At 41.1% G+C, this 69,310-nt stretch overlaps 9 protein-coding genes across 10 annotated transcripts in view; 5 read left to right on the top strand and 4 right to left on the bottom strand.

The window, feature by feature from the left end:
* The first annotated feature begins 9,213 nt into the window (after positions 1-9,213).
* LOC102716569 (protein CROWDED NUCLEI 1) lies at positions 9,214-15,643 on the top strand. The gene is made up of 9 exons (XM_040521353.1): positions 9,214-9,355; positions 9,687-9,894; positions 10,610-10,819; positions 11,398-11,651; positions 11,743-12,013; positions 12,105-12,188; positions 12,550-14,642; positions 14,754-14,934; positions 15,097-15,643. Exons 2-9 carry the CDS (start codon positions 9,748-9,750, stop codon positions 15,304-15,306), a joined length of 3,450 nt encoding a protein of 1,149 aa, XP_040377287.1. The 5' UTR covers positions 9,214-9,355; positions 9,687-9,747; the 3' UTR covers positions 15,307-15,643.
* Positions 15,644-16,693: 1,050 nt separating this feature from the next.
* LOC102716291 (TBC1 domain family member 15) lies at positions 16,694-24,645 on the top strand. The gene is made up of 15 exons (XM_040520743.1): positions 16,694-16,907; positions 17,276-17,434; positions 17,857-17,923; positions 18,010-18,117; positions 18,324-18,408; positions 18,719-18,773; positions 19,050-19,451; positions 20,119-20,175; positions 20,992-21,090; positions 21,168-21,278; positions 21,399-21,470; positions 21,587-21,703; positions 22,045-22,194; positions 22,735-22,835; positions 24,179-24,645. The coding sequence occupies exons 1-15, from the start codon at positions 16,767-16,769 to the stop codon at positions 24,504-24,506; spliced, it is 2,052 nt and encodes a 683-aa protein (XP_040376677.1). The 5' UTR covers positions 16,694-16,766; the 3' UTR covers positions 24,507-24,645.
* Positions 24,646-29,463: 4,818 nt separating this feature from the next.
* On the bottom strand, positions 29,464-30,831 carry LOC102705792 (protein MIZU-KUSSEI 1-like). Its single transcript, XM_040521112.1, has 2 exons — positions 30,088-30,831; positions 29,464-29,989 (listed from the first exon to the last, which is right to left on the bottom strand). Exons 1-2 carry the CDS (start codon positions 30,641-30,643, stop codon positions 29,673-29,675), a joined length of 873 nt encoding a protein of 290 aa, XP_040377046.1. The 5' UTR covers positions 30,644-30,831; the 3' UTR covers positions 29,464-29,672.
* Positions 30,832-33,067: 2,236 nt separating this feature from the next.
* On the bottom strand, positions 33,068-49,553 carry LOC102716011 (calpain-type cysteine protease ADL1). 2 transcript variants are annotated; one of them, XM_040521074.1, is made up of 32 exons: positions 49,296-49,553; positions 47,566-47,755; positions 46,830-47,080; positions 46,175-46,357; positions 45,945-46,080; positions 45,669-45,799; positions 45,479-45,593; positions 44,356-45,394; positions 44,162-44,272; positions 43,818-43,876; positions 42,028-42,190; positions 41,374-41,647; positions 41,129-41,279; positions 40,934-41,045; positions 40,664-40,829; positions 40,476-40,546; positions 40,256-40,347; positions 39,956-40,118; positions 39,629-39,700; positions 38,921-39,292; positions 38,734-38,849; positions 38,351-38,648; positions 37,715-38,034; positions 37,179-37,530; positions 36,713-37,030; positions 36,485-36,589; positions 36,255-36,383; positions 35,048-35,428; positions 34,826-34,963; positions 34,277-34,513; positions 33,768-34,195; positions 33,068-33,569 (listed from the first exon to the last, which is right to left on the bottom strand). In XM_040521074.1, exons 2-31 carry the CDS (start codon positions 47,691-47,693, stop codon positions 33,890-33,892), a joined length of 6,489 nt encoding a protein of 2,162 aa, XP_040377008.1. In that variant the 5' UTR covers positions 47,694-47,755; positions 49,296-49,553; the 3' UTR covers positions 33,068-33,569; positions 33,768-33,889. The 2 variants fall into 2 exon arrangements, with proteins under 2 accessions (XP_040377008.1, XP_040377007.1); XM_040521073.1 differs by having other exon boundaries at positions 47,566-47,752.
* Positions 49,554-53,124: 3,571 nt separating this feature from the next.
* On the bottom strand, positions 53,125-54,071 carry LOC107303649. The gene has a single exon (XM_040521412.1). The coding sequence runs from the start codon at positions 53,787-53,789 to the stop codon at positions 53,406-53,408; it is 384 nt and encodes a 127-aa protein (XP_040377346.1). The 5' UTR covers positions 53,790-54,071; the 3' UTR covers positions 53,125-53,405.
* Positions 54,072-56,073: 2,002 nt separating this feature from the next.
* LOC102705508 lies at positions 56,074-57,332 on the top strand. Its single transcript, XM_006648910.3, has one exon. It carries the CDS (start codon positions 56,390-56,392, stop codon positions 56,909-56,911), a length of 522 nt encoding a protein of 173 aa, XP_006648973.1. The 5' UTR covers positions 56,074-56,389; the 3' UTR covers positions 56,912-57,332.
* A 1,667-nt stretch (positions 57,333-58,999) lies between these two features.
* LOC102715732 (histidinol-phosphate aminotransferase, chloroplastic-like) lies at positions 59,000-62,272 on the top strand. Its single transcript, XM_006647716.3, has 9 exons — positions 59,000-59,301; positions 59,525-59,608; positions 59,889-60,043; positions 60,135-60,232; positions 60,339-60,447; positions 60,545-60,702; positions 61,061-61,203; positions 61,299-61,439; positions 61,865-62,272. The coding sequence occupies exons 1-9, from the start codon at positions 59,077-59,079 to the stop codon at positions 61,997-61,999; spliced, it is 1,248 nt and encodes a 415-aa protein (XP_006647779.1). The 5' UTR covers positions 59,000-59,076; the 3' UTR covers positions 62,000-62,272.
* A 3,767-nt stretch (positions 62,273-66,039) lies between these two features.
* On the top strand, positions 66,040-68,548 carry LOC102715452. Its single transcript, XM_040520300.1, has 3 exons — positions 66,040-66,673; positions 67,302-67,779; positions 68,191-68,548. The coding sequence occupies exons 1-2, from the start codon at positions 66,064-66,066 to the stop codon at positions 67,721-67,723; spliced, it is 1,032 nt and encodes a 343-aa protein (XP_040376234.1). The 5' UTR covers positions 66,040-66,063; the 3' UTR covers positions 67,724-67,779; positions 68,191-68,548.
* LOC102705228 (RNA exonuclease 4-like) overlaps positions 67,841-69,310 on the bottom strand; it is a 2,566-nt gene continuing 1,096 nt past the window's right edge. The window contains exons 4-7 of the mRNA XM_015833461.2: positions 69,246-69,310; positions 68,953-69,162; positions 68,777-68,857; positions 67,841-68,435 (exon numbers count right to left, since the gene is read on the bottom strand). The exon at positions 69,246-69,310 is cut by the window's right edge and continues 105 nt beyond it. Coding sequence (XP_015688947.2) covers positions 68,207-68,435; positions 68,777-68,857; positions 68,953-69,162; positions 69,246-69,310 — 585 coding nt within the window. The 3' untranslated portion in view covers positions 67,841-68,206. The remainder of the gene's footprint in view (positions 68,436-68,776; positions 68,858-68,952; positions 69,163-69,245) is intronic.

Genomic DNA, 69,310 nt, shown 5'->3' with positions numbered 1-69,310 from the left:
ACCGGGGGAGGAGGCACGAGGCGACGGCCGGGTGGAGGAGGAGCCGTAGGCGGCGGCCGGGGGAGGAGGCGCGAGGCGCTGGTCGGCGGGGGCAGGCGGCGGCGGCGGCCGGGGGAAGGAGGCGGCGGCGCCCAGATCCAGCCGCTTTCTTCATTTTTTTCTTTTTTTTCTTTTTTATATGTGTATTTATAATGGAGATTGTAGTGTAAATTGTTGGAAATTTTATGATTTGTATTGTGTATTAATAATTTGATGGGGGTTATACTCACCATCTCAAGTGAGAGGTGACCACACCTACAAATTCATCCTAATCCCTCCAACCAAACAAAAAACTTGATCGCCAGATCCATCTTTATTCCTACGATCAAACAAAAGACTGGATCGCCATATCCAACAAAATAAGGACCGCCATATCCCATCCAGCCTTGACCGTGAACCAAACACACCCTAAGGTAGTTATCGTCTAGTCTGTTTTTTTTCCTTCGACCATAAAACCAGATACAACTGATACCTAAACTATCAAAACCGACGCAAAAGAGATCCCTCGGCGGTTTTGGCTGACTTGGTGCATAAATGGCTAGTTTGACTATGTCTCCATCCCACGTGGCATTGATATAACGCTTACGTGGCAATTATATATCAGGAAAAATGGGCCTACCATTTTTAAATCATTTTTTGTGTCCAGCCGATATGTGGGCCCACTGTTTTTCTGATATATAATTGGCACGTAAACGTCATGTCAATGTCACGTGGGACGAAGACCTAATCAAACTAGCCATGTAGACGGCAAGGGTCAGCCAAAACCACCTTCAAAAGCACCGGGTGGCACGTAAGCGCCGGTTTTAATAGTTCAAAGACCGATTGTATCCAGTTTTGCAGTCCAAGGACGAAAAACAGACTGGACGATAAGTTGAGGGACCTCAAGTGGACTTATTCCATCCTGGGCCACCGTCTCCTCCTGTTGGGCTGTTTGGCGGTCGAGGTCTCTAACGCGTAGAGGGCCTCCACGAGTCCTTCGTCCTCTCTCCATGGAGGATGGTGAGATAGATGGGCTTCTTCCTAATTCATCTCCTCCTCCTCCGCTGCACTACACATGTACCCAACCCAAGTACCCAACTTAACTGATCTGTTTCAGAGGTACACTTGGCACTTTCAGTACAGCAGATCAGGCTAAAGAGTTGCTGAGAATGCTCCCGATCGCCTTGGGCAGCACTGTAGTAAACCGTGCTTGGATTTTGTCCTACACTCCTTCTACCTATAAAACCGGAAAGAGAATTACGGTGCTGCTTACTCCATCCCTAAATATAAAATATTTTTAGATTAAAATGTATTTAATAATGGACGTTATTCTACCATACTTCACTCTCTGTATCTATTTTAAATTTATATCATCACTAATTTAAATTTATTCTACCATACTTCATACCATACTACTTATCTTATCATATTAATCATCACTAATTTAAATTTATATCTATTTTACCCTCAACCATCCTTCACTCTCTGTATCTCCACTCACTGTATTAACGAGGGTCATAGTCTTCTTCTTTTTTTAAAATTTCATTTAAAAAAACTGGAGTCCCTGATATTTGAGGAGGATAATACTCAAGTAAAGTAGGTAGCAGATGGCATAAACTTGAAGTCCCGTCGTTCGCGGTTGTAACTGTTTATAAGCCAAAATTTAAATATACAATGTTAATTTTGGATCTTATTGGTGTTTTTTAACATAATTTACTTTTTTTTTCTTTTAAGTCGCTATGAACACATATATAAAACTTTTATCTGTAAATTATTTTTGTTTAGAAAATGTTGCTTCTTTTTTTTTCTAGTAGTACTTACAGAATTGCAGTGATTTGAGTGTGATGATCTAGGTCTATCTACCCCCTACATTAACCATGAACAACAGTACTCCGTACTAGCGACAAGGACCGAAACTCTCTCATCGTCAAGCTGATTAGCTGAAGTAATCCAAAAAGAACAGGGACCAACTCTCCTACCATGGCATGAGATGACGAGGGAGTGGCAGGCAGGTACTATCAGATCTTTCCCAATCTCTCAGCCTCCCTCTCATCGTCGCTGACAACCTTTTGTAGTATTAGATACCACTATTATTCTGATTCCACGTCGTAAAGCATTTTCTCTGCTTTTCTAGACAGCCTGTGGAACATGATGTTCGTGCTGTCGTACAGTTCGGAAAGGTTCGCCATCTTCCCTCTTTTTCTTTTTTTTCTTCTTCTTTTTCCTTCGTCTGAATTTATAAATGGTGTCACGGGGATCGCCGGGGGCAAACATGGAGCAGGGAGATCCTTTCCTTTCTCGTTTTACAACGTACAAACAGCTGTAGACACTGGGCAGCCGAATCATCTGTAGGAAAAAGATGGATAGAGAGATAGCCAAATAAAGAGAGGCAAGTTTGTAAAGCTATGGTCATTTGGCTGCTCAGAGCAGCTTGCGTATCTCGAACTCTGACGTTTGGCAATGAATTTGTTAGAGCACCTATTGGCTTTAATTCATCAACAGTTAATCTAATAGCTAAATCATATAACAGTTATCTATAAAACATATACTATCATGTCTCACATGTCATACGCACATTGTGTCTTGTATTCCGTGCTGTAACTGACTATAAATCTATAGCGCAATGCTATTTTATCTTCTCTCTTATCTCCTTGAAATATATTTATAGCTGGTTTATAGCCTACCATTGTACCTGCCTTTAACGGCGTTGTTCGATGGCGCATCCTAGAAAAAAAAAGAAAAAAGTTTCTTGTACTAAAAAAGGACAGGTTTCTTTTGTTTGTGAATTTTATTCACACGATAAACAAACGAAAACATAGTATACTGTTTTTTTTCTTTTGAGAACAAAACATGTCACTTCCATAAGCATGTTTCGCTAAACAAACGAAAACATAGTCTCCGGGTTCTTTCTTGTGTGGTGCGAGAAAATCGAGCATTTTTCGCTTAAAAAAAAGGTGTGGTTTCGAGCCGGCTCGACTTGACAAACCACTGCATAAACATTTCACTTCCATAAGCATTCAAAAGGCTTGACAAAAATTGTTTGAATTTCATCGTTTGAGCAAAATTTGCACATATATATTGAGTTTACGGGGTTATAAATTTTGGAATGTGCAGTAGGACCGCCCAATAAAAATTTTATGGGGTCGCCACTAGTTTCCGCAGATAGTACTGAACAAATTTTGTCAGAGTTTTGCATTTCAGTTTGATTTTCAACTTTGGACAGTTTTCCTAGTGTATTTTTTTTATGCTGGCCAGACCGAACTTGTCCTTTGGTTCGAGTTCGACATCATGTTTAATCAGTTTACATCTTACCATCCCACAATCATCGATTCAAATATCCAAAACTAACTTCTGTTTAGCTTGAGTGATGAGTTCTATTTGTCCGTCATCAAACCCTCTCACACGCTAACACCCTCGTATTTTCGCTTATGATTATGCTTATAAGTTAAAATATAAATTTTTATCCTCAAAATGATTTTAGGTTTTCCATCGTAGTTTATTTTTTAATATTTATTTTTAGATCACAAAAAACAAATGTATAAAATTTTTATTACGATTATTTTTTGTTTGCAAATATGTTTGGCTTTCCGCAAACAACGACCTCTAAGGGCACTCCTAGTGTTAGAAACTACCACAGTTTCTATACTCTAGGACATCATATCAAGAAACTATCTTCCACAATGTAATTTTTGTATCTTATTATCATATGGCACACTTATCTCTCTGACAATCAGTCCTAGTTTTACGTGAAGCCACTGGTTTTTAATCTAGAACTAGTTTCTTCATTTTTGTCCCTCTCTCTGCCACATTACCAAATTACATACATGACATAGCATAAATATAGACAGAAACTACCTATTGGGTCTGCATTATGAGTGCCCTAACAAACCCTGCAAATACTCTTGAGAACCCACAAATCCGAGCAAAATCGACGGATAATATTGTCAGCCTCGTCCTTTTGCTTTTTATAAACATAAGTGAAACCATTTATTAAGGATAAAAAAATAATTTGTAGGCAATTTTGTATAATTTTTTTAGCGAACTAAGAATAAAAATAAAAAATAAACTATAACAAAACCCCTAAAACCAACTTTATATTTGAACGCTAACTTATAAACATGTAAGGGAAAAAAAAAAGACCCAGTTGTTCCCACCGACGGAGCTGGCACGGCTAAAGGCTACTGCCCTCACACCGGCAACAGACGTGAGAGTTTGCCGATCACTAGCCAACATTCTTCATGGGCTCATGGCACACGCTTGACGTAGCTGCTGGCTCCACTACTGGTTGGTCCCGAGCAGCCTGATCCAGAAACCAACACTTGCTCCAAATTTAATCTCTCAAACAAACAAAAGACAGTGCACGAAATTGGATCGAGGGAACATGCGTCACGGAGAATGATTGAACAACATGAAGCAAGATTAACAAACTCTAGTTGTCTTCTTTTTTTTTTCCTTTTCCCACGAGAGGTATATAAAAAAAAAAGAGAGGAGAGATATCGAGGAGGCATGATGCGCGTACGGTACGCCGTGTATAGGGTACAGTGGTACACCTCCAACACAAGCATCCTAAGAGAGGCCGAGACACATTCCATCGTTAAACTAGTAATTTTTTACATTTTAGTTTTTTTAAAACTTTTATTATAAATAAATCTTAAAAAATTTATTTCAAGAATGTGCTTTTTTTCTCCACAGCCAATATATTATTGGCACCGACATCCTTATCCATAACCGCTAATATGAAGGATCAACGCTAAGGGTATGATTATAAATAATTTTTTTAATAAATAGATCTTGTCACCAATGTCTGTGGCATAAAGATATATTTATAAATTAAGTTATTTAGTTTTTGATCTTTTTAGTGTCTATTTATAAATAAGTGATGCTAACCCTTTACGTCAGTTCTCGACCGCTACAGGGGATGACCGTGTTGGCACCAATAACACGGTGGACCTTGTGTCAATTACCCTGGCATCAAAAAAATTATCCATTCCTGACTAAGTTTTTTTATGAATTATTTATAGAATAAGTTTCAAACAAGTGTCAAAAATACTAGTATAAAAATCCAGGTCCCTACAATAAACACCCACACGGCCACACCCTGGCGCCTCGCCGTACCACGCTGTAAAGCGAAAGAGAGAAATATGTGGCCATTAAATTGGACGCCGCCGCGACGTGTAGCCAACCCCACGATGGCCCCACACGTCAGTGACGTAAGGGCGGTGCGTGGCGGGTGCATCTAGAGTTTTCCTTTCCTACCGTAGCGCTACGCGTAGAGGAATATTCGAAACCCCCCAATCCCAATAGGCAACAGCTCGTCCCAACTCCATGACGAAATTTTTTTGGCACGCGATTTTACGTAATCGCCCTCGCCTGGCTCAGCTACTCACCTGGGTACCCTTGGGGGATTATATCCGGCTTGCGTCACCACTGGATTGGATTAAATCTTGAGTACGTTAGCACTGCTTCATGTTTTTTTTTCTCATCACCACGCTTACAACCAGATATCGTACCCATTGATTAGATGACATATCAACATAAACGGGGATATTTGTAGAGACTATGAGAAAAGAGAGGGAATTCGTTTTATGGCCATGAAACGTTTGAGCACTATTATAAGTCCTCGTTAACGCGGTGAAATTCGCATTGAGGGGCTTGAGACATTTCATACAATCAAATACGATCAGCATGCAATCAAATTTTTGGTAGTAATCAAATGTTTTATTTAGCTTTGGAAATGACACAATGAAATGTTGCAGTGTGAGTAGTTGTTTCATCCATCATTTTATCGAGCTAGCCGGTTTAGAGACTATGCTGTGAAACTGAGCATTGAGACTAACCTAACAGACATAAATTACAGACACATCTCTAATTTCAGTCCAAAACTCAAGTCCTCATCTTTTATCTTCTGATTATACTCATAAGTGTAAAATTTAAATTTTCAACTTTAAATTTGAAAATTGTTTTGCAGACTTTTATCATAAATTATTTTTGGTCATGGCTTTTAGATAACTAAAAATATATATAAAAGTTATATTCATAAATTATTTTCATTGCAAGTATGTCATTCATTTTTTTTCTCTAAATAAGTCAAACGGTCAGTCGTGTATTATTATTTGTGTGCACCGGGATTTGAATCCAGACAATTGGAGTTGTAACTCGAGCCAATCTACATAAAACTCGTGTGATCTATGTCATAGGGGATTTGAAATCCCAATAATGTTAGTTTATGTTAGCACATAAATAGAGTGTTATATATCTTTGATGGGTAAAAGATACTCGGTTATTTTTGTTGTATAGTTTCACCTCTGTTCGTACAGCCATCATTTCCCTTCATATTTTCTTGCGCAGCATAAAGTGATAAGTTAAGCCAGTCGTCCAGCTAAGGTCATGACAAACAAGACGTGTTTGCAGTAGTACTCCTATATTGTTGTGTTTGCTAATAGTACATGTTTAGTACTCTCATCCTACGTACTATCTTAATTGAATCGAACTTTTTTGTTAGCTTGCTTTAGTCAACATATATTCTATAAATTGAAGTGGGGTATTGGACTTGCTTACTTAAGATTGTGACATGGCAAAACTTTGTTTGACTTCACCTGGGGCTTAAACAAAGACATTAGGGCGTACAAACCAAGCAACCTAAGTCAGCCATCGCGCTTGTTTTGTAAGTACTCGGTATATATTTTGGTTGCGAGGGGTAGGAGGGTAATGTTGTTTTATGCGTAAACCTGGGGATTGAAAATGACATGACTTGTCATAGTGTCATTGTACGTATTTGTTAGTACTCATCGGGTAAAAATACTTAGCTTTTAGGACATGATTTTGGTAAAACTCTTAAAATCTCGATTGTGTTAATAATATATTCATAAATTTTAATAAGTTTATGATTCAATGACAATATTTTGTAAAAAGAATCTGCGTATATCTTTTGTCATGTATTTAAAATCTAACAAATACCATTAACAAATGTCTAAGTCTAAGAAATACCATTGACGAATGCGAGTTTTAAAAAATGCATCGTATAAACGAATTTGTCTAAGAAATGCTATTGTCGTTAGGTTTTCATCTATTTTTTACCGTTAAATATATTGTTCATGCTATAACACTTAACGAAAAAAATTAACGGAACCCTAACGGCGATGACATTTCTTAGACAAATTTATTTGTATGATGGCATTTTGTAGAACTTACATTCACCGATGACATTTCTTAGAATTAAGTCTTTATCGATGTCATTTGTTAGATTTTCTCTATTTAAAAGCTACAATTGTCCTAAACGACACAAACCTGATAAAACACTCTCTTTAAATTTTTAAAGAAACAAGTGTTGTCAAGCACGTTATATTTATGAGTATAGTTTTTTGGGACATAAAAATCAAGTACAATGCATTTTCACTCAAATTTACTAGCAGCAGTGTTTACCGGCCGTATCGATACCTTTCAAAAAAAGGGTGCAAAATGTCTATTACAGTCATGTCGATATATAGGAGTAAATTTGTTCTTATTGTTCCGCATATGTTCTGTGCACACATAATCTTAATTATGTCTATAGACGTAAAAAACTAAAAAAACTGTAATATATCCATATATTGCATCAATCTTAATTATGCAGTCTGGAAGTGTGTATGGAGCACAAAACATTGTATCTGATTAACTTTTTGACTAACACTGGTTCCCAGGAGGAAGTGGCTATTGCTCACTTCTTTCGCTGCGTTGGTTATAAATTATCATATTAATCAAAGAAAATGTAAGGAATAGCATCATTAGACTATGAGGGTTCAAATTATTTATAATGGTATAGATCAATTAATATAGTATATGAAATATAAGAGTTATATATAAATCTAACGGAAAGACTACCGCAGGCATCCCGTTCTGACGGAATCACTAAAAATCCATGCATGCTTCGTAACCTCCTTTCTCTCTAGCACAGGAGTATGATTGGGTGCAGCGGATTAAAATCATAAACTATCCCGTAATAGCAGGATACCGTTCCCTAGTAGTTCTCTAAATCTAAATGTAAATAGATAGAAATTAATAGTTATATATAAAATTTAAATATACTTTTATACTAGAAATATAGTTACATCCATAGGAAATGAACTTAAATAGAAGTGGAGAGTTATATACGATACCAAAACTTAAATAAATAAAAACTATTCCAAGTTATATATGAAATCTAAATTTATCTTTTACAAAATACAATTCTATGATAAAAAAAGGGTTGTACACATTGACAATATATTAATTATCTAGTTACACGTAAAACTGTGCGGGGAATCCTCTGGTTGATATTGAAAAGGACACCTAAATGAGCTGTATACTGATATTCATAACCCGACCATCGCAAATAAAGGTGTTCTGCTAACCATTTTGGTTAATGAACTAAAATAAAGCGCTTTTCTGCCCGCATCAGCTGAACACGCCTAAGCAACTAAAGGCATTTCACCTTACTAACACGTTCTAAAGCCTCTTGTTTTCCTAAAGCACGATGCTAAGCAACACCAATAATCAACCAATAATAAAGTCCCTTTATCGTGGATTACTTGGCATTCCTAATACTCCTAATTGCTAAAAAAGTTCAGGCCCTCCAGCGTCGATTACCACTCAGGCTATCCGTCGAAATCTTTTGTCGTTAAACCTATGATTTATTCGGTTCAAATGATCCAAACCATAGAAATATAAACCGTAAAAGATTATGATGCTATATTCGGTCATATGCTTATGGCATTTTCGTTTATAACAGATCTAAAGTTTCAAATTTTAACATAATTATTCACTCCGTTTTATATTATAATACTTTTAATGTTTGTCTAAATTTATCTATGTATTAATGTACATATTTTACATATATATATAGATTTATTATTATATAAAGAAATTCAAATACAATAAAAAATCATATAATACGGAAGGAATGAAATATTTGGAAATCCTTTTGGCCGAACCGGGCCCAAAGCTAACGATCTCTGTCAAAATAATGGTCCCAATGAGAGGAGAGGCCAGTCACGACACTCAAATGATCACGTCATCGAAAGCGTCAGGGGCATCGTGGTCATTTGCCGCACCGCACGCTCCCCCTCGCGAATCGCCACCGCTTTTTCTCCGACCCACCTGAAATTACACATCTACCCCTCTCCACCTCTTCCTTCCTCCCTCCCTCTCTCTCTCTACCTCTTTCTCTCTCCCCCCGCCGCCTTTCCCAAATCTAGCCGCACGACGCACCAACCCCCCCGAGCCCGAGCCAGAGCCAGGCCGCGAGCGAGCGGCTGCGGCACCGCGCACCGGCACCGCCTCGGCACCGCGCACCGGCCGGCGGCGTGCGGGGAGCGTCCCGGTTAGTGCCCTCCGAGCAGATCCGGGCGGTTCTTTTTTTTTTTCTTGCGGGGCGGCTATTTCTTTGAGGCTTGGTTTGGATTTTTTTTTCAGGGGGGGTCTCTGTGTTCTGGGGGGAGGATTTCAAATTTGGGAGCTTTTCGGTGGGAGGTTTGTTGGTTCTTGGTAATGCGAGAGGTTTCTTGCGGCTCCAGGGGGTGGGTTTGGTGGCGGCTCTTGGGAATTAGGGTTTCGTTGGCGGGTTCTTTTTTGTTCTTGTTGGGCTAGGGTTTTGCAAGGTGGAGCTTTGGTCGGTGATTTGGGTGCTTTCTTTTTGGTCTGTGGAATTGCAGGGAGGGAGAGGCGCTTCGTTTCTTGGATGAGCCGTGAGGAAATTGGGCGCAAGAAGGCGTGATGTTTACTCCGCAGGGGAAGGGGTGGACTGGGTGGTCGACGCCGGCTCCGGCGAACCAGCGGAGCGGTGGTGGCGCTCCCGCCGCGTCGGCGCCCCTTGGCAAGGGGAAAGGAACTTCTCTGAGGGTTGCTGAACTAGAGCAAGAGGTTTTGCCCTAATCCTGGCATTTTCTTTCTGTTCTTGATGTAGCTTTTGAATTCCAATCTAGGGGCATGTTTCTCTGCTCAACAGCTGCAATGTGCGTTTTTGTCATGGCGTGTTATCAGTCAATGAGAAGTCTAAGCAGTGAAATTGAGCGAGAAAGTAACATTTAGATCAGTATGCCTCAAGATTTTCATTTTGAACATAAAGCATTTCAAAATATGGCGGTCTGCCAAACATTCTGTAACAAAACGAAGTGATTTCAGTGCATGCTAATGATTTAAACAACATGGTTGCTTATTAGAAAAAAAACTGTATTTTCTGACCTTGTAGCCTAGTCAATCTGAAACAGAACGCTGCCTAGGGTGCTACATTATGTTGGTATCATTCTTATATTCTTTCAATAACTTTTCAGTCATGTTGATATATTATTTGAAAAAGTTAGGTTATAGGTTCTCAGCTATAGAAACTACTGTAATGGGTTGTTTCATCTTAGGAGGTTAGGCATATAAATTCCTATAGAAGATGAATGCTATATGTCCTTGACTTATATTTCCCATTCTAGGCACTTGATCTAATTTATATTTTTCTTTAGATCTTCACTCTCTCACTCGTGCATGCTTGCAAAATCATATTTACTACAGTTGCACATCCATTTTATTGTTTGATCATGCCATTTGTAGTTACTCCATTTCATGTTTTTTGTCTGCATGTCTGCAGTTGCATGAATACCAGTACAATATGGGGCTGCTCTTGATTGAGAAAAAGGAATGGACGGCCAAACTTGATGAAATCAGCCAAGCGCTGACACAGAAAGAAGAGATTTTAAAGCGGGAACAAGCTGCCCATTTGAATGCTATATCAGAATATGAAAGGCGGGAGGAAAGCATGCGAAAAGCATTGGGTGTTGAGAAGCAGTGTGTAACTGATGTATGTTCTTGTTTATCTCATAATTTCTTATTCTTGCTGTTTGTCAGTATTTCCCGATACTAGTAACATGTCAGTGTGTTGAATGGCCAGACCCATAAGATTGGTGGTAGATTGAGGATAAAACATCGGATCCTGCACTGGTTGTGTGCTGCACACAGTGGGAGTAGAGGAGGGAGAGGACGACTCTGCTTTTTTTTAGTAGTATATATAGATTTTTAATGCTGTTAACAGTTAATGACTAAGCAGATTTTTTATAATATACTTACTGTATATAGTCATATACTGGTGGTTTGTAAACTTGATCACACATGAATCATGATGCAATAATATTTAATGGTCAAATGAACTAGTTGAATAATTTTTAAGGCTATATTTCCCAGCCAATAGTTTTTATTGACTGCATCCATGAAGCAGAGCATTATGCTTATGTTCATCAGAAGTTTTATTAACTTGACAGCACAATGCACTTGCCTTTCTATTTCTATTATTCTTTATGTCGTCTGCAGTTCTAGCCTGTAGACATGTACTTGAAGGATTCATTCTTGTTTCTTATTATTTTATTTCTCTGAACTCTGCAGCTTGAAAAGGCACTGCGTGAAATTCGTGGAGAGATAGCGGAGGTTAAGTTTATGTCTGAGAAAAAGATTACTGATGCTCAATCCCTTGAGGCTAGTCTGGAGGAAAAAACCTTGGAGGTTGAGGGTAAGCTTCATGCTGCAGATGCGAAGCTTGCAGAGGCAAACCGTAAGAAATCTCAAGCTGACAGGGATTTAGAAGAGGTAGAGGCTCGTCAGCGTAGGTTGGAGAAGGAGAAGCTATACTTTGAAAATGAGTATGACATTCTTGCCCATTTTCCTTTGTCTGTCTGCTCTGTTCTGTTCTAAGCAATTGATTATCTTATGTGATTGTTTTGGTATGCTTAGGCGGAAGGCAAGGGAGGAGCAGATCAAGAAGCAGGAGGAGTCATTACGTGACTGGGAGAAAAAGGCTAAGGAAAGTCAGAATAGACTTATTGATTTGCAGAGGTCCCTAAACGATCAAGTGGAGAGAGCAAACGAGAATGACAAACTTTTCAAGGTAAAACAGGCGGAGCTGGAGGAAGCAAAAAAGACTCTGGAGCATACTAAAGCTACACTGAAAATCAAAGAGGACGATATTAACAAAAGACTAGATGAATTGCATTTACAAGAAAAGGTATTGAATTCCTTCTCCTTCACCCCTATTTCAGATTATTATAAGCTGATGGTGGACTTAAAATATGTGTCCTGTTTCTATCCAATTATAGGAAGCTGGATCAAAGCAAAATAAATTAGAAGAAAGAGAGAAACATTTAGCTGAAAGAGAAGAAAAAGTCAGTGCAAGGGAAAAAGTAAGTATGATATACTAATATCGTGTTTCTTCAGTAAAATAGTACACTTGTTAGTATTGTCTAGACTGGTTGTTGGAATGTTGTTTGTGTTTTATTCTAGGTACCATTTTAGTAAATTTGATTGTGCTAAATGTGTGGTTTTGATGTTTTAAGTCCTCTGGAAATTTCTGTTATCTTACATGGTGTAGTTTGTTCTCCATTTTATGCTTTTATTATTGCAGAAAGTTGCTTGGCAGTTGATGCTTTTGTTTTTCGTGATCTCTTCTTTCAATGTAGCTAGAACCATGTCTATGTATTGCAATGACTCCTAAATAAATATTATATACTCGTACTATAATCTTACCAACCAATTCTGTTGCAGGTTGGGCTTCAGAAGCTTCTTGAAGATCATAATGCAAAGCTTGAATCAAAAGGACGGGATTTTGAATTACAATTGGAGAATGAGAGGAAATCATTTGATGAAATTTTGATACAGAAGGAAGCTGATTTGGTGCAGAGGGAAAAGGATATCAGATCTTGGGATGACAAACTTTCTAAAAATGAGCAAGCACTAAATGAAAGTAAGAAAAAATTGGAAGAATGGCAAAATGATCTTGATACCAAATCGAAAGCTCTGAAGAAGTGGGAGGAATCACTACAAAATGATGAGAGACAGCTGTCGGAACAGAAGCTGCAAATGGAAAATGAAAGAAAGCAGGCTGAGATGTACAAATTGGAACTTGAGAGTTTGAAAGCCACAGTGGTTGCCGAAAAGGAGAAAATATTGCAAGAGCAGAACAATCTGAAAATTACAGAGGAAGAGAGGCAAGAGCACATCATTCTTACGGCACAACTGAAGAAGGAGATTGACGAATACAGAATGCGAAGCAACTCTCTTTCTGAGGAAACTGATGATTTGAGGAAGCAACGTCAGAAATTTGAAGAAGAGTGGGAGCAGCTTGATGAAAAAAGAACTCGATTGGGAGAGGAAACGAAGAAACTGAACAATGAAAAGAAGAATCTAGAAAGGTGGCATGAAAATGAAGAAAAAAGGTTGAAAGATAAAGAGGACGAATTGGACAGAAAATACAAGGAGCAGGAGGAAAATCTTGCACTTAAGGAAAAATCTTTGATGGACACTATACACCATCAGAGCGTGGAAAATGAGGAATTTCTAAAGAGAGAACGTGCTGATCTTCAGCGTAATTTGCAGCTGCATCGGCATGAATTGGAGATGGAGATGGAGAAAAAACAAGCGAGTAAAGAGAGAGAACTTGAAGAGAAGGAGAATGAGTTAAATGGGAAGATAGACTTTGTAGAAAATGAGCTCAAACGTGCAGTCGAATTGAATGAATCAAAGATTCAGAAGATACTATTGGAGAAAAAAGAGCTGCAGAGGGAAAAGGAAGTTCTTGTGGAGGACAGGCAAAAACTGGAAACTGACAAGGTAGACATTAGAAGGGACATTGATAGCCTTAATACGCTCAGCAAGAGTCTGAAAGAGCGTAGAGAAGCATATAACAGGGACAGGAGTCACCTCATTGATATGTTTGAAAAGTACAAGGTGTGCAAAAACTGTGGGGTTACTATTTTTGAGGGCCTAGATGCCCTAGCTCTTAAAGACAGCCCTGATATAGAATATCCTAGTTTGGCTGTGGAGGCAGATGATCGATCCCCCAACCCTGACAGTGTAGCTCAAGACACTGGAACACTTGTTAATTCAGGTGGCCGTTTATCATTGTTGCAGAAGTGTTCAAGGATTTTCAAGTTTTCTCCTAGGAAGAAGGCTGATCAATCATTAGAGAAGAACACGGACTTTGGTACAAGACTAGAGGAAGCATCACAGGACGATGATGATTATGAGCCAACTCCTGTCTATCAGGTAGCAAATGATTCATTTAATGCTGAGGATGTCCCATCTGAAAGTGGGGCATTGGAGAACGAAGAATCTGAAAGGCAAGATATAGCAGATGATGTCCAGATGGAATCTTCTCTTGGAGTTGCAGATAATGGTGTAGATATTCATGGAAACCAGTCATTTGATGGCAACACGGACATGGCAGTGGACACAACTATTGCCACTGTTGACGAAAATGGGAATGGCTCATCAGTTCTCCCTGAAGTTGATTTGGAGCCCGAAACATCAAAACAAGGACGCAGGCAACAAAACAGGAGGGGTAGATCAAAAGGTGGAGTAAAACGGACACGATCAGTTCTTGCAGTAGTTGAAGATGCTAAAGGTATACTTGGTGATAATTTGGAGGTAAAGAATGATGGTCAGGAAGATTCAGTGGCTGAGGGTGGTACACGGAAGCGGCGCTTTGCTGCAGCCACAATCAGTGAACAAGATGAGGATAGTGAAGCTCATTCTGAAAGTGTTTCACTTGGAGGGCAGCGCCGAAAGAGGCGCCAAACTGCTACAGCAGTGACACAAGCCCCAGGAGAAAAACGCTACAACCTCAGACGCACTACAGTGTATGTTTCTTTATTTATCCCTTGTTTCATTTCTTGTTTGGGTTATTGCCCATTTCTCTTTACTGAATTGTGGAGTAAATTGATTTCCTTTTGCTTTGTTTTGTTCAAAAGTGCAAATGCGGCAACGGCAGCCCAAACCAACAAAAGGAAAGCTGCGAAGACAGGAAATAAACAGACAGTAGAGGCTACTATAGATGACACAGAAGGTACATCGAAGGCTGAGGAACCTGCCGTTGAGAGCAAGGGGACCTCCCAATCAGTGGATGATGCATCTCAATTACCCGACTCTCTGGTAAGATCCTTATTCCGCATTTTATGCTGTTCTCTATCTGTTGAAATGTTTTCGGTATCCTTGGTAAATGTAGTTTTGGGTTATAAGGCTATGCGTTCTTTTTTTGTTGTGTCTGGCATATACATTCAGGATCAGAGCTGACTTGAAACTTGCTCTTGTTAGGCTGAAGCTGGTGACACCCATGGCCCTGCAGAGGTCACTGGTGCTGAGGGGGGAGATATTATGGACGGTATTGACACATTACCAGATGCGGTGCCTATGACACCATCAGGAAGTGAGCTTGGAGCTGAGCAGGATGATGATGATGACGAGGATTCTGAAAGGCGGAACCAATCAATTGGGAAAAAGCTATGGTCTTTCTTCACTACATGACAACCGCAGAGGCTACTGAAATAGGTTATTTCTAGCGTTTCTGTTTTCGATTCATGACATGCCATTCTTGGAACTCTAGGTTGTGTGTTTGGTTGGATGATGTACTAGTAGATTTTCCACTTCAATTATTATGTGCTCCCCTGTAATTGAAATATATTTGTAGTAGACATAGATTTGATGGGGCGCTCACAGAAGTTAGCTTTTGAGAATGTACAATGGCGCGATGCCTGTAACAGTCAAGGGTTGAGGCTTGTAATTGTTGTTCCTTTTGTTCCAGGATCAGTTTACGTGCAAAGTTTGTGGCATTTGTCAACGCGGGAAACATTTTTCACCTCCAGATGACTACCAACCAGATTGTCTTTCATGCCCTTTGTGCATCTTCAAATAGAGGCCTTTGTTGACTGGCAGTTGTGCTTCATGAAATATGGCTCATCCGTTGATGTCCTTTGTGCATCTTTAACTAGAGGGGCCTTTGTTGACTGGCAGTTGTGTTGGGTGAAATATTGCTCATCAGTCGGTGAAATATGCACCCAATTGTTTGGCTTTTTTTTTTGTTTTGAAAAAAACTACATATTTACATATGAAAATAATTTAGAATTAAGACTTATATTTACAAACAAAAAATAGTTTAGCAACGTAAATTTTATACACGTGTTGTTAGTAATATAAAAACAAAGGTTGAAAAATAAACTATGATAAAAAATCTTAAAATTAATTTTAAATTTAAAGTTATTAATTTAAATTCTAAATTTAAAGTTATTAATTTAAAATTTAACTTATAAATACAAGGTGGAAATATCAGTACCATGGCTTGTGTATCCGAGTATGTTGGCCATCTGCCCTCTCCAACGGAATATCTATTCTGGACTCTTTGCCTTTGTCCCTAAGGCATGGATACATGACTAGAGGAAGCAACCTCTTGCCGTTACAACTTGTTTGCAGCATGTGCTCACTTTCTATTGGCACCTGCACGGAGTACGGTAGACTTAGCCATACAACGCTGGACTTTCTGAAGGCACCTTTTTGCAGAGTAACTATTTGTCTGATTTCCAGTCCTGAACTGTACATAATAAAAAGAATCACACTATCCATAAACAAATGTCCATTAGGAAAACACATACTTCTCTAATTGAAAACAGCTCTGCCATAAGAGAAACAAGTACTCCAACAATTGATTTATGACGTGGAGGAGGAGGAAAAATGAGAGAAAATTGTCATCTACTGAGTAACAATAACCTAAGTAATTTTACTCATTATTCCTACGACACTTCATTATAGTACTCCTTAAGTGTATTTCGCAAGAGTTAGAGTTACATCAGGAGAAGCCGAGATAATTCTACTCCTCCATAGTTTTAGAAAATTAAATTAAAAAAATAATAAGGAGAAGCCTATATTATACGCAATTCGACGGATTTGCTGTTAAACTAACGGAGCCGATCAGAGAGACCCAACCCACACCGATGCGTGGAGAAGAAGAAGCCGCCGCCGCCGCCGCAGCCACCGCCGCCGAGGCTGGGGCCCCGCGCTCGCCGGACCTCCACGACCTCTCCGACGACTCGGACTACGCGGCCGCCGCCGCCGCCGCGTCCTCCGACCACACGGTGCGCCTTCCAGCTCCCCGCCCTCCGCCGCCGCTCGCCTGCTTCCCGCCGGTTCCGTTCGCGTCGGTTGCTACCGAGTACCGGCCGAGAGAGCGCGATTCGGTCGCAGCGCGAGCGAATTTCGCTCGATTAGGTCGATGATTTTGTTGAGGTTTTGGGGATTTTGGATCCTTCAGATGCCGATGACGTTGGGGGTAGTGTGCTCTAGTTCCGCAGCAACTAATTCGGCAGCTACTCCCTCCCCTGTATTCTGTAAATTGATTAGTTTATTTTTTCCGTTGGGTGTGCGTGATATAGAGACGAAAAGGCTATATCATATTGTTGTGTTCTCAATTTGGACTGAATTGGTGATTGTTTTGTGATCAAAGGTGATGAGGAGTGATCTGGCGGACCAGGAGTCAGCCGAGACGGCGAGAGTGGATTTGGTCTACGAGAAGGAGCGTGTGACGATCCATCCGACGCAGTATGGCTCTGGCCGGATTAGTGGGAAGCTGCGCCTCTACTTGCAGCAGGGCTCCCTGTTCCTGGTGAGTTGACCCTAGCCAGTCTGAACGCTTGGTTGCTCATAAATTTGTGGTATGTTTTTGATATTATTGTCAGGACAGTTGCTGTGATGGCTCTACTAGGATGGCCAAGGCATTCGGGTTGCTACTTGAATTATATGCTGTTTGGCTTATATATTTGCTTATCATTACATTCCGGATATGCTAATGATCCATAACGCACTACTATCCCTACATGCATTTACCTTCCTATATTTTCTCTTCAACTTGTGATCTTAGAATAAGATAATTGAGATATTGAAAATCCAAATGATTGTTGCTGGTTGGCAGCTGAATATAGTTTTGTTGATTATACCTGCTTGATGCTATATTGTCATATTGGTATTCTGAAGTCGCTTAAATTGTTTTCTTCATTTGCTTATATCTTGTTCAAATCTGTGTGACAGAGTTGGGAACCAAATGTGGGAGCCGATTCTTTCTCAAGCAGTTCAGCTTCCATGGAAATAGAAAAATGTAGGAACAACATCTTCAGTTATACTTGGTAATTAAATGCAGCAGTTATTACACTTGACTCTCTTTTCTTGCCTGATTATGCACAGATAGAAACCTGTACACTATAAAAGCCTTGCCATTAAGTGATGTACGCTTCATCCGTAAGCACACCCCGACATTTGGGTTCGAGTACATAATCATTGTTCTCTCATCAGGTGAAGTGCTCTTCTAGTTATTTGTTTTCTTATGGTTAGTTCGAAACTTTGTGGAATTTGTATAGTCAAGGTGACCAGATTAGCTTTTATGTACTATATCTTACAGGCTCATTGCATTTTTTGCTTCTGCCAGCGACATAATACACATGCTGACAAAAATGAAACAAAAGGATTTTTGTATTTATGTATTGTTTTAAATTTTGCAGGCTTGGCTTTTCCTCCATTCTATTTCTACAATGGCGGGCTTCGTGAATTGTTTGCAACACTAAAGAAGCATGTTTTTATTATCAGGTTTCTTTTCTGGGCTCCCTATCATCAAATAATTGATCAAGCTGCCCTGTTGTGTTGTTTCTTAGTGCCTAAATTGCTCATTCCTAGAAATATTAAAAACGCTATTTGGATTACGAGCGAACTATAACTGTAATATCCATACAATAAGTCTACCAAGTATATAATATAATCCATTACTGGATTTTCAAAGCATGTTTTGTTTTCCGTCTATATGATAGGATACATTCATAATATTTAGTATTTACTATTTTGTTAACATACACTTGGGATAATAATGAATATGATTCAATTCTCTCTACTCTATTTCAAGGTCGGATGATGATCCTAATGTATTTCTTGTTAACGACTTTCAAGATCCTCTGCAGGTATGTTATTGTAGTTTCTTGTAGCTAGACCCACTGTACAATTTGTTATAAGACCACTGTCCCTCAATAGGAACTTCTGTACTGTTATTGCCTTATTTTGCTCATTGACAAATTGAATAATGAATATGCAAAATGACCCTTTTAGTGCAGTCCTTTGTATATATATATAGTAATCTTTCTTTTGAAATCCCTGTTCTGGCTGATCTCTTGTATAAGTTTAACTTATACTGAGTTCTTACCATGGACCTTAAATCCATTTGTTTGGATGCCTTGTAGAAAAGTCTGTCATCTCTGGAGCTTCCTGGTGTTGCCTCTGTAGCAAATGCCATGTCACGGCAGAATTCACTCAGTTTCTCTAGTTCAGTTGATGAAGCCGGACATGGGAGCGATGCCAAACATGGGGCATCTTCTAGCATGACTGAATATTTCCCAAAGCAAAGGCACAAATCGAATGATCCAGGCCGCGATCTCTCTATCCAAGTTTTGGAGAAATTTTCTCTGGTTACCAAGTTCGCACGAGATACCACGTCTAGTCTCTTTCGTGAAAACCAGAATAGTAGTGGTCGTACTTATGGAAGGCAGCAACAAGAATATGTTTTGGACAACAGAGCAAATGATAAGTACAAAGATCAGCAAATAACACCTGATAAAGGTTCTTTGCCATCAGATTTAAAGGAGGTAAACATATCTTGTTCTCTATATTGTTCTTTGTGTCTATTCATGCACTGCAAATTTTGGAAGAGAACAACACCACAATGACTTCTTGAAGCACTTGCTTACAAGTCATGGAGACGAGCATTTAAAACTGTGGTATATATGTGTTATAATGAAAGAAGTAAAATGTATAAGTACAGAGAGGAAAAAGCTATTCCCCCCGTTTCACAATGCAAGACTTTCTAACATTGCTTAGATTCATATAGATACTAATAAATCTAGACATACATACAAACAATATATATGGATCAATGGATAAATGTAGACATGGCTAAAAAATCTTACAATATGAAATGGAGGAGTAAACTACAATTTCACATTCACAATCAAGATCAAAGCCATCTGTAATTAGAAGAAACTTAAGCTAAACTAGTATTATCTCCTGCCATCTGATGTAGTTCAAAACCACAATCTGCTAACCTCCTTCCAATAATTATTGGTAGTATTGAATGTATCTTTTATGTATTATTTAACACACTTGTTGTCATTTTAGTTGGAAAACTTAAATGCAATTTTGATTTATTAAAATAGCGAGTTATTTTTTTCTTCTGACCCCTGATACTGCTCAAAACTATCAGTACAATTTTGGATACCGCAATGTGTGTAACGTCAGTTTCCCTGATCTTGGCAGTCTGATAAATCACTTGCGTGGGGAAAACAAAGAGAACAACCATTGAGTGTTGAAGAGGTATTGAATTCGCTGATCACTTTGTTCAAGTGGTCTATGATGCTAAAATTCCATGTGCTATTATTCTGCTTAACATTGCAATGCTAATTATTAGATTAGCCATTCAGTCCACAAGATATATCAGTTGTGTTGAATTCAATGGGACGGGTTCAACATTTGATTTTGGATGTCTTTACTAGCATATTATGATCTCAAGACAGTCATAATTCTGTTCAATCTTGAACCTTTAATACTTGTGTTGTACAGCTACATTTCCTGGATTCATCATGTTCATGCCTTTGACTCAGACTCTAGGGATACGTGATTAAACCATCTTTTAGTGTATGGCTTGGGGGCTTAAAGCAAACCTTTAAGAAATTCTGCAGTATTTTGGTGGAACTGTTGCCTCGTAATTTGCAAGCCATGCTTTTCCTGACAGGAGAATCCGCCTTTATCAGATACCTAAACCTTTGATATAAACAACACGATTTCTGAATGTATAAATGGATTGAAATAGACTGTTACATGGAAACTTATCCTTTTTCTCTAGTAAACTCTTAATTATCTGGTCATTTAGCAGGCAGAGGAGAATTGTGCTGCACAAAAAGATCTGTTTTGCCAAATGGTAGTCTGGCCTTTTTCCTAAACTGAACGGAAGGCTGAGATGAAGTCTGGCATTTTTCATTCATAAAGAACTCTATGATTTTACACTGCACATAATGTCCTTAGTTTCATGGATCTTCATCACCATCTTGCAATTATCATGTATTGGTCATGTTGTAAGTACTGATGTCCCGCTCAGAAATGTCTTAGGTTTGTTTGATTTGTTTTGCACAGTGGAGATCCTTCTTAGATCCTGAAGGTAGAGTTGTGGATTCAAAGGCGCTGAGGAACAAAATTTTCTATGGAGGGGTTGATCATGTCCTCAGAAAAGAGGTTTTATACTTAAACTTGATTTGCTATTACCACTCAAAAAGGCATTATTTGCATGAGTTTTGATGTTTAATATGAAGGTCTGGAAATTCCTGTTGGGGTATCATGAATACGATTCAACATATGCCGAGAGGGAATATCTTGCTGTCATGAAAAGAGCAGAATATGAAGCCATAAAATCCCAGTGGAAGGTTAGTTTAAGGTTCATAGCTTCAGCGTGATGCAATTCAGCGTGCGTGGTGCTAATGCTGTCCAGTACATGCTCTTACTATTTATTGAGTATTCATGATTCTTCTTCATACAATTTGCAGAGTATTTCATCCATGCAAGCTAAAAGATTTACCAAATTTAGGGAAAGAAAAGGCCTTATTGACAAAGACGTGGTATAAATTAGTCTCAGTTTTGCTATCTGAACTTTTCCTTCGTGTAATTTGGTATATTTCCATTTTAGTTTCCTCTCTGATCAGTCTTTGTTTTTAACTATTTTGTGGGTATCAAGGTGAGGACAGATAGATCAGTTTCATACTACGAAGGAGATGACAATCAAAATGTTGTAGTGCTACGGGACATCCTGCTGACGTATTCCTTCTATAATTTCGACCTTGGCTATTGCCAAGTAAGTTTGCACCTTGCGTATTACTCTTCACCAGCAATTCTACAACATCTAATGACGAAAGCTGCCTGTCAATTGAAGTCATTTGAGTGAAAAACACTACTTACATTGAAATATTCTACTAATCGCGTAACGATGCTTGTTAAACTATAATGTATGTACAAGCTCAATCACGAAGGCATTACAGAATATTCATTAGTTAATGCTTCTGGTTTTAACTACAAATATACAAGTAACAGGGTTAATCATGCTATCCTACTTTCTATTTAGACCTATAAAGTGTGGAACTCCCGTAGTCTGTCTATGTTTCTCTTTGTTAGCTCATCCAGCGAGTGCTCTTACAGGGAATGAGCGATTTTTTGGCACCTATACTATATGTCATGGAAGATGAGTCTGAATCATTTTGGTGCTTTGCAATTTTGATGGAACGATTAGGAGCCAATTTTAATCGTGATCAGAATGGCATGCATGCTCAGTTACTTGCCTTATCCAAGGTATGCTGTGGATTTTCCATTCTTTTGAGTATATAAGCAGTATCATGGTTCTCCTTTTTCCAGCTGGAATTTTTTGCTCAATCCACATATACTGTGAAAATCTTGCAAAAGGGTTTAGGCTTATCAGTTGATTATGTGTGTATGATTGTCATATGGCTTCCTTAACTCCCTTACCTTCAACTGGAGATTTGACCTTTGATATTATGAACAAAAAGTACTCGTATTGCTACTATAAGTTTGTAAACATTGTTGAAATGAACAGCAGTTCAATGTCCTTCAAGTGCTTTAAAGCTTTTGTACTTCTTAAGCAGCATAAAAGAACTCCTCTTTAGTTTTTATAACTATTAATTATTATTTCCTTATTACTGCCTTCAACTCCCACCATGTTGTGATTATCGACTGTAGAAATGTATCTGATGAACACTGCCACAACCAGCTTAGTGCTCAAAATAACTACTTGTATCAATATATTTACTTTTCATGACTGTCAGATACAAAATTTATATGTAATTCATGTGTGATTTTCTGTGTACCTCACAGCTTGTGGAGCTTCTTGATCCTGCGTTGCATAACTATTTTAGGCAGAACGACTGCCTAAACTATTTTTTCTGTTTCCGTTGGGTTCTTATACAATTCAAGAGGTATGTTTCTCTGTTCTCTATTTGAGTTGCATGCATTTTTCACCTTACATACTTGAAAATTTTGGTTTTCATCTTTAGCACTATGTCGCTATGTTCTAGTTCCCAGCAGAGCCACTTATCTTACACACACACACAGACACACACACACAGACACAGACACACCCACACCTACACCTGGTTGTAGCATATAATGTTCCTCTATATATATATATGTATATATGATATGAAACCAGATAATGAATTTATAGAACTCCTATGTAGCTTATACCTGCTGTCACTTATCTCCAGTAAAAGCTGCAGGCTGGTAGGACCAGTACCTTGAACATCTACTCTTATCAGCAATCTTATTTGCTAATCATCAACCAATGGCATCAATAATCACGCTGGTTAATTTTGAAAGTTTGGAGGCTACCTTTATTTACAACAAACTTCCCATCTTTAGTTGATGCTCAACTCAAACCTGGGTGAACCGTTTGGCAATTAGTTATCTCATGGTCCCCAGTAAAGTTTTTGCCTGCGGTACCGTTTGGTGACCTTCTGGAAACATAGTACCAGCAATGACTTGCCTAGAAGTAAGCCTGCTAATAAATTTCAATCCAATCCAATCCAAATCCGCTCCAATCCATCTTTTTACAAAGTAGTTTACCAAACCAACCCGCACCAATTATTCTTCGTTAGGATCTAATCCAAACCAATCCAACTTTGATTTTAGCCCAATCTACATCAAATCATTTGGTTAAAATGGATCTAATCCACTCTAACAGAATGGATGTACCTATTTAATGGATGGATGTACCTATTTAGTATGTATAAACTCGGATCTAAAATTTTAAAACTTGCGTTCACATTATAAAAATTTATCAAATTTGACTGAAATTTGGTGGGATGATTTGTTGTATAAGAGCATCTTTATGCAAATTTTGATCAATTTCTGCATGTGAATCCCACATATCTCCAATTAAAGTATCCATTTGCCCTCCACAGGCCAAATCCATTTAGAACTTGAAATCACCTAACTAAATCCAGTCCATACCAATCCATTTGTCAGTATAAACCAATCCAATCCAAACCATTTGAAATATCAATCCATTTGCACCCAAAGACAATTCAAATTAAAAACCAACCCATTTAATGCATTTTCATCCAACCCATTAGCAGGCGCTGACTATCTTCTGCTATCAGTCTCCTATGCTTTTTGAAGAATAATATTAAGCAAAAGATAAAGTTCAGTATGTTTATGTAGTAGCACTACTCCCAAGCCCAAGCACTTGGAGATGAAAATGCAGCTGGCACTCGCCTCTCTCTTATTCTAAGTTACCCTAATCTCTTATGGTGGATTGCAGGGAGTTCAGTTTCGATCAAATCTTGCTACTGTGGGAAGTTTTATGGACCCACTATCTGTCGGAACACTTCCACCTCTACTTGTGCGTCGCGATCCTGAAAAGGTACCGGTCGCGGATAATAGGAGAGCAGATGGATTTTGACACCCTTCTCAAGTTCATCAACGAGCTCAGTGGCGAGATAAATCTTGACCGGGCAATTCAGGATGCGGAGGCGTTGTGTGTCATTGCAGGTGAAAAGGGGGCTGCTTGCATTCCGCCTGGAACCCCGCCTTCTATGCCCATCGAGACCGACGGTGGCCTGTACGTGCAACAAGACGAGGTCTTGTGAGATAGGCATGGGTGATTCAGCAGTCGCCTCATACAACATCTGCAATATAATGAAGGCGATCCAAATGATGAAATCTGATCGGTGTATATATGTATGATGTTTTAACTCCCTGCTCACGACGAACTTTAAGTTAACAAAAGTCTGCTTTTGAGTAAATTGGTTATCTGTTACACACCTTTCTTTGACTTCACTACGTAAATACATGTCGCTCGTTTCTTTACCCGTGATTACTTTATCTTTGGCAGTTAGATCCATGTGGTAATGCTCTTCTAGTCTTCTTTAAAATCTACCGTTTAATTAATACTATTAGATTTTTAAGCCTTGAGGCTGATAGCCTCTTTGGGATGAAGTCACTGTCGACAGGGTTTATATTATCGCGTTACCGCCTAAAAACCGTGGTAATCACCCTAAAATAACATAAAATAAAACTTAAAAATAATTTAAAATTTTAGTCAAACTTAACGTAAATTTACACTGTTAAGTCTGCGAGTGAAAGAACACAAAGCTACATTGTGAAGGACATTGGTTTTTTTGTCCAGTTTCCTGTAGTTTAGCCTGCATAAAACAGTGGTGACATGGTTTTCGTACTTGTCTTCCCCTCACTGGGGCAGCGCCGCATAATTAGTCGTGAAGCAAGGCTAAAAAAGAGCATTTCAATGACATTGACAATACATGACTATTGGGAAACAACACATCAACACGCTGTAATTCTAAAATCATTTCCTTAACATCATAGCTCCATAATTTGGGCATTGAAAGTTTATAAGCACATCCTATGTTTGATATAAAAAAACATAAAATGTACCTTTCAAAAAAAAGAACATTAACTGTGGGGAATTACGTGCACAAGCCCCGTTTTCTCAACTATCATCACAATACGGAAGCTGGAATTGCCTCAAAACTTGTGAAACACCGGTAGGCCCACATCCACACGGGCTAAATGCTGCGCATGCCTTTAGGAACAAGTGGAATCTGAGGCTGGATCTCTTGGTCTGTTCAAGGGGCTACACTGTAACCATCCATCCATTCATGATCCCCGACAAGTAACCACACAAGTCTAGTGGCACGGCAAGATTTTATCTCCCCTGCCCCACAAAACATTCTTTCTCCTCTTCTTGTCATGGCAATGCACATCTTTTCTCGAGAAATTCATCTCCTTTTTTCCCTTGTCGCCATCGTCAGATGAGATGAAATTCAGAGCTTCTTGAGGAAATTTCAGAGCTCGTTCGGAGTAAATTGCTGGTGGCTGGATGTGTAATGTGTTGCGACGACGCACTAGGACTTCTGTTTTTTTTTTAAAAAAATGAGAATCATGGGCTAAATAATTGCGAATAATTAGAGGTTTGATTGTGAGATTCCAGCTCGGAAGGCAACTGACAACTTGTTTAAGAGTGTTTTTTGTGGGGAACTAACTTGTTAAATCGAAGATATCTCAAGGAGGAGTCATATCGATTAAGAACTGTGGATAAGTTAGCTGCACATTCCAAGGTAGTCCTTAATCCATGGGTTGAGGTCCCATGTAGTCGTGCGCAATCTCTAATAAGTGAACCCTACTTTCTAAAGAAAAGACGATTACCATACTTGCACAACTTGCACTAAAAGGTGCAGTGCTACAGGTTATAACCATGGCTCTTTTGGCATATTATGTATTCTATTTGTTTTATATCATAAGATTTTCCGAGTTTATCTAGATTCATCCATATATCAATGTATATGTTTTGTATATGTATTTATTTATTAGCACATATATAAATCTAGACAAAAGCAGAAAATTTTATGGAACTTGAGGAATATTCAGTATTCTGAATTGCCAACTTTTGTCCCCAGTAGAGCAGAATCGTCAGCCTTATTACTTCATGAGCACCAGATTTGTAATTGGGTTGGCACAAATTGACATTGAAAAAGAATGGTTTTAAGGGAGATGGAAGGGATTAGATTTTTTTTTTCCAACGACAGAAAGTGAATGTTTGTGAAGGATATCATGAGTGAAACCATGGTGGGAATAATGGAATAATTCCACCTTTGTATGTGTAATCTTGAGGCAGGATTGGACAGCGAGCTATGACGTTCCCTGCATGTGCGGAATTCCACTTCCGAAAAAGAAGAGCTAGCAGTAAGTCATGAGATTAATCAGTGGCTACCGCCACTAGCTTAGCTGCATTTTGTCTCTAAGCTGTGGCTAGGCTATGACGCGAGGCCTAACCCTGATTAGAGGTTCCAACACTAACACGGTCGGCCATGATAATCTGTTCCGAGACTGTGATTTCTGTATCCTGAAGCGTCTCACTTCCTTTTCTTCACATCAGGTTCATCTGCAGAGATAGGTACTAGTTTCGATCTGTCTCTTTTCAGAGCCTTTCCCCTCGGAAGAACATACAAAAGCCTAATGCATCATCAGAGACTCTAAGCTTCCATTCAAATTGCAAGTTGCATACTGACCGCATCTATCAACTATGATAGACCACCCAGTTGAAAAGACACTTTATTTTGAAGATACACTGTGATAGGAGTATTCCGCAAAAGCCAATCGATATGGAAGCAGAAATTTTGTAGAGTCTAAGCAATTTCTTATTTATTGTAGGTAGAATACCAAGATTCTCAATATAAATCCGTTTTGCCACAAATCTTAATGTCATCCCATCTCATGAGGAAGTGGCTCATCTAACGTGGAGTCAGAGGGGCATGCTTTAATAACATAGGACTCATACGTAAGTGACACACGTCTCATCCATTCCAAAAACCGATGAGACTATATAAAGAACGTATATTAAGAGCAACGATACGTGTTTGCTCTTTCTGATGAGCTTACAATTTCTTTTCAGTTTAATATTCTATAAATAAATATAAATAAATAGCATCGCTTCTTAACATCGTTGACACCAATATCCTTCCTAATAAAGGCAACCTTCCTACTGCACCATGTTTTGCCCCAAACCCAAACCGGTAACGGTATGTTACCGAATAATCACCGAAATCTCACTTTTCAAATTCAGAAACCGGTTGCCAACGGCTACGCAAAGGCAGCCTCCCTGCCCAATCCGACAACCGCGCATGCGCGGCCGGCCAATCCATTCCCCAGCTCACCGGCGTCCCCACACGGCACACCCCGTTCCATTCTTACCAAAAAAAACACGACACGACACGACGGTGGGCACCCACCACGGCCGGGCAAAAACCAGGCCGCCGCCGGCGGCGCCGCCCCGGCCGGCCGGCCGGCGTGACGTGCAAGCGACGGCTTCCCCTCTCGCTCTCGCCGCGGCAACATCCCGGCCGTCGGTTGCCGCCGGAGCAGCTGGGCTTTGAGGCTAGCAGCACAGTACGCACACTCTCCCAGCGTGTGTGTGGCCCAACCTAACAACCTGGGCGTCCTCATGACGTCTATTCATTTGGTTGGGCCATGGCCTGGGTAGACCTGGTCCACCGCCTGCCTCTCTGCATGGTCCATGAACCATGATGCTTTTGCACAGCCAGCAAGAGAATAAAGTTTTTTTTTTGTTTTTGCTTTTTTTTTTATCAGCAGGAGAATAAAGTTGACATGGATGAAGGGAAAGTGGTAAAAGAAGAGGAAAGGCAGGAAGGAAAGAGAAAGGATGGTTCCACTCTTAAAACCCTAATGATGAGGAATGAGTGGGCTTATGGGATAACAAATTGGTGAGGCCACTTTCAGTTGTGTGACTTGCGTCTTAGCTTTGTGACAAAAATAAATAATAGAGAGAGATGTCTTGGTCCCATGGTATTTAATTAGTGAGTGAGGACCATGGTTTGGGATATATATATAACTGTAAAATATTGGTTGTCATAAAAGAGATATCACTTAGTGCAGGCCTTTGTGATCTGCCAAAAATATTTTTCAGATGCCATTTGTGAATTTGGTACTATGTTTTTTTCCGCAGAATGGCCGCGCTGATAATCATTGGTTATACTTAGTGAGTTCTGATGATGATAAAGGTGGCTTAAACAAAGACAAAAGAATATAGCATTGCATTTTCATAACAAGGACAATCATGATTCAGAAATGGGATCAACTAATTAAAGGTTCCATCCGTTAGGTTTGGTACATCAAAATCTCCATAGTTTATTGCAGGTTATCTTTAGTGAATGAACCTTCAGTCTTGATGCACCCCATAAAAATGGATGGACAAAAGGCGATATATGTATCTTACCATCTGATTTACTTCGTGGTCACAGTTCATAGTTTATACATACACATCCGAGTACTAATCTGATATATTTAAAGGAATTGAATGAAGTAGTTAATAGAATGTTTCTCACGACTGACACTAACCGATTCAATTAATCACTATAAAATTAAAAATATACTCTAAAAATATAAGTTATTAAACATTTATGTATTTTTTTAAAAAAAAGTATGATATTTAAACGTTAAACATACGTACAAAAGCCAAAAAAAATCTAAAAATAACATAGCACCAAAACGCAGTCTAAGCTGTTGCTGATTTTGGTTGGTTAGGTGTAATTTCCCACATAAAACTTTGCTCTGAGATGTTCTGCAATGAAGCCAATGAGCTAACGGCAAGTCGGCAAAGCTACTACTAATGGAAGTGCATGCATACAAGTATACTATTTTATAATAAGATAAGTTAATTAGCGGCCTACCAGAGTACCAGTTAACCACGAATTTATACCTCAGCCAATGGATCGACAGATCAAAAGTTTCGATTCAGCATAGATTAGCCACTGTACACAACATTAATTAATCCTGAGCCACCGGCGTGATTGTTTGGCTGAAAAATTTAAACGATATATTTACAAATAAAAAATAATTTCTAAATAATATTTTTATATACGTGTTTTTAGTGATCTATTGAAAAATAAAAGACGACAAAAAACCATAAAATCAATTTCAAATTTAATATTAAAAATTTAAATTTTAGCTTATAATTATAAATAAAAGCAAATAGATGGAAGTGAAACATGTGAAATGTCTAAGATACTCGTGCTGCAGCAGCATCATCACACCAATGTTCACTAGATTGATATATTAAGCCCAAGTGATCAGTAATACTGTACACACATTGACACCCTTCAAATTACATGAAACCCAAGAAAGTAACTAACACAAGCCAAATTATGCATGCATGGATTACGTACAATTAATTGCAAACATAAAGATATCTCCTCTTTTTTTTTTCTTTTTGATCGTCGTCAGACTCTGAGCAGGTAGATGCTGAGCTCGGGGCCGCCGCTGCCGTCGGGATTCATCATGTAGAACGCTTCCGAGTCCCTCGACCCAACCACCCGCTCGAACCTCGCGCGCATGTACATCAGGTCTCCCTCCTTGGCGGCGGCGCCGGCGGAGGCGTCGTCGGGGAGCACGCCGGCGCCGACGGAGACCGGCTCCACTGCGCCAAGAACCCTCCACTCGTCGGCGCCGCACTCCCGGTGCACCGCGAAGCCGCACTTGCGACCGTTGCAGTAGGCTCGCCACGTCGGCTCCTCCAGCAGCGCACGCCGCTTCTCGCCTGTGGTGCAACGCGGTGGCCGGCCGTCGTGGTGTTAGTGCGCGCCGGCGCTGAAGAAGACGAAAGCTAAGACGTGCGTAAGAGCGGGTAATACGTACCTGGGTTGAGTGGTTGCTTCTCGCACTCGAGCGCGAGGCGGACGAGGCCGGAGGACATCTCCCTGACGAGCGCGCCGGTGGAGTAGGCGGCCATTTCCACCAGCAGCACCGGAGGCGAGCGCGTGTCCGTCTGCAGCGCGACGTGCACCCGCCCGCGCCTCCGCCCGAAGATGGTGCCCGTCACGCTCGACCCCAGCTGCCGCCGCCGCCGCCGGTGTGTGATCGCCGCCAGGAACGCCGCCCGCAGCCGCGCCAGCGCGTCCGCGCGCTTCCTCGTCGACGACGACGACGACGAAGACTGCACCTCAGCATGCTCCGCGGACGAGGACGACGTCGCGGAAAAGCGCGCGCCAGCCGTCGTCCCCTCCTCTCCCCTAGCTCCCTCCACTTCCTGCCCACCTCGCCGCTGCGGCGACGGCGGCTTGCCCAGCCGCTTCCTGGTCAGCCACGGGAAATTCCCACCGCCGCCGCCGCCGCCGCCGCCGCTTGAAGCGATCGCCCTGGAGCCGGAGGAGGGCAGTGGCAGCGGGGAGGCCGCGCGGAAGGCTCTCGCCATGACAAGCCACTCCTCCAAGCAAGCAACCCGAAGCTAGCTCGCTCCCGGCTTGCCTTGTCCCCTGCCCGCGCGCGCGTGCCGTTAATAATGGGTTTGGTTATTCGACACTGGGTTTTAAGCGAGTTTAGCCGAGCGCGCGCGTCGGCGTCTCGGCGCTTTTGCAGGTGGCGCGCGCGCGCGCGCGTGCGCTGTCGGGTGGGGGCGAGACGACGGCGCGCGAGGCGGGACATAAATACCGGCACGAGACGGTGGCGTCGCGTCGCGCAGCGAGACGAGCCGTACGCGCGAGGAAAAGGGAGCGAGCGGCCGGCCAAGCAAAGCGGTCGGTCCGGTCCGCGCGCGAACGCCGCGGCGACAGATGGGAGAGGGCAGGCGTGTCGGTGTCGCGCCCGCGCCCGTACGCCGTCTCACTCACCTCGGCTCCTTTTTTTTTTTTTGAACGACCTCGGCTCTTTCAGGCGGCGTCCAAACGAGGCAGACGTTGCGTCGTGGTAAGCGGCAGCCTCGCCCTGGGCGGCGTCGCATCGCACTGGCTGATTGGTCACCCCTGCCTCGTGTGCGTACGTATACGTGCGTGGCCGTGGGAACGTGATGTTTTGGTTTATGTTCAGGATGTGTGCAGTGCAGGAGAAGTGCACCGGACGATCGATGAGAATAACTCACCTACCTGGATACCAACCAACGGCCATTGGTTCGTGTCATCGTGCAGTTTGGCTGGCACACTGGCACTACTACTAGTAACAAGAAACCGCGGGATCGGGCACGCACGCAGCAGCCAGTACAGGCGCAACGTAAATTATGGTCAGGTGGGGGTAGGCGGTGGCGGTCCCGGGCGAGAGGTGTTGTTGTGATACCGGTGCAGGGGAGGGGGCCGGCGACGCTCCATAAATAACCTTCACCTACTTGAGCGGCGGCAGGGGAAGTCCGGCAGATCACTATACGTACGGTGTGGCCGTGTGGGATCGCCGGATTGCCAGAGAAACGGCGAGGAGCCTTTGAAGGTCCCTGCGTCCCGTTCTTTCTCCCACTAATTAGCCCGGATTCTCCCGTTGTCGAAGCAGGATTTGAATCCAAATTAGGAAGTTATTGACCCAATGCATGATAACTTTGCATGCTTATGTAATAAGGCAGCTAGTGACCGGTGAGAATACAGCGTACCCAGAGATGGTAATGGGCCTAATTTTTTTTCTATAAAATTTAAGGATTAATTTAAAATGGGTTAAAAATAAAATTATATAGAGTTTTGAGCTAAATTTTTTTAAGGATTAAATAGAATTGTGAAAGAATCCAAAGACATTGGTCCATTACCACTCCTAAGTGTGCGTAACAGTTCATCTTCTAGATTATGTGACTATTGATTCTTAATTCCAAGTATGAATCCAAACTATCAATGAGCTAGAGATTACGTGAGAAACTATGAACGCTATTCAGTTTTAGGCTTATTTTGGAGGAAGACGTAATTTTTATGCCCAATATTTTTTTATGATCCTAATACAATATTTTGGGAACAAAATGATTAACATTCTCTTGGCAATACTCTAATTTTGTTATTCTATAGCTAATTGTTTTGCATATTTACCTATATGATATTTTTGAAGGACTACAAAATTATAAATAATGGATGTGTTTTTTTTCTTCTTAGTTTTGTCATCGGCTTTTATATGGTTGCTTCCTAAACTATTAAAAATATTTTTTTTAAAAAAAGTTTATATATATAAGTTCATGATATCATATTTTTGTAGTAGTTAATTTATCATTTATGTTATTAAAAAGTTATAAAAACAAATAATGTTCCATTTTTCATCAACAAAATATCACATCTAATGTACCAAAGTTGTTCCCAAATGGAAACATGTCATGCTTTAGCTCAAGCTTTTGGTGCAAAGTTTTGATCGACAGCGCATGTTGCGTACTTTTACATTTCCGTTGCTAATTTCTAATTTCTCGGCACAGTAGTTTTCATGTTCCCAGACTTAAATATCGTGTGCAATAGCACACGATGAAGACCAATTTTCTTGACGCAGTAGCTTTCATGTTTCCATATGCAAAATTTCTCAGCGCTTCTTTTTCTTCATATTTTCATGTTCCCATATGCAAAATTTAACTTTTAGCAAGACGTATGCATATATAACATTTAGATTATTGTGGTAGATATATGAATCCGGCTTCATCGAAGTTGCAACTTGCCACATAATCTCAAATTCTCCATACCCCATACTTGTGGTAATAGTAATTATGCTCTCTGCCGTCAAGGCTGCTCTTTTGCTTAACCGATTACCTCACTGATAGCATTAGTCACCACCTAAAATGGCATGGACAATATTTTAGCACGGCGACAAGATATCACAAGTCTCCCCCATCAAGCCAGGATAAATGCTGCACAAGTATACGAGGAGTTAGCTTCAGGGCTTCAAACGTCACACGGTACCAAAAAATAGCTTCCATTGAATGAGATCAGATTTCGATTACATACAGGGCAATCAATGAAAACGCTATGGCCGACGACTGCTCGACTTGATCAGCAAAACTGCAGCATGCTAAAATGGTATTTCCCAGCTGCACAAGAGCTCTATTCGCTAACAGGAAACGACACCACAAGGTTAACTCACCTAATTCTATAGTATGTACACGGTGACATGGGATACCTATACACGGATGGGGCTACCAGGTCTAAATGTTAGTTGCCACCACTATCTACAAGCATTGACTAGAAAACATCCAGAGTCATGCACGGCGATCAAATGAATCTAATGTATCAACACCGTGCCTGTTGACAGAGAAAGATTGTCTTTCCTGTCACACTAGGAAGCAATCAAGCTTATGCGCGTTGCATTGTAGCATCTGATGAAGCCCAGCATATTCAGGTTCAAGAGCAGAGCTGCTGCTTCATAACTCCCAGGTACTGGCATATTGCTGCAGCAAACACCTGAAATGGTTACAGGTCAGTTAGCTCAATCCCTTTATATGCATCTGAATTAGGCCTACGCAAGTTTTTGGAAAAACAAATTACAGTCTGGAGCCACACTAACACATTAAAGTAGCACTACCAATCTACAATATTTCTTGTAAAAGCGGAGTAGGAAGCATGGAACTACTAAAATGTTTGCAAGGATCAACTACTTACCATTATCTGATCCTCTTGAACCCACAGCTGGAATCTGCATCACTTGAACCCCAATAAGGAGCCTGGGCCAGCAGCAGCAAGGCACAGCTACCAGCAGCGAACACATCTAATCTGATCTTGCATTAAACAGCTTCTAGCTTAATTGGTGCTTTTGTAAAAACTGACAAAACAAAAGGTGCTTCCTCTCCAGGATGGATGGTTGTGGGCACAATTGTGTATCCTTTTGGATAAGGCTCCAACACTAATTCGCATGATATCTCCCTTGAATTAACATAATCTGTTCCGCCCACTGATTCATGCATGTAGATATTGTAAGCGGCACGGCATCCCCGCGTCTTGAGTATCCTCATCCCAATGTAAAACATAGAAGAGTCATGACTAGATTGATAGTTCCTGAAACCATTTGTCTTCCTGGAAAAACCAACACCCTGGCAAAGCATGGGATTTGTTCATATCAACATCATAGTACTTTATCCAAGACTTGCATTAACATTCAGGATGGAACATACCTGTGTAAGGGTAATAAATACATGGACAGGATACAGTGCATCCCGTCCTGTTACTCTAAGCCGGTACTGAGGATTTTGATGCCATGAGTCATAATCTTGGCAGCCACCTGCACTATAACCACGCCATTGTCCATGGACAGAGTAACGCATCTCAGGTGGATAAACACGACAGACATATATTGACCGAAAGTGGATCTGAAAATCTTGCCAAGACATCCAGAATACCCCATTCTTTGACTGCAAAAACAGAAGTTAAGTAGCGTCAAAACTGCACAAGGATAATAAATTTTGTTTTTGTACGTATAATGACTTAAGTTACAACCAAAAAACTGCAGGGGTGACAATCAACTCAACTGTATTTTTTTCCATTCTATTTTAAATTACACTGTAGCAAGCTCACTGAAGAGAGGAGAAAGTAACAGGCTAACAGCAGTGTAAGATATTTGGTGGGTTCCAATTCATTTATTAATCTGACACAATTATTCTTTCTGATCACAACCAGCGGAATACTAGCTGCTCAAGTACACAGTCACAGAGAAGAGCATGTACCTGTGGAACATGCTTGAGCTTATGCTTCATTCGTTCAGTCCACTCTTGTGAGGAGTCTGACCACGGACCATTCCATTCAACTTCATTTGCCCATGGATTTCTGATTTGCACGAGCTTATGACCATCAACTTCTCTTACCTGAACATACAATACAAATTTGTCTAGCATAAAAGGAATGGGAGCTAAGTTATTGCCGAAATATACACACAAGTGAGAGCAAACCTGCAAAATTGAGTAAGCATGTCCTTGAACAATGCCACTTGACGAAATATGAGCATCCGAACCAGACGGACTTCCAGCACCAAGAAGAAAGCCCTCTTGTTTAAAATGCAGCAGTTGAGACCACAATCTTCCACTAGCAAGATCAATTTGCGCTTGGGGGCTCCGCATGTCAATCTCTTCACCAGCCCCTCCTGTGAGATCCACTAGAGCATCTTGCACAAGCCCACCCTCCAATGCCTCATAAGAGCCATGAAGCTTTGCGTAAGCTTTTTCAAGAATGGATACCCACAGCTCATTTTGTTTTCTACTAGTAGCAAATGCCGGTTTCCCCGGAGACTCACAGGGGATCCAATCATCAACCACCACTGCGACCCATTCACCCTAGTAGAATACAAAGCATCAAAATATAAGCTCAGAAAGAGTCAAACTGGTGCAAGATAATACATAGGCTCCGTTGTTCACAATACACAGTCAAGTTTTTTCTGTGTTGGTAGGAAATAATGCACAAGGTCTGATGAATATGCACTATTTACACTATTTTTTTCACTTTTATCAACTTAATTTTGAATTTTGTCCTAAAATTTACAGGCATGTACTGCGTCTGTAGCTGTGTATTAGTGATTGGGTTCTCTCATGGTTTTGGATGTAGAATATGCAGTGCATAATGCTACACGTATAATGGCATATGTTGCATGGAATTTTCCCTAAATGTGGAGCAAGATAATGGTATATATTAATAATTTAATATTATGCTACAAACTAGGGTCTTGCGATGATAATATTTCAGAAAACGTTGACATTCTCATATGCATATTATGGAATGTGAATAGCAAATCCTAAGTTATGAAGCCCACATTTTCTCATTGGAGCATATAGGTTGTACACAAACGCATAAATATATATTAGACAGCTCTACTCTAACAACTATTTGTCTGTCAAAAGTTATTATTATATATTTATGTAGTATCAACTTATCCAAATTAATTCTTTCGAACAAGCTGAATTTATCCAAACTAAAATCTGTAAGTCTAGGTTGCACTAGGACTCTGACAGCAATATCAGGTAGCACATACATCCACCATAGCTCTAGTAACTTGTGGTTGTACTGATTCTGATTAGAACTTATTTCGCACGATGCAGAAGAATATTGAACACTAAGAAAATGGCAAGAAGGGCAGATGGACAGATGGTTGAGATCATTGGATACCTGGATACAGAATCTGACAGTGTAAATCCCCTCTTCATTATATTCAGGAGTGATTATAACTTCAGATATCCGGGACATCTCTGTCAAAACTGCAACCGCGCTCAAGAACCAACAGTCACCCAACCGACCCTGAACAGAACAATTGGACAAATTGAATATTATTTCATGTATAGGAAGGTGAAAATGTATAAGGGGAGACCCCAGATCAGCACAAAGCAAAATCCATGTACCTGACACACATCCGACGAATTCACAGAACCAGAAAACAAGCATGGTTGTGAACTGATAGATATCTCTTTTGCAATGTCAGAAGGCCTCATCCACTCAGAGACAACCTAAACTCACAAGCACAGGTGACAGATCAATGTCAAAGACAAAACCAATTCTAAGTACACAAGTCAGAAACTCAGCAATTCTTACTTTATGCACAAGTGCTAGACAAATGCATGCAATAGTACCTGTAATTTTAGAGATGGGTTTATTGGATCTACAAATAAAGATCGATCATCTGGAGGGAACTCTTGATCAGTAAAATTTCTCTCTCCCTTTGCAATAAGAGCCTCTCTGACAGCCCTTTCGACAGAAAGCATGCGCTGGTTGACTTCCTCTCGTGTCTCAAATCTTGGTTTCCTTGGTCTTCTTGCAAAGGAGTCAATGTCAATAGCTACAGAATCACGCACAGGACGTTTCCTACCACTGGAGTACTGCCCATCCCATTCAACATCCTCTTGATCATATAGCTCAAAATTTGCTTCTTCACTTTCCCAGTCATCCACCTGTTGAGAAAACATTAAATATATGAAAATCACATGAGTAACTTCATATTCCATTAAGTAATCATTTAGGAGTTTGATGTTCCCTTCTAACTGATCAAATAAAAGCAAGATAAACAATAGGACTCGATTGGTTGAAACAAGAACTTGCCCTTGCAGAATAACTTCCATGCCAAGCATCCTCAGCAGCAAGATCAAAAAGGCCATATTCAGCAGAACAGATGGATGTATGTAACATAGCAACCTCATCTTCAGTCAGACATCTTCCCCATAGAAAAGCATCCATGATCTGCATCTTTGAGTCTGATCCCTCACTGTCTGACCTGCCGAAGGCATCTAAGTCTGTGGGTGGCCTAGCACCAACCCAAATATCTGTCCCGGGTTCCCAGATGCCATTATTTCTAGGCAATGGTAACCCATTCTGATATCCATCATAGACCCCATCTACGAAAGAAGTTGCTTCACCTAGATCAGCATCTATAGTCACAGTGACAAGATGCCACCTGAAAAATTAACATCGGTAGCCGTTAAGCATTACAAGAAAAGTGGATAAAATGCTCCACCCAAAAAGACATGAAATAAGTCCATGTAAGACTACTATTTAAAGGAAAAGCTGGGCGTAAAAGGCTAGCTGTCTTGATTATTTGTTTCTCATGCAAAAAAACAGCAGTTGTCACAAGCTGGTACCTGCCATCCGCAATACTTGATGCACCAATATTCCACTCCTTAGCAACAGTTGTCATCCTTTCACCCTTGGTCACCAATCGAAGACCAACCTGTCCAGCTTCCATTCCCTGTTCTGACCCTGCCACCAAGATTTCCCAGCACATCTTTTTCTGGAATTCTGTTCCAAAAAGACAGACTGGACCTGACACCGGCTGCACCATTACTGCAATGGAGAAGCTAACTTTTTTACTTTCACAAAGACACAAGTCAATCTCTCCACAATGGCGTCCTGTACTCCTTGGTTCATCATCAAGTATGCATACAGTGTCTGGAATGCCAGTCTGTTACACAGTTCATAACAAGTAAGAGATCTAAAGAGCATCAGTAAAGCTGTAAAAGGAGTAACTACAAGAACTGCATGCATAACATATGGTACTAAACAGAAGAATCGATTCCAGGCTATTCTTGTGTGACTAACTATCATGCAAAATTGGAAGTTATGTCAGATAACCAGCTCCAAAGTGGACAGCAAAATCAGATAATAAGGATGAATATGCAGTTCATGCACTCAAAGGGTGCATTTCTGAGCTATATCATCATTTAAGGTGTGCCTTAGGAATCGATAAAATCTAATGTTTATAGGAAGAGTAACTGAACCTGCTCCGCTCGCCGAGCCAATTGAGCCTTTCTTATGTGACGAGCTATTGATGAGACCCTGTCCCTTGCAAAAGAATCTTCAAGGGCAGAATCACCACCAACAGCTCTGACAGCTGCTGCCATGGCTGCAGCATCCCTGCTCCCAGCGTTAGGAATAGAAGATAGCAGGGATATTTCAAGCTCCTTCCATTTCCGTTCCTCTCTCTCCAACAATGCCTTCCTTCTTTCCCTTCCCTTTCCTTCTTCCTCACGCCTTTGCATCAAGGCCTCCTCTTCCATTTCTCTTTCCCTTATGTAGCTGAAGATATGAATAAGATAATTTAGATGATGCGCTAAATAGCAACATTACATACAACAAGTATGCATAAAGTATTAAGAATAACCTTTCTTGAATAAGTTCAAAATGTCTTCGATCTTCAGGCATCCATTTCTTGATTTCTTTGGCACTTAAATCAGAAAGGCCTATGCTGTCCAGAAAAAGTCTAAGACGAACCTCATCCTGAAACAACATACATTGTTACAAATTTTATGAACAAAAGATATTAGGTGGGAGAAGTTCCAAATATCTACCTGTATTTGCTCAGCTTTGGCAGTCAAGCCAAGCAGAAGAAGTAAATAACCACCAAACTTGTCCCACATGTATACCCATTCAGTATCAATTGCTTCTTCCAATGCCAAAATACGTGCATGTGCACACATATTCCTTCGATAATCTACATCTACAGGGGATCCAATCATTAAACAATTCTTCACTCCACAAAAGAATGATCCTGCCGTAATTTCTTCATTTCTTAAACGATCTCTCAGCTTCATGACATCAGCCCTAGGAAGCACAAAATTCCCAGCCCTATCCAATGTAATAGCAGGATCTCCAACCAAAAGAGCAGCAGAACTTGCGGATCTCTGAGGCGCCGAGTAGGTCCCAGATATAGCATTTCTCGTCTGAGTTGCACACAGAGCATACTATTAACAATACGGAAATAATGAAAATCATATTGTTATAGTAATCTCATTGTTAAGTACAGGTCCTGGGTATTGGAGGAGATAACACTAGAAGAATTTTTGTACTTGTCAAGGCCGACAAGGAGCAGGAATAAACAGGATTGAACATACTAGATTAAGAAAATATAGTTCTGATAGATCTCAGCACTAGATGCAAATAAACAAGTGATAGGTTGACGGGGGCAGGGATTAAAAGAAAAATATGCATACAAGAACAACATTTATTAATGTTACAATAGGGGCCATCTCAATAATATAAATATACAACAAACTTACTTTGTTAGCAGAACGTGACATTGCTTGTACAACTGTATCCTTACTGAGAAAGTGAACAGCATCCTCCATCATCTGATAAATTTTTCACAATTAATTTAGGAAGATCAAAGAGGAGGGAAGAAAGGATGTATATTAATTGCCGCTCTAGAGACTGGCACTTCAGGATTTGCCACCCACTGTGCCACTGATGTGACAGGCTACATATCAATAAGCGAAGTTGCACCAGGCAAGTTCTGAAGTGCATATTTTTGGGTGACAAATCTGTGGTTTAGTCTAAAAGAGGTTACTTTAATAATCTGCTGATTTTGACTGAATGGAAATACTAACCTTAAGAGTCAGGCATGGTCGAGAAACAGCGAAACTGAAGGCAATTACAAGAGTGATAGCAGAAATAGCAGCCCCAACAAATGGTGGACTCAATATTAGACTAGCGATAACACCCCAAACTTCAGTAGCCAACGCAATCCCATACAAGATAAGGAAGGCATAACTGTAAAGAGGGGTGATGTTAGGGAGTGTGATCAGATGATAATAGAACTTATAGAAATAACATCGAAGAACCAATCCTGTTCAAAGGAAAGATATATAAGCATGTAGATCAGAAAGGAAATATTCTGATATCCGTACCTAACATTTTTAGCAGAATCTGCATGGGCATCATAAACATATACAGGTAATACCCTTGGCGAATACACAACAATTGGTGGTGATAGAAGGACCTGAGAAGAGTACAATGATTCAATATACAAGTAAAACTTTTCAGATAAATCACAAATAGCAAAACTAGCAGGAGATATCCAACAATTTTAACATGTAGAGAACTTAAGTTAAAAAATTTGAAACTTACAGTCAATGCCCTTCCTGTGAGAAGAAATAGAAAAGAGAAATAACCTATAGAAGCCCCAACAAAAGGTTTCTCTGCAAAAATCATAGGCTGGTTTAGGTTATGTGCATAATATGGGTACCTATTAACGTAACTCAGAGCAAGAAAATTAGTGACAACAGGTTGAAAGTCATGTAAGAAGATGTAGTCACCCTGAAATAAGCCCATCAGAAAAGCAGCCAAGGCAAGGAGAAATGCAAGGGAGCAAACAAGTAACATTTGTGTCCTTGTTAAATAGAAGTTGTTAGATGTCCAGTAGTGAATGACACCAATAGCAAATACAAGGAACAAGATGACAAGGAGGCATGCAACTCCAACCTGCATAATGATGACAAACCAATTATACTGCCTCTTGTCACAGATGAAATGAATACTATGATAAAAATATTTTGAAAACCACAGTCCACATAAGCTTTACTTACAGTCCAAGGTCTAATGGTAACAATAACTGCTGATATTGCACCAAGCAATAGCAGCACTCCCATGCCAACAAATAGGTAAACTCCACGGGAAATCTTCCAATCATCATCCTTCCTGAAATTATTTGCAATTTCATCTTAGAGGAATGAAGTATGCATGGACATACAAATACTAATATGATTTTAGATTTTTCATACCATTTATACATCCCAGTGAAAAGCGAGAACACAGCAGGAATGCAAAGTAATGGAAGTAAAGCAGCCAGGAAATCAGCCTTCAGAGGAACCCCATCCTGCCGTGAATTTACCACTCCCCAGTAGGACAAACCACAAAAGGATACAAGGACGGCTGCAGAAAGTCACCAGTAAGTGCCAGTTATCCAAAAGTGTGATGTGCTCTATTCAATAAATAATGAGAATGGAAAAAGAAGGGTAGAGCATACTTGTAAAAAGGCCAACACATATAGCTGATGAAGGTGAAAATCGATAAGTAGCAAACCACGCAACAATAGGTATCACCCCAGTGGCAAGTACAGCAATTGTTGATGATAATGCCCATCCAAGATACATTGATGTTGCATAGGGAGAGTAAAAACTCTTTTTATCAGCATCCCATCCCTTGTAGCCCAATGCATCTAGAGGTTTTGCTGATACTATTGCACCAAGGCCAATCACTGATGCGGTGAAAACAGTTATGCTGATGGCAAACAGAGCGCGCTGAGAAGAGAGCAACGATTAGTAACAGTGCTGGAAGGTCTGAATGTATTCCAAACTATCTAGAAATACATTTGAGAAATCAAGAGGTATGTGCTCTAAAACAGAGCCAGACTTCTTTCTAGTAGGATATCCTACAAAACAAGGTTTTATCTGATACTGACAGAAATCACCACAATATAGTCAAATTGATTCAGTAACATATTCAGGCATTCATCCAGCAGTTAACAGCATCATTGGCATAAGGCATATAGCAAGATAGTGGTTACAGACTTACAGTACTTCCATTACAACTCGCAAATAACTTATATAGACAACCGTTGATTGGATATCTAAATATATAAATAAAGGGTTCCTGCTGCTAAATTTACAAAATTACGAACCTCTTTCTTTCCTGGAGCTTGGCGGATATTTTCACGACTATCGAGCTCCCCTCCCGGAATCCAGAAACGGTAGCCATTACGCATCCATATGGGAATAGCAAATGAGAGGCAAGCCACCATAAGTGGGACCGTGAGAGACAAACCCAAAATAACCGATGACTTGCTGCAGAATGGCAGACATAAAACTCAGACAAAAGTGTCAACATTTCCCCCAATGAAACAGATTAATGGTTCTAAAAATCTAGTGGCTGCAGAGTCATACATTTATGTGTAAAGAAGGCATATGCAAGATGGTGTGAATATGTCAATTGTCAAAAGAGGAACAATAGAATCAAGCAGCATATTTTCGTAACCTAAGACACATTACTAGATAAAATGAGTAATTAACCTAAAACTAAATCTTGCATACACATCCAAAATATCACAAACAGTTTTGCAGAACTAATGGGCCCTTTGTCACGACAGAAGATTGGGGAGAAGCTACTAGCATCTAGCAAACTGCACTAGGGAATTACTGTCAAAGAAGGTATTGTGCGAAGAAGCTTATAGTGTTTACCAGCCCAGATTTTGGGAATCAGGATTAAGGATCAGGCAGAGTGAGGCACACCAGCACCGACATAGCTCCAGGAGTGCCTGCCGACGAGGTGGACAGGAGATTTAAGGTGGCACAGTGGTGGTCGTGAGCTTGAGGAACTGGTGGCAACCTGAAGCTTCAAGCAGCAGATGCAGCCAGGAACTCAAGGCAGGAGCTATCAGTGGGATCTTAGAGGTGGCGGCGATGGGCAGCAACCAGGAGCTCTAGACGGTGGTGTTGACCAAGACCTGAAGGTGGCAATGGCAACCAATATCTGGAGGTGGCAGCGATGGGGAACTCAAGGGCTCAAGGCTGTGGTGGTGACTAGGATGTGGAGGTGACGGCAACAGGGAGCACAAGGTATATGCGGTGGTGACCAGGACCTTGAGTAGGCTAACAGAACAGAAGGGGATCACGTGATGATCTGCAGGCTGAGCATTGGCAGGGTTAGATATCAGTCCCCTGTATATGCTGGCAAAAGGTGGGTAAATAACTCGAGCAAATCCCACAGAAGCCATGGAGGAGAAAGGAAATGAGAGTTTTCCCCAGTCTTCATGAATGGGCTTTCCTTTTGCGAACAACTCCTGCAAGGAGCTAGCCCATTGCGAAGTTTGCTACCTTTTTTCCCTCAACAGATGGTTAAAAGTTGTCCTAAAGGGGATCTAAGACAAGACTAACATACAGCAGGGCAAAGCACGCCTAAGTATAATTTCATGTACATCACTTCTCACGCTACCCAGAAAGAACTGTGCACAAAGAGCATAACGGGGCAATCTTACTGTGATCAGATAACAAGTGATGAGACTATCTTCATGAAAATGTAGGTTCTTTTGGTGTGACCAACAGAATGACTCGGTGACATTTATGTTTCTTTTGTTATGACCAAAAGAATGACTTGATGGCACTTATCAAATAATTACACACCATCAATTCCACAAATATAAAAATATCTCAGGGACAAGGCTTTGCTGTGTACATGAGAAAAACAGAGACAAAGTATTGTGGTAAAAGATTATACAATAAAATATACTTGTGTAGAATATGCAAAACGTGCTATCATGCTGCACGTATCACTTGATAACCATGTGAAACTTCTACTCAAACAAGCAATGCACTGAAGCAAGGATGAAAACAAAAAAAAAAAAAGTACCCCAGGATTTATACAAGGTAAATGCAGTAATAACTAAGTTTCAAATATTAAATCGAGCATGTGTACCTCAAGAAAGATAGAAGTAAACCAACACAAGTACTCAGCAACCATGCAATGAAGCCATACTGAAGACGGGAAAGAAAGGCAAAGTCAGTATAGCTGAAAACCCAGTGATATTTGAAATAAAATCAATTATGTAATCAATGTAACAAAAAGCACACACTGTACTCAGATTTAATGTTTTATAGATGAGTTAAGATAGACTGAACATATATAAATGTCTAGTGAAGAAGCAAAAGCACTTGTCCTGTCATGATAAAATAAGTGCTTGGTATTAAATTATAAATATATCACAAATGCTGCAAGGCATGATGGTTGAAAATGTTTATTTTTCTTTTGTTCTAGATCACCTTCCGAGGTTTCGATGTCATCATCATCTCTTCTGAACGCAGGGACCAAATGAATGCCATAATGGAGCAAACAACTGGTGATAGAAGCAGTATCGAGAAACCAAACTCAAACTGCCAAATTTGAAAATGTCACTCTTAATTAACAACACCATAAATATTTCAAAGTTATCATACTGCTTTTGCAACAAACTTACCTGTTCATGAGTTGCATTTATCACCTTGATGGGCTTCGGTCGATGGACAGCCACGGAAACTGTTTCTATGATGAATATTAGGGTAAAAACAACAAACGCACGTATTGGTGAACCTGCTACTTGATGAAACATCAGCCTTGAAAGATTTAACCAATTTTCTAACCCAATTCTCCTCAGTTCCTCTGATAGAGAGATCTGGTTTGCAATGGTAGTATCTAACCTATCTGAATCAGTACCAGTGACATCTACATCATCTTGATGCTCCCTGTCTGCATCTAAGCTGCTTCTCTGCAGCAAAGCTAAAATTCGTGGGTCCATAACCTTGTCTTTCATCATATATGAAAAATTTGGATCAAGGCCTTTATCCTGAAGAAGATTAGCCAATTCTACATCTCCTAGTCCACCATTCCTTTTTAGCATGGATGTTATTCTTGGATCATTCAGTCTGTCCTGAAAAATTGCAGCTAAATTCAAATCCAATAGCTGCTGATTACCCGAGGCAGTAGCGGATCCACTAGACTCGCAGCCTTGACTTTCCAAACCACTACTAGAGCAAACTATGAGTGAAGAAGTTGGGTCCCCATGCCTGTCTGCTGAAACTACAGTAGTTTCAGGGTCTTGTACAGCTACAGCAGAAAGGCAAGAATTACTGCGATGGGCTAAACTTGCACGTCCGCTATCTATGTTCTTGTCAGAGCTCTGTCCTTCTTGACAACTATTGGATCGATCAAAAGGAACATTGTTCCAATTGACACCATCGCTTTGTGAGTTGCTTCTGTACATAGAATCAGTAGCATTGCCATGATGACCAGCTTCAACACTGCCACTACTACGCTTCACACTAGATCCACAGCCATCTGATGAGTTTGAAGAACTAGTTTGCCCCTTTCTTCGAAAACCTTCTCTCAGTTTTATCACTGTGCTTCTCAATGCATCTACTCTTGCAACTGAGGGGTTTGAAATAGAAAGCCAACAAGAGACAGCTGCGGCTAAAAGCACGGATGCTACAAAAGCATAACTGATGCAATGTCCAAGGTACCTAATGTAACACTTTAATTAGTAAATACAAAGTACTAGGTCTTAAATACGTTCAACTAATAAAAACATATGGATGAATACAGACCAGTAATGCACCCCAAAGCATATAAGGAAAACCCTTGATGTTCCAGCTACAAAGAGTGCTATCATCCGACTTTTAAGAAGCTCAAACCTAAATGAACACAGCCCCAGATTCCAGTCTGAAGAAAAGAAAATAAGATGTCAACATTACAGACACAGTATACGCAATTAGAGATATAAGGAAAAACCATTACCGAGAATCACTACTGCAACTGAAGTTAAAGCACCCAGCCAACGTGCTTCTTTTGATGTCAGACCATACAAGATGGAATAGACAACAAGTACTATCAGTGAGCAAAGGTAGAGAAGCCCTAGATGCAAGACCCTGCATTTTAAGGCATCAACATGTTAACAAAACTACAATAAAATATTGCTTACCCCAGTAACAACATAACAGAACAAATAAGTTACTTGGGAACCCAAATATATGTCATGTAGTATTTAAGAAAGGAAAAGGTTAGTAGAGTCACCTGCTGGATTTTGTCATGTATAACTCACTAGGATCTGGTGGATCAGGCGAGCATGAAACAGGGGCCACTTCAACACAATCGGAATATGCAAATTTGTACAGCCTCCGCACATATTCATCAACATCAAATCCACTTCCTGTACATGTAATGCATGAAAAAATGTGTTTACCAAATTTTTATTTATAGGTGATATGGAATTCCGCAAATAAAAGTAAGGGAAAGAATTTTACCATTGAACAGTATTTTACTTATAAAAAGCATATTTATGGCCAATGATATTGCAGACACCCCAAAGAAGAATCCAGATGGGGAATTAAGCTCAGAAGCACTAGCACCAGTCGTAACATAAACAGCACAAAACTCATAAGCGCACAGTAGACCAACTGCCAGGAGTAGAAGATATGCAACAGCCTCTGCACCAAACATCATTTGTTACCATCAGTAAGATAAAAATAAAGATCGATGAGATGATAGAGTGACCCAGTTGTGCAGAAATTGGATACCAAGTGAATCAAAGACTTAGAAATTGCAGTTTTATAGATTGAGAAAAGTTTCAATCAGTAGTAGCATTTCTAATCCGCCATGGAGCTTTTAAAGAGTTCCTCTGAGTACGCCCAAAATTTTCATTTATTGATTTTCCTGGTTACAATTGTCTAAAAACAAATTGAAATCCCAGAAGAAACAGATATGTCCTACATAATCATTGCCTATTAGAACATAAAATTTAATGAACCCATGATTCAGAAGTCATCAACAGCCACTTATCAGAATATTTGGTTTAATAAAACCATGATCCTAAGTACAAGCACATTAAACAGTCATAACAAATATCCTAGAAAAATATATGCTATATTATAAAAGTAAGACAAACAATAGAAAACTTACTGGAGCTTTGCCATTGTGTTCTCCACCACAACATTATAGAGTAGAATGACAGAAGCAAAGCAACACCGACCATTATAACAGCTAGCCCAATTATGTTCCTTTCCAGAAGAGCAATAAGGATGCCTCCCCATACTAACAGAACTGTTATTGGGGAAATGACGACAAGCCATGCAAAAAGAGTGAAAAAGCTACAAAGTGTGCTTAGTTGAGGTCCTTGCACATATGCTGGCCATTTCCTTGCATATATCCAACTGAATAACAAACAAAGAATGAAAATTTTAGTGCCTGAATGAGGTCATCCAGTTCTCAAAACATCAGGAACAAATGAACATAAACAAATATGCTTAGAAGAAACAACAAAAATAATCAACATTTTGCAGGGCACTACTTGTGGTTGCAGTTAGACAGAATTAAATGATCTTATTCTTTAATCTACATATGAATGGCATGCTTAAAATATATAAGGTGCGATGTTGGATTAGCAGCATAAAAGTGACAATAAATAGTTTAACCTGTGTGATAGTGGTACCAAAACTATCTACTTTGTGTATGCATTCTGCTGGCTAAATTTATGCAAACATAACAACCAGCCTATAAATTATGATGAATGGTGTAACCCCACAGGCAAAAAATAGAGGGGGGTGTCTTCTGCTATACATATGATGAATAATGCAACCTCACAAGCTACAGATACAAATTTTAGATGCCAACAGAAGCACGCCCATTTCCAACATACCTATATAACCTCCATGGCCTCCAATTCACAGCCCATAGAACCCAAAAGCTGAGAGGGCCAAGGACAGTGAAGAGGAAACCGCAGATGCTGCATACAAGAACAACCCCACGGTGTTCCTCCTCTTCCATCCTCCCCCTCTTCAATCAATTTCTGGAAGCTGATATCATGTATACAGGCTCAAACAAACCTGCTAAAAGGTAGAACGTATAAGATACGATGATCAAAAGGACCAAATATACATAAACAACACTCAAGCATGCAGGTGACAATCTTAATTCTATTATTTTGATACTAATCATTAAGTTAAGACAACTATGTAAAGTCCAACTCATATGGTAATATTTTCTCAACATATAGGACTGCAGTAGTCCATTACAATTTACATGTGACAGATCACTACATGTTTTATATACAAAAAATGCACTATTGCACCCACAAAGTCCCAATGTGGACATGGCTTTGGGGTTTTTGATGTCAAACCTAAAAGTACTGGGGAGAAACTTGAGTTTAATGCCATTTTAATGAAGCCCAACAGGTGGGTGCCACTAATATTAAAATTTGAATTACCTAAAAAGGGTTATTATGTGCTTCACTCAGGTGCTGTAGGCCTCTAAATATGGTACCAATAAAAACATCCATATATTTATTCTTTATGCGTACAACACTATAGATTAAACCCTGGAAATGGGTAACTGATAACCTTATTCCACCAAACACTAAGAATAGTATAATACACCATCACAAAACAAACAAATTGATTGGAAAACACAAGCAAAATACAAACAAGCTGAAGTTAAACCATTCGGACTGAGTGCTAAATCTTATCATCTCTTTTGCAAATATGTTCTGACAAAGCCATAAAGGTACTCTGGTTAAAATTTATTGAGGCACCTCAAGTTCAATAATTGAACCAAATATTTTCAGAGGCACAGAAGATTACCACAATCGGGTCTTTAGCATGAATCACTAAAAACCAAGGAATAGGGAGCATTAATATCACCTGCCACTACATTTACGCTCCGCGTTAACGGATATTAAATAGCTTGCATTTTGAGGATTCAACTATCTAGGAAACCATTTTGCCGCGTAAAACATGCCAAATCCAACCGTTGCAAGACTGTTTCATGCACGGCCTAATCCCAGACATGAAGCGCACAAGGTTGGGAGATTAAACCGTCCAGAATGCGAAATAATGGGTCAGGACATATCAGACCCTCGTTCCCCATTGAAAACCACCAAATCTCTATACACGGGATACCATAGATACACACTAAATTTCACCAAACCGGTGCATGCTCTCCCAAACGGCTACCGAATCTGTCACCACGCCAATACAGTCCTCCTACGCAAGCGGTCTAATATAGGATAGAGGACGGGCAGCCATAGCGACCTATGAGCCAAATCCCACTAAAACATCAACCATTTTCCACCCGCGCAGCACTCCAAACACGCCGGGAAGAACATCTCAGAAATCCGCACCTCCCGGCAGCCAGCGCAAGCGCCGCAGCAGCAGGCTCCGCGCGCGCAGGGAAGCGCCCCCAATTCCACCAACCCCCGCAATGCAGCGGTCCCGGAGCCCGCAATTCCCGCGAGGAGCGCCCCCAGCAGCACGCCAGCCCCGCCAGATCCGGGACGCCCCGCCGCGGACGCCCCCGAATTTCCGCGCGAAAACCCTAGCCCCGGGGCCGTAGTAGAAGCAGCAGCGGCAGGGGGGGGGGGGCAGCAGTTACCTCAGCTTAGGCGCCGCGGCCCCCGGCGGGCTGCGGCGGGAGCCTCGTCGCCGGCGACCGAAACCCTAGGGTACGGCCTCTCCTCCACTTTTTTCTCTCTCCTCTCCCTTCTCCCTCTCTCTCTCTCTCCCTCACGAGATGGCTTCGATTCGATTCTTCTCCGTGCGCTTGCTCGCGCGACTCGCGAGACCTGTGTCGTGAGCGAGCGGAGTCGCGTGCGGAGAGAGAGAGCAGCAGCAGCAGCGCAGGCAGCGGGGTGAGGGAGACAAAGAGTGACGTTTGTCAACTTGGGTGGGCTGCGTGCTGACTGGTGTTTGGTTGGTGCGTGCGTGTGTGCTTGTGCGCGATGAGCTCGTTTCGTTTGCTCCCCTCCTCTCGCCGTCTCTCGCTGCGCCTGCGTCGCGACCGACCCGAGAAGCGCGAGCGACGAGACCGATCACACCCTCGAGTGCGCGAGCCGTGCTGTGTTGCGCGTCCGCGTCCGTGGGAAGTCCACTCGACGGTCCACACAGCCGCGAGCTGGACGCGGAGCCAACCAGCCAGCCTAGCCGGCGAGCGGAAAAGCCAGCGCAGCGCGCCGTTTCCCGTGCGATAACATGCGGGCATTTAGCGTGTTTGCTAGTGCAAAAGGGCCGTATTTTGCTGCGATTTTCCGCGCTCGTACTAGCGACTCTTTTTCTTTACTCCAGGAGTTTATATTTCGACGCTGCGTCTCGATGAACGAGGCACGAACATAGCAGGTGCGACAAAAATGGCACACGAAGCAAGTGCTTGTGAAATGTGATAAAAGAACAATGGTTTTGTAGCGGTTAGAAAATGGGACGGCTTCCGATAATCGAGTTGAGAAGAGTAAAAGGTGCACATCTTCTATAGCTATACTCATCTTTTTTAAAACATAGTGGTGTTGTCGGTGGATTTGCCATCCTTGTTGCATGTTTGCGAACTTCTTAATATCAAGACAATCAATCATATATATATATATACACACCCACTCTCGCTACGAGAACTGTCTTGTCCGGAAGAAAAAGAAATACCAAAGTTTCAGAATTTACGATCTATTCATTCAATATTTCCTTTTTTAGAAGATAAATTTTTGCATTTAATATATATATATACTACTTTTTATTTTACATTCTTTTGTCCGTAATAAAACACAGACATTCAGCTATTATTTATATATATGAATAACTATTGAACTAAGAAGAGGCGATGTACGGAGAAATGGTAAGGTGCTAAGTGGTTGGAGGAATTATAGTTGTCCATAAACCAGTTAGATAAAAGTAGTGGGACATAAAAAGATATGTGTTACTATGACATTAGTTCGCTATGTGGTAGGACTTGGTCTTACATAAAAGAAAAACTCAATATAGCTTATTTGTATGATTACAACATGATGTAGTAAGGAACTTTTCTCTAGCGAGGGTTTGGAGCTATTGACGCATGATTGATTAAGTATTATATATTATATGTTTTAAAAAATATGATTGTTTGAATATTTAAAGAAATCTCTACACTTTTTTTTGCAAAATATGTCGTCGGAAACAAAGAAACACATGTTCATCCATTACCGTACAGGGCCTAAGTCCAACAATAGGCTTTTTTTAATTGAAAATTTGTTAAGTGATGGCGATAACTTAAATGAGAAAAAAATATAAAACTACCATCAATAAATTTTACCTATTATGACATTAAAAGTTAACAGATATCATCATATAAACTAATTTATCCAGCAAACACCATTGTCGTTAGCATTTTCATTTATTCTAAATACCTAAAATGTATTGACTAGCCCAATAACAACTATAGGTCAACCCAAATCAATGCTTTTGTAGCTCATTTTCATTCCTATCTCAAAGCTAATGTTAAGCACCTCGCCAACAAAGGACATTAAACATATGCATGTGCCTCTATCAATGGTCATTCCCACCGCAACATCATAGCATTGTTATCCACACCCATCACTCCTTGTTTTTGAAATGAAACCCTTGGCTTGAGGTAGACGTTTATAGGCTGCTCATGGGTTTTCCATATCCTTGTTGCATAGAATGTGATAATCACCATGCACACCAGATGTAGTCGTTTCTCGAACACCACCAATATGTTTGATGAAATGCGATGTAACCTCTACTTAGCCATATTCTCCAAATCCACCCTAATGCATGTTGCTTCGAAGAACCTAAAGAGTGGCATCTGCACCTCAAAGCGACGATGACTTTGGGTGGGAGCATGGTTGGCAATGGAGATGAGACATGTGGCAAAATCCATAGGAGTGATGGGGCATATGCACATAAGCCTCCACAAGGACGGTAAAGAACCGATACAAAGTTCTGATCCCTTCGCCCCTCCACCTCAACCCATCCAAGCGTGACACTACCTTCAAGGATGCCAACAATGATGCCACCTCCCAACTCCATTTTGCTCGTAATTGAAGAGTTGTGTCTATCAAAAACTCGTTGTATATTTAGGGGACTTGTTGATCGAGGGGATTTTCTGATTTTGGTCGTGTTGGCCAAGGGTTAAAATGGTCATTTCCAACCCTTAATATATGTATGCTAACAAAAAGCTGACGTCAATGTTTTTAGGACAAAATTGATTATACTATGGTATTTTCTGGAACTTATATCCATCGACCGTAAAACATGCGACCAGTCATTTGTTGAAGATATTTATTGGAATTTCTTAATTAAATAATTCGTCTAATGCATCTAAATTGCCTAGTCTATCTTGACGCTATACATTGTTCGTCGTCTAATTTCGTCTTGCTATAAAAAAACATTTTGAGAGGATAATAAAATATTGACACATGAAATTTTAAAGCTTACCCTCCAAAACGGCAAGTTTTGGAGAGTACGATTACTTTGGAAATATATTTAATGATGATTTAAATTTGGAAGGTTAATGCAGCTGGACAACAAATATTTTACCACTGTGCACACTTAGAGACAGCAAACATCTCAAACAAGTCCATCATAAAAATTCCCTGAATCCCTTCTGCAATAGCCCAAGAGGAAGAAGAACGTCCGGCTAGCATGGGCCGGGTAGCATTGGATGATTGCTCGATGCAGCCATGTTTTTGTGTCAGCGATGGGCTTATTCTGCCGTGGGCTCTGAATCCTTTGACGGGCCTGTTATCCTGCTGTCCGACCGTAAACACCCAGCTTTGCCGCAGATTGTGCAATCCTTAATCACCTTTATCAACTCAGTATTCCCAACTGCCTGCAGGCTGCAGAGCCTGGGCTTCTGCTCCAGAAGTGGCATCCTCACTATGTTCAGCTTCAGCTTCAGCTGTTGCCAAGTCGTTGTCAAGTGTCAACTGCACCCTTCTGCTCAACCTGGACCTCCGCACTTTCCTCTACTGATTTGATAGTAACACTACTGCACATCCCGTTTCGGGGTCGGTCTTTAGTACGTGTAAAAGCAGCCGTGAGAAGAAGCCAACTCGGAGATGCTGATGCCGCTGATGATGATGATTGCAGCATGGAAAGACTGGCAAAGCGGCAAGAGATTAGGGATGCTCGTAGTAGCTGGTTGGTAGTAGTGGTCTGGTACGTACACGGACAATTCTTCTGCCGTCCATGTGGTGGGTAGGCGTACGTTCTTTATTGTGATCACCAACCATGCCATGCATGCACACACCTAACACTCCGGCACAAACCTGTCTGAAAAATGTAATCACTGTTAACCAGCTTAATTATGACCACGACGAGGGGTCACCAGCCCACCTAGACCTTGATCACGTTATTAATCACTAGTGCTGTCCACAGATGATCTCCACTAATACTCACGGTGATCGGGGAAAAAACAGAGTCAAGTCAATTCTGTAGCTTTATTTGAGACTAACACGGTTCGTTGCAGTTTCAGAAAAATGCCGGTCTCAAGAACTGAATTTAATTTAACCATTAATCAGTGTACAGGGGAATGAGGACTGAAATCCAAGAAGTCCTAATGGCAACATGAAGAACAGAAGGATTCAAACAGCATCTGTGTTCATAGCAATCTCTACTACATTGACGTACATGTGTGATTCTTTGGGGAGTTTGGAGCCTGAATATATAGCAGGACGAGAATGAAATTGCCGCAAGAACCTGGGCGGCGACGGCGACCTCCAGTTCATGGCTCCGGCGGTGGCAACGCTGCAGCGGGCACCTCCTCGACCACCACGGGGGGTGAGGGCTTCTCCTCGTGCCGCCTGACGAGCCGGCGAGGCGGCCGCCCCCAGCAGCACCAGCGGCGCGCCAGCGCCGCGCAGTCGTACCGCTCGTCGGGCCCGGCGGCGTGGCGCGCGCACACCCGCCCGAGGACGCAGGACAGCAGGGTGAGCAGCAGCACCGCCGCGAGCACGCCGAAGAACGCCCCGATGGAACCGCCGTGACGACTCCCCGCCACCACGGCGCCCGCGGCGGCGACGGAGCCCTGGTAGTCCGGCTGCAGCGGAGCCGTGACCATCGCCGGGGGCGGAGGCGGCATCGACGACGGCATGGTGTTCGCCGCCATTCTTGCATCCACGGGGAGGTGAATATCGATCGATGGGATGCACCGGCAGCTAGCACCGCGCGATCGCCGTGGAAGTGGGAGACGAGATCGATGATCAGACGAGCATGGGGTGTGGGATGGGAGCAGGAATGCAATATTGAGAGGTTTCGTCGAAAGCGTCTGTTCGCTTTGCGAGCTCTAGCTGCTGCTGCCTGCTACTGCTCGATGGTGATGTGTCGATGGATCAGAGGATAGCTGCAGTAAAGTTCAGGGAGAAAAAAAAACAAGAAGAAGAAAAAAAAAAGAAGAGGAGAGCAGACAGCAAAGTCTGCCTCGGCAAGGATGGCTTTTTATTTGGATCGAGTGGAGAACTACATGTAAAGAGCGCAAAGTGTGATGGCTGGTAGTTATACCCCGTGGAAAATCATGGAACAACGGAATATGCAGGGGGTGCGAGTTAACCTTGAGAATTCCCCACATTAGAGATGATGTTTGTTTAACATGCAAGGTGGTTAACCATGAAGTATTTCCAACTTTACTCTGTCTTTATGACTTTGTCCAGGCCAGGTAGATATAGCTATTTCTATCTTTTGTTCCATACCCACTTCCAGACTTCCTTTTCCATTTCTACTTTGTGTTGTTCCTAATACTGGCAAAAATGTTGCCTTTCTTCTCCATCAGACGATGACGGGCTACGCAAGGCATGATATTGACTATGGATTGACTTAGTCCCTGCCATTTTCAGATTATTCGACGGATTATTAAACATGTTATTTACTCGCATTAAAAATATTTTAAAATATACTTTATTCACTGTATCAATTAATCCGCTTGTTTTAAGTTATTTATTAAAATTATTTTTAAAATATTAAATTTATATCTATAATTAAGTAAATAAGCCGCAACAACAATCTAATTAACAATGTATATAAATACGGCCTTAGCTTATATAATGCAAACCTGAGATATCGCAAAGACGGATAAAAGTCCAAGAAGATCTATTTTAAGGAGGCACACGAGAATTGTATTGATATTCAAATGGAAATAGTCCAATGACTCCCTCAAACATAGGTCGGGTCTGATTCATATATGTCGATAGCAAAACTAGGTACAGTGACACCTTCAACTATTTAATTTGTGCAAAAAAAAACACTTACCTGTTTTGAGGATGTTTCTCACTGACATGGTTTCACTTGGCAGCCCAGTGTACGTCACGTCAACGAAAACCACCGTCAATACTACCGAGGGAGTCATGTAAGTGCTTAATAGTTGAAGCAGTCGTTACAAGTGGTTTTACGGTTGAGCGTGCGAGTCAGATCCGACCTATACTTAAGGGAGCAGAAGTGGACTTATGACATTCGAATTGGATCTAACAAATGGCCCAAACCAACATAAAATTTGGTTGTTGCTAGGCCTACCTTGTTTTGTGACAACTGATAAGTCCTTTCTTGAGTTCCATGCTTGCATTAATCTCTTAGGGTGTTATATTTACTTTTAGCGATTCAAATTCAGGATATTCTTATGGTTTAGTCTACTGTTGATAAGCCGTGGAAAAATGAACGGAGCATAAAAAGGCCATAACTAAAAATTTTCATATTTACATTTTTAGCAATTTAAAAAGCAATGCTAGAAAAAAATTACAATAGAAAACCTCAAAGCCAACTCTAAAACTAAGACTCAAAACTTTTTTTTTTTTTGCCGTGGGTGATAACCAATAAGCAAACATTGAGTCTATATGTCTCCTAACTCTATATACCAGTCTACCAGCGATAAATCGTTCAAAATGAGCTTCAGATTTCGGCGTGAATAACTGATGTTTCCCGCATCCAGAATATGGTCGCTCACGGCTTCGGTAGTTCGATCGGTTTGCTTGGACGACGATGCCTAATGGTTTTTTCCCCCTTAATTTTCTGTTAAAAACAGGCTTGGAAAAAAATTGGTGAAGATGTCCTGCCCTCTCCTCCACGCAACCACGTCTTAATAATCTTTATTATCGTTGGCCAATGTTTAGCCTAACAGCAGCTTTCAACCCAAATTCTTTTTCGGTTTGACTATGCACTACTTATTAATTTCACACCCGAGCTGATGAAGCGACTCAGAAGAGAAATTAAACCGGTTTACGGGGCCATGCATCATACCATACCAGCAGAATAGAAACGCTCGATTAATAAACCAACCAACATGGCGGCATGTGACGGGATTCACGGAAAATGCGTGGCTTTTCCTGACGCGTGCGTTGCTTCCGTGCATGCCTTAGCTCGATCGAAGACCAAAACTTCAGTACAAGAAACACCTAGCTTAGCTTAGCTGGTGTTGCCTGTTTAAGGGAGATGAGCAATGAGTTGGCTTGAAAGAATCAACGAAATCGATCCGTCAAGCCACTCGAGCTTCTCAAGCAACCTAAGCTAATTAACACCTCGCCCTCTCTCACTCCTCCAAGCAAAGCCATGATGCAGTTAGGCATAGGCTAGCTAGCCATGGCTAAGCTAAGCTAAGCTAAGCTCTCTCTTCTTCTTCTCCTCCTCCTCGATCCATGCCCTCGCCATCCATCGGTTTCTTACACCGGTCTGTCTCCGGCCGGCGGCTGCCCTGCTGCCGTACGCCATCTGGTTGCCGCCGGGATGTCGTCGTCGTCGTCGTCGTGCGCCGCGGCGGAGGCGACCGGCCTGGTGGCCATGGACTGCCCGGTGGTCTGCTGCTGCTGCCCGTGCCTGGTGCTGCAGATCACCGTGTTCCTCTTCGTCAGGCTGCCCAAGAGGGTGGTGGTCAAGTCCAAGAGGATCATCCTGCGGAGGTGGCACCGGAGAAGATCTGCTGCCGCGGCGGCGGCCAAGGGAGGCTGCAGCGCGGTCGACTCGGCTGCAGGCGCGATGAGGTTGGAGGAGCTGCTCGACGACGACGATTTTGAAGGTGCATTCGGCAGGATGGGCGAGGGCTGGAGAGAGAGGTGCTTCGCCGTCGCCGTCGTCGACGACGACGACGACGGCGTGTGGGAGGCGCTGATCGATCAAGAGGGACTCTTCTGGTTCGGGAGCTTCTGGGGCCGGCCGGAACAGGTGGACGATCCGGTGTTTGGAGTTGGAGATGAACAAATGCACCCAGCCTTGAGGTTTCCTCTGGTTCTCGAGAGAGCGTGTGACTAGCTAGCTACTTAATTTAGCTAGCAAAATTAAGCTTAATTAGGGGCAAACGCAAGTGAGTTCCTCAAGATAAGACGAAGTGTACACACGAGGTTTCTGCTTTCTAGCTAGCCGACGATTGCACACTAAAAGTTCCGTTAATCAGTTGATGTGTGCTCTCAGGGTAAACTACCCATATCACGATATTAGCCGCAGCGACACAACATTGTACGTGCCCAGTCTATTTTCGCCGGAACGGCGGAAGGACGCCGGCCGATCGATTTTATCAGATCGGCAAGGAGGGAATCTGTCAGCAACATCCATCGCATGCATTATACTAGCAGTTATTATTCGTTAATCCCAGGGTAATTTCCTATCATACATAGCTCGAAGATAAGCCGGCTAATTTCCTATCATACATGTTTAGCCGGCGTTGCATTATTATCAACGCTGAAAAATAAATTATGATAAAAAATTATAAATAAATAAAAATTTAAATTTTAGTTTATAAATATAAACAAAACGAAAAGATAAATTAAAAAATACAAAACATTCCGCTGTTTCCAGGTCTCCCTGGTCTTACGGCGCACGTGAAGGCCAGTCGTTCTGTTATTACCTATAACTCGTGCCGTACGTTATGCGCACCTACCGGCGCCCGTGTCAGTTTTGCGTGCGTCGCGATGGATACAGCACAGAATCCAGTCGGTGCAACGGTGCGCCGTGTCTCGGTCGATCCGCTCCCGGATGGATGACCCCGACAAGCGACACATTCACACACCTGACGACGACCTCCACACACGTACGTGATGATTGGGTTTTGGATCGTATCACGCGCGCGCCACGCACTACGCCTACGCTACCGGTGCGCCCACACACACGCCTCCAAAAACGAGCACAAGCCTCGATCCGCGCGTGTGGCGACGGAACTTGCCGCGGTCTCGAGAGCTACTTCCGCGGGACGGCTGGTCCACGAAACACCGCCGCCGACTGGCCGACGAGTAGAGTAGAGGGACCAGTGATTTTTTTTTTTTGTTGTTGTTGTTTTGAACCTTTTTTTTACTTTTCTTTTTTTAATTCTGGACTTGTTTACTTTATCACCAAAATAAAACTTACTCGAGCATGACAACATATATGACCAATATTAACATTACAATCTTACCAAACCCTATCAAAACTTGATAATTCCGTGAACTTTCCCTCACAAAAATACACCAAAAATTGTTAAGGTAGCGAAGCAAACAACACGTTTAGATATTTGCCCTTGTCAAAAATTGGCATCGTAAACGCTTGACCCTACCAACAAATAATACGGTTTATTTTGGAGGTGACATGAACGTGCTCTTTGAAACTAAACTCCATTCAATTTTATCACACGTTGCATCGTTTTGCGTCAAAAGATTCAGATAGAAAAGTACCCCGCATTGTGTTTGGGTTTAATTTTAATACTCTCTCTCTGTTTTTTTAATTATCGTTAACTTTTAATTTATGTTTGTCATTCGTCTTATTAAAAAAATTATTTAAACTATAAATTTATAAATCATACTTAAAGTTATTTTAATAATAAATTAAATCATAACAAAATAGTATAAATTTTTAGAATAAAATAAAGAGTATAAAAAATCAATAACAGCAATTAAAAAAACTCGAAGGAGTACTTAATAAAATAATGTTCAAATAAGGCATTGTTTAGTTGCTAAAAATTTTCCCTCAAAAACATTACATTGAACATTTAGACACTTAAATAGAGCATTAAACATAGATAAAAGAAAAAAATAATTGCACAATTATATAAGAAATCGTGAGACAAATCTTTTGAGCATCATTAGTCCATGATTAACCATAAGTGTGTAACATCCCAGTCCAAGGCTTAATAGGATTTGATAGGATACTCATACCAACAAGTTGCAACTTTTTTTCTGGAAGCTTATCTTGAGAGAACTCCAAGGTTAAGTGTGTTTGACGTAGAGTAATTTTGGGATGGGTGACACACCCCGTAAATCGTCTAATCGACAGATCGACCGCGACGAGCGTCACCAAATCGAGCGCGAATCTCGAGGCGTCGGTCGCGTGGTCCCCGCTGCGAATCTGGCCTCACTTGGCTCTCCGTGGTGGCGGCACGAGGTGCCTAAACACGTCACACACTCCGCCGCCGCACCTCCCGACTCGCTCGGTGGCCTCGGCTCGTGTTGATGGACTGCGTCGTCGGAGCCCGCGTCCGGTCGCCATCCCACTTCGCCGGAGAGGGGGGAAGGCGCCGCCCGGCCGCGTCCAGGGTATCCTTCCGCTCCATGGCGTCGGCCGCTTCCGTGGACGAGCCCGCGGCGGCTGAGACGAAGAAGGGGCCGAGCGGCGCCTCCTTCATCAGGGAACACCTCAGGAGCCTCGCCCCGTACCAGCCCATCTTGCCCTTCGAGGTAGCACTCTTACCGCTGTTGCACGGCGCCGTTCGTTGGAAAAAGGCTGCACCTTTCTCTGTGCTCGCGAGGTGCTTGTGGAAATGTCCCCAGGCTATGTGGTTCTGTATTGGGAAAGAAGTATATCTAGATTATCGGCGCTTACTATTTTTTTTTTTTGTGATGCCCATTATAGTTTGCAGTGGCTTTGCTGTTCTATGAAATTTGGAACTCTCCTTGCTAGGTGCTGTCCGCTCGGCTTGGGCGTAAACCAGAGGATATAATCAAGCTGGATGCAAATGAAAATCCATATGGTCCACCCCCGGAAGTGAGTTCTTGTAATATCCACACAAGAGAAGTCCCTACCCCTAACACTTGAAACAAGGCATTCTTAGTAAACAGTAGTTCGACCAGGACAACATGAACTATGCTGTTTTAACAGTAATCCTGAAAAAAAACCCATTCAAAATAGTAGCAAATTATAGATTGATATATCTGAGCTTGCGATAGAAAGTTAAAATATCGAATGAACAGAAAAAGGGCTTTCTCATTATACATGATTTATACCTTCTCTCCATGTAATGCATAGCATATCTCTATCTGTACAGGTAGCTAAAGCATTAGGAAATTTAAAGTTTCCCTATGTGTACCCTGATCCTGAAAGTCGTCAATTGCGTGCTGCTCTGGCTGAAGATTCTGGTCTTGAATCTGAGTACATACTTGCCGGATGTGGCGCAGATGAATTAATTGATTTAATTATGAGGTTAGCATGTAGCTCATTTTGTGCCTATCTTTTCCATGAGATTTTCATCTCAGAGTTGAGTAATAGCCTAGTTTAAATGGTGCAAATGCAGATGTGTACTTGAACCAGGTGACAAAATTGTTGATTGCCCTCCAACTTTTACAATGTATGAGTTTGATGCATCAGTCAATGGTGCACTTGTGACCAAGGGTAGGTAGTTCTTTCTTGAGTTGTACTTCTGTTACTGAACCTTCTTTATATTAATTTGGTGTGCACTTAGATTCTTTTGACATCCATTCACCACTCTCCAATGTAGTTCCAAGACTTCCCGATTTTTCTCTAGACATTGCACAGATTGTCAAAGTGGTTGAACAGGAAAAGCCAAAATGCATATTTCTCACATCTCCGAACAACCCAGATGGCAGGTATACCTTTCTCATGCAAGAATTGGGCTGTTTTGATTGTATGTTGCCCAGATTTTATATTTTAATATTTTACTGAATTACCTCAATTCCATGTCAGCATAATCAATGATGAGGATCTTTTAAAGATCCTTGACCTTCCAATACTTGTAGTTCTGGATGAAGCATATATCGAGTTTTCAAGTCTTCAAACAAGAATGTCATGGGTTAAGAAGCATGATAATTTGATTGTTCTACGGACATTTAGCAAACGGGCAGGTGTGTGGTTTCTGCTTGCCTTTTTTATCTGGCCTGCAAATGGCTACATCCTCTGAAAAATCTGAAAACTTTGTTTCTCATGGTATTGCATGGCTATCACTGATCTGAAACTAGGATTTCTATTGGTCCTTGGAAGGTTTATTTTTGGTGCTGCTGCATTATTGGTTGATGTCCAGGCATTGCCAAAGGAGCAGTTAAGAAAACAATCAATTGCGCTTATTTTGCCAACTCATTTTAACTGAACCACTCTAATTTTTAGCTATTAACATGGCTTTGCCTAGTAAACTCATCGAAGGCACTTTTGCCATGCAATTATGAACCAAAAAATACATCCCATTACAAGTTGTTGATGATGCAGGTTTAGCTGGACTCCGTGTGGGCTACGGAGCATTTCCTCTAAGCATAATCGAGTATTTATGGAGGGCCAAGCAGCCGTATAATGTTTCTGTAGCAGCTGAAGTTTCAGCCTGTGCTGCCCTGCAGAACCCAACTTATTTAGAGGTATGTGCTTTGGAAATATATCATAAATAAAACTTCTGTTTAGTAATTTGGCATTGGCTAACTCTATGCTTCTTTTGAACATTGCATTATTGAAGGGAGTGAAAAATCTGCTACTACAAGAGAGGGACAGGCTGTTCGATCTTCTCAAAGATATACCGTTCCTAAAACCATTTCCCAGCCACTCTAACTTCATTCTCTGCGAGGTCACATCAGGCAAAGATGCAAAGAAAATAAAGGTCTGCACTGCTTGTTAATATATGCTACAAGTTTCGGGCCTCTTCGTTTCACAGGAATTTCAGAGGAAACAGTTCAATTCCTCCGGTTTTCCTTTAAAAATCCTTTGAAACGAAGAGGCCCTTCTTCTGTGCTCTGTTGTGGCACAGTGTTATAGCTGTTTTTGCTGCTATATTCTTAGGTGGCGACATGTCAACTTAGAAGTTATAGAATATAGATTGCTTTTTAGAGCATTACTATTCGATTGTTATTTTTTGAAGTAAAAGGGTGAGAGCTACTAGTATTTCATTGAGCAGGAGGAGTAAAGCCAAATATAAAGGCGATTTTAGACAATTTCTATTCATATTTTGAAAGTAATGTCTACGATCAGTTTAAATACAATACCTGCAGCACCATTCACATAATTTTGTTCAAAAATATTTTTCAGGAAGACCTCGCAAAAATGGGAGTGATGATCCGCCACTATGACAAGAAGGAGCTGAAGGGGTATATTCGAATTTCAGTAGGCAAGCCGGAGCATACCGATGCACTAATGGAAGGCCTAAAGGCACTTCAACTGTGAGCATGCCATTTCTCTGACGGAAAAACTGAAGCACTTAACGAGTATCCTATGTACTCGTGGTAGCGCACTAGATGCAGTCTAGCAAAGAGAGGTTGCATCCGTCTAACACAATAAGGTGCATTCTCAAGCGTCTCATGTAGTCATGTTTCAATAATGTACTTCCATGTGTAACTACTGTTGTTCGTCCATCCTTTTTGGATTGGTCAACCTGGTTTCTTGCTTGTGACTGTGCTGCCATATGTTGATCGGAATACATAAGAGTGTTTGATTTGAGACCAGTGAATCAATGATAGATCATAAAGAGCACAAGTTATTAACCAGATAAACACAAAAGTACTGATGGATTGAGCAGCACAGGTCCACAGACAAGTTTAGAAGCTGGCGCCGAGCACCTTCTCAATCGGTCGGTCGATCCGTTTACTTTTGTTCCGTAGCCTGTCGTGGTAGAGCAGGTTGCAGTCGAAGGCCAGGCTTGGATCCCCCTCAGCTCCATTTCAAGTTCACAAATCATTTAAATTTTCTGAAAAGTGAAGCCCATTCTCCTCAGGATTCACGATACTGAGGAAACATAGCGATTTTTGTGAAATTTTGAGGTTCTGAGCCAGCTCGAGTTGACAAACTGCTCAGTAAACTGATAAGTTGAAAAATAATCAAACCGGATTTCTTTTTCTAATAAACCACTATATAGTTTCTAATAAACCGAATTAAACTGATAAGTTTTAGATCTGCTTACGGCTCTGTGAACCATGTTTTTACCACTATTTCACCTACTCGTTGTATTTTCATGTGAGCACAGTAGTTTATGCACTTTTTTTAACGAAATATCGTGACTTTAAAAACCCCACGTGACATCACAAATATGGAGACATATTAGATTAAACATAATTTGAACTCCAAACTGAGCTGAGCCTGAACGTACGACAAAGCTCGTGAGCTTTGTTGAGCCGACCTCAAGTTCCAAACTAACATTATAGGATTTTTATTATTTATTTAATAAACTAGTAGATAAAATATACCATTCTTTTATCCATATGATGACTTAGCCTGTGTTGGCGTCATATATTTCTCTTATCCATTTTTCTTCTCTTTTATTTATGAAATTAAATATATAATAATATTTTGTCAAGCAATATACTCATTAGTTATAGTAACCTAGCTAGTGCTAGATGTGATATAACACTAAGAATCTAGACATAGGCTATGTCCAAAGTCAATATTACTAAGATATACTCCCTCCGTCCCAAAATGTTCGACGCTGTTGACTTTTTTATACATGTTTGACCGTTCGTCTTATTCAAAAAATTTATTTAATTATTAATTATTTTTATATCATTTCGTGTATTGTTAAATATATTTTTATGCATATATATAGCTTTACATATTTGATAAAATTTTTTGAATAAGACAAATGGTCAAACACGTATAAAAAAGTCAACATCGTCAAACATTTAAGGATGGAGGTAGTATCACATTTAGAACTAGTTTATTATATTATGAAAGTCAATATTACTAAGATATATCACATTTAGAACTAGTTTACTGTATTATGGAATGGATGGAGGATTATATCACCTATGAGCCATGTTCGGATTTTTTTTATTTTTTAAACCTTTTTAACAAATAATTTTATTACTAAACCTCCGCGAAAAATATTTTCACCGTACGAACCTTTTGGCCACGCCACCAATATTAACGTGGCGAAACGACGTGCCACGTCATTGTCGGTGGCGTGGTAGCATTGTCTTGCCATGCCACTGTCACACCATGCTACGCCGACCAGGCTGCGTGGTATCCTTGTCTTGTCACAGCATCAACGCTGTCGTGGCCAAAAGGTTCAGTTTTGGAAAAAAATTACTTAGTGATTTAGTAATAAAATTACTTGCTAAAAAAGTTTATTTAATAAAAAAATTCCCATGTTCGAGCCGAACCTGTTTGAAAGTTCGAAGGTTAGCTCAGTTTAAGCTTGTGCCTAGCTCACAAACGAGCTCGCTCAAGCTTGTCTAGTTGACGGCCTAGTCATGTCCAATTAAAAGATTTCAGCGACAAATAATATAAGTGTATATACATGCTGGGACCGAGCTAGTGTCTTTACGTTGTTGCAATTTTGGTTCGGAACCCAGTAGGCCTGAAAAGGAAGCACACACCGCATCTGATGATCCTTTTCGTGTCGAAGCGAGTAGCGAGGGCTAAACGCCAGCAAAAGGCACAGGTTCTTTCCATGTGAGCAAAAGAAGGAAGTCCCATGCGGCATAACATGCCCATTCAAACACAAGCAAAGCAAAGAACCTTCGCTGCAGCATGAAGCGAGCTGCGGAATTAACTAAACAATGTCAAATTCCTAAATAATACTATGTTGACATTAACCACGTTTAATTACTAGGGGGAGTTTTTTTTATGTCCTACTTATTTTCTCAAAACACATTCAAATTATTTTGTATTTTTAAAAAGATTCGATGACATTGATACATACATATGATCTATACTCATATAAAAAAGAGTAGTGACATAATCGCTACAGTTTTATAATTTAGCCCTTAAATTTCTTAATATTAAAAAACTAGTTAAATATAGATTGATATCTACATATAAATTCAAATTAAGGTGACTATTTCATATAAGAAAATTTGATAACACATCATAAAATCCGTAGCAAAGCACATGTATTTAACTATTATTCTAAAAATTTTCAAGTTTAAATCCGATGCACCAAGAAATTTTAAAAAGACAAATCTAAACTGTCAACAATATATGCACCATCATATTTATCTTCTTTCTTGCTTTTCATCTTTATATGTTATTTTTAGTGCGGTAGATGTTAGATATATAATCTATATATGTTATTTAAAAATATGACTATATCATTATACTAGTATTTAATAAGTAAAGACATATGAAAACTTCCCTCGATAGATGTTAATCTATATGTTATAAAAACTAGTTGGTATATATGTTTTCATGACCAACGGTTACATTTTACTGACTATAGACATTATTGAGAAAAACAAAATATACATGTAACGAATGGTCTCAATCTAGCGGTGATTGTTTTTTTCCCGACGCTGCTGTTGCTACTCCTCCTATGGAGGACATCTCATCTACTACTGTTATTCGGTCTCCCTCTTCGTCTTCTCTGATGGCCTCATTAGTTGTAAAGGGGTGGCATACACATCTCGTCTTTCTTTGGTGACTTTTTTTTGGGTCTTCTTGTAAGTTTTAGATCTTGGTTAGGGTTGTCTTTCGATATACCTATGTTATTAGTTTTGTCTTTTTTTTCCCTTTCCATCTCTTCTGTTTTTATGGGATCATCCATAAAGACCTAGAAATGCTTGTTTGCGACTGTCAATGATCCAATTGACATCCCTAGCTTTAGGGTTTGAGTCCCCGATTCTTTGAAGATATTGGTTTGCAGATTTGTCAAAGGATTGAAGATGATTGCTGACACATGTCCATAGGCTTTTAGGGTCAAAATAAGCCAAACTATAGTTTGATAAGGCAATATTTGACTTCTGGCAAAATATCTTGCCAAAATTTAACGCAAAACCAAATGTTTGAAAACACTAATCTAGTGGCTAAATTTTACTTTTCAAACCAAAATGACCCAAATTGATGTCAATCATTTTAATTGATGAGGAAACGGAGAACACGTTTATCATATCTAACGACTAATACTACACGGATTTATCTATTCTGAAACAATTTTGATACAGTGGCTAATCTTTTTTAGATAATGGATAATCTCAATCTTTCTTTTGCTTGGAACCACAACCAAATGACGGAGCTAATATGGTTGGTTTAATACGAATAAGATATCTAGATATCTAATTAAGCCTATTGTGGGAAGATTAAAATTTGCTGACGCCTTCGCTCATATTCCATTCTTCCTCACCATGCAGCTTCATCGAAAAGCTAAGCTTTATTCTCCGGAAATCTCCTCCAAATCTTGGCAAAATGCTTTGCCACTGTGCCTCCATGGAATTGCATAGTACACTGATGCATAATTTTATGATCCACCTGGAGCCCCCCCGGGAAAAATTCCATATTACAAGAGGGCCCCTGGTTTCCCAATGCACATACCACGCCTCCCCCTCCTCCTCAAGATCGCCGCCGCGGCCGCCGCCGGCGCGCTGGCGCTCACTGTCGCCGCGGGGCTCCGGCGGGACGACGCCGTCGCCTCTCTCCGGAGGGAGGTGCGCGACGCGATAACCACCCTCGCCCCGAGCAGCGAGGACGGCGCCGGCGAGGGGGAGGGGGAGGGCGAGGAGGCCGAGGCCGCGCCGCCGTGCGTGCTGATCACGGGGTTCCGCGCCCACGGGAAGAGCTCGCTGGTGAACACCGCCTGCAGGGCGCTCGCGGCCGAGGAGGGCCCGCTGCTGCTGCGCGCGGAGGCGTCTCCACCCGGCGGCGGGTCCGACGGCACGCGGAAGCGGCGGAGGGTGAAGGCGGCGGTGGCCGCGGATGGCGGTGAAATGGGGGCGGAGGAAGCCGTCGTGGAGCTTCTGGACGCGCCGCCGCTCCCCGAGGCGGCCAGGTTCACGAGGGCCGACATCGATGCGGCGATCAGCGGGGGGAACCCGGAGTGCGTGGTGTTGGCGCTGCGCTGCGACGCGCCCTCGAAGGAGCGGAACGCCGCCGTGAAGCGCCTGCCGGAGATCTCCGCCGCCGTGAGGGCAAAAGGTCAGTCGGCTCGGCTCTAAGAAGGTTCTAGAACTCCACCACATCATGGCATGTCATTCCTGTCGCACTATTTATATACGGCGGCGAACCCGTGAAGTGAAACCACCGCTGACGAACTGGCTCAGTGGATAGCATTGACGTATTATAATTGCAATTTCCTTTTACCAGCTGACGAACTATTTATCTGCAGGATAGTTGTAATTGCTCAAAGAAAAGATGCATATGTTTTGCACCGTGTAGATAATAGGCAAGGGATGATAATTCTGCAGGTTTGGTTGGTGGACATTTAACTAGATTGTCAGTTTTTGGATAGCTCTTTATTGTTAGAGCTTTGCAATTATTTGGATTGATTTCCTGACCGTCATGTTGATTTTAAGGTGTGGTCTTCAAGATCGATTGATCGATAGAGCTTTGCGTTATTAATCAATGAACACAGATATTCTGCTAGATGATACATGCTAATATGCATATTTCTCTAAACCATGTACCGGTTTGAAATATTAGTTAAGTGTCAAAGATAACCCTTTCTGACCCAAACTTGTGCTAGAATCAAGAATGGATATTGCATCTATTTGTTGACATCTGTTTGCATGAATGAATCTATTTGTTGACGAGCATTTGTTAACAGGTCTGAATTTGATCGTTGTATTGACTTTCAAGAAGGGCATGAGATCAGTAAGACAAGCTGAGGAGCTTCTACGAGAGGTTTCATTCAGGGCCAGAACAGATTGTGTCTATTTCATCGAGAACTACACCTGGAACAACAATGGGCCCAACCTTCGCCATCCTCCTGTCATCAGGAATGACTTTGAGACACATTTTACAGTTCTGACAATCATTCGACAGTGTCTTGAGTTCATCAAGTTAAATAGGAGCCAATCCAAGCGGGAGGAAAATGGTGACAAGGGAAATTCAGGAGATCCCAGCCACAAAAACACACCAGAAAAAGTCTTAACGTCAGATGCTAAACCTTCAGGAGACCAGATACTTAAATCTGCACCGGAAAAAACCTTAGTGGTGGATACCAAATCTGGTCTGCCTGTTCAATGATTACTGAAATGTCAGCAATCAAGAGCACGCTGATCTATCATCACATATTTGCACAGGTATGGCTTACTGCAGTGTATGAGATTGACATAGTCTGCTACACTTCACAAAATGTACGCTCATTCATTCATTATGTATGAAGTTATATAGGCCTCTCTATTTGGCTGTGTAGCATATAAATGATTTATTGATCTTGCTATCATCTAGATACATAATCAAACATTCAAACATAGTGCTAAAAAAAAGGCCAAGTGGAAAGCCTCTTGCTATATATCATCGCTGTTAATCATCACTCCATACAGCTCTAACTCACCCATATTGTATGATAGCATTGCATACGACAACTTTATACATTATAGTCAATTTCACTACATTCCAAGTCCCAAGATACTTATTAATATGTAGAGATATGGATGAAACATGAATAAACCGTCAATGTTGGCTCTGCCTTATTCTTTTCAACTGACCAGGTTATCAGTTCAGAGTTCAGAAATCCAAGCACCAACAGTAGTAATCTGAACCTGAAAGTGCCAGGAGTTCTTCTGGGCTCATCCTCTCTAGCTCCCTCTGCCTCCAAGCAGGGTAGTTGTTCTGCGTCTCACCTGAACCGGAGGCATAATCTCTCGGGTGGGCTTGTGATTTCATCCTAATGTACAGCCTCATTGCTGCCACACAGTCGTCGTAGGGGTCCTGAATGCCAGTGTGGATATCGTACCTGCAATGGGGAGTCAAGGACAGTATTGTCAGCATTATTGCAAAGTCTAAAAGTGTATAGAGATTATCAGCCTCAAATTTTGGCTTATAAGCATAAGTAGAAGTGAATTCTACTTATGCTTATAAGCCAAAATTTGATTCCTTTTTTAACCTTAAATTTGGTTTTGGTTTCGAGTTTTCTCATCGTAGTATATTTTTCAGCCAATACTTTTAGATTGCTAAGAACACGTATATAAAAGTTTTATTCATATACTATTTTTATTTATAAAAATGCCGTTTCACCTTTTCCCTCAAAAAGCCAAATTATCACCACTTATACGGCTCATTAGCAAGTTTGCATACCCAAGATACGCTTGTGTAAGGTACTTTAGGGAGTTGCTCAGCTTGCTTGTTTTCATCAGTGGTGGGTACTTTGCAGTATCCCTGAAAATGCAGAGACAAACTGTGTCAATAAGGCAGAAGCTAGCAAGATCTACGGATGACTACTGTTGCAGCAAGTTTTCCTTATGCTAACTCACCTGATCATGAATGCCGGGTACTCCAGCCCTAGGCACTCAAGCTCATGGTCCAGGCCATGGCCAACAAGGATTTTTGCTCTCCCAGAACTCCTTGGCCGTATCTTCCAAAGTGGCTCCCCGTTGCACAGGATGTCCTGGATCCTCCTCTGCACGAGCTTCAGTGGCATTGCATCCCTCAAGTACTCGGGCCTTATCCCAGTCACTTCATACCTGATCAAACAGAAACATCATCCATCCATTAGCCCCTCGTACTCATATCTAGCTTCTGTGAGCCCAAACGGATCGTCTCCTACCTGTAGTTTGTGACGGCCGTGGTGGGTTTCACGTAGGTCTGGAAGATGACGGTCTCGTTCTCTCC

Source organism: Oryza brachyantha, chromosome 2 (assembly GCF_000231095.2).
Source record: "Oryza brachyantha chromosome 2, ObraRS2, whole genome shotgun sequence".
In the NCBI taxonomy this organism is placed as follows: domain Eukaryota; kingdom Viridiplantae; phylum Streptophyta; class Magnoliopsida; order Poales; family Poaceae; genus Oryza; species Oryza brachyantha.
The sequence above is the reverse complement of the archived record's forward strand: the minus strand, read 5'-3'. Positions and strand labels throughout refer to the sequence as shown.

What these genes read in the sequence shown, in the direction of transcription:
- LOC102716569 (XM_040521353.1), top strand. Translation starts at nt 9,748, where the DNA reads ATGTTTACTCCGCAGGGGAAGGGGTGGACTGGGTGGTCGACGCCGGCT. An exon ending in AATTGCATTTACAAGAAAAG is followed by an intron (nt 12,014 to 12,104) that starts GTATTGAATTCC and finishes ATCCAATTATAG; the next exon opens with GAAGCTGGATCAAAGCAAAA. An exon ending in AACCTCAGACGCACTACAGT is followed by an intron (nt 14,643 to 14,753) that starts GTATGTTTCTTT and finishes TTTGTTCAAAAG; the next exon opens with TGCAAATGCGGCAACGGCAG.
- LOC102705508 (XM_006648910.3), top strand. Translation starts at nt 56,390, where the DNA reads ATGTCGTCGTCGTCGTCGTCGTGCGCCGCGGCGGAGGCGACCGGCCTG.
- LOC107303649 (XM_040521412.1), bottom strand. Translation starts at nt 53,789, where the DNA reads ATGGCGGCGAACACCATGCCGTCGTCGATGCCGCCTCCGCCCCCGGCG.
- LOC102705792 (XM_040521112.1), bottom strand. Translation starts at nt 30,643, where the DNA reads ATGGCGAGAGCCTTCCGCGCGGCCTCCCCGCTGCCACTGCCCTCCTCC. An exon ending in GAAGCAACCACTCAACCCAG is followed by an intron (nt 29,990 to 30,087) that starts GTACGTATTACC and finishes GTTGCACCACAG; the next exon opens with GCGAGAAGCGGCGTGCGCTG.
- LOC102715732 (XM_006647716.3), top strand. Translation starts at nt 59,077, where the DNA reads ATGGACTGCGTCGTCGGAGCCCGCGTCCGGTCGCCATCCCACTTCGCC. An exon ending in TTAATTGATTTAATTATGAG is followed by an intron (nt 60,044 to 60,134) that starts GTTAGCATGTAG and finishes GTGCAAATGCAG; the next exon opens with ATGTGTACTTGAACCAGGTG. An exon ending in CCGAACAACCCAGATGGCAG is followed by an intron (nt 60,448 to 60,544) that starts GTATACCTTTCT and finishes ATTCCATGTCAG; the next exon opens with CATAATCAATGATGAGGATC.
- LOC102715452 (XM_040520300.1), top strand. Translation starts at nt 66,064, where the DNA reads ATGCACATACCACGCCTCCCCCTCCTCCTCAAGATCGCCGCCGCGGCC. An exon ending in CGCCGCCGTGAGGGCAAAAG is followed by an intron (nt 66,674 to 67,301) that starts GTCAGTCGGCTC and finishes ATTTGTTAACAG; the next exon opens with GTCTGAATTTGATCGTTGTA.
- LOC102716011 (XM_040521074.1), bottom strand. Translation starts at nt 47,693, where the DNA reads ATGGAAGAGGAGGAACACCGTGGGGTTGTTCTTGTATGCAGCATCTGC. An exon ending in TCACAGGAAGGGCATTGACT is followed by an intron (nt 40,348 to 40,475) that starts GTAAGTTTCAAA and finishes TACTCTTCTCAG; the next exon opens with GTCCTTCTATCACCACCAAT. An exon ending in CCAAAGCTGAGCAAATACAG is followed by an intron (nt 38,850 to 38,920) that starts GTAGATATTTGG and finishes ATGTTGTTTCAG; the next exon opens with GATGAGGTTCGTCTTAGACT.
- LOC102716291 (XM_040520743.1), top strand. Translation starts at nt 16,767, where the DNA reads ATGCGTGGAGAAGAAGAAGCCGCCGCCGCCGCCGCAGCCACCGCCGCC. An exon ending in TGCCATCAGATTTAAAGGAG is followed by an intron (nt 19,452 to 20,118) that starts GTAAACATATCT and finishes TGATCTTGGCAG; the next exon opens with TCTGATAAATCACTTGCGTG. An exon ending in CCATAAAATCCCAGTGGAAG is followed by an intron (nt 21,279 to 21,398) that starts GTTAGTTTAAGG and finishes TACAATTTGCAG; the next exon opens with AGTATTTCATCCATGCAAGC.